The sequence below is a fragment of the Phragmites australis genome, chromosome 13 (assembly GCF_958298935.1).
Source record: "Phragmites australis chromosome 13, lpPhrAust1.1, whole genome shotgun sequence".
In the NCBI taxonomy this organism is placed as follows: domain Eukaryota; kingdom Viridiplantae; phylum Streptophyta; class Magnoliopsida; order Poales; family Poaceae; genus Phragmites; species Phragmites australis.
Genome location: NC_084933.1, coordinates 23,326,193 through 23,395,692, shown reverse-complemented (window position 1 = coordinate 23,395,692; position 69,500 = coordinate 23,326,193). Strand labels below are relative to the sequence as shown.

General features: G+C 44.6%; 7 protein-coding genes, 1 long non-coding RNA gene and 1 pseudogene across 12 annotated transcripts in view; 4 read left to right on the top strand and 5 right to left on the bottom strand.

The window, feature by feature from the left end:
• Positions 1–8,690: 8,690 nt before the first annotated feature.
• Positions 8,691–14,019, bottom strand: LOC133888379 (beta-fructofuranosidase 1-like). 2 transcript variants are annotated; one of them, XM_062328597.1, is made up of 7 exons: positions 13,576–14,019; positions 13,388–13,396; positions 12,340–13,202; positions 10,141–10,302; positions 9,773–10,008; positions 9,593–9,680; positions 8,691–9,036 (listed from the first exon to the last, which is right to left on the bottom strand). In XM_062328597.1, exons 1-7 carry the CDS (start codon positions 13,982–13,984, stop codon positions 8,833–8,835), a joined length of 1,971 nt encoding a protein of 656 aa, XP_062184581.1. In that variant the 5' UTR covers positions 13,985–14,019; the 3' UTR covers positions 8,691–8,832. The 2 variants fall into 2 exon arrangements, with proteins under 2 accessions (XP_062184581.1, XP_062184582.1); XM_062328598.1 differs by lacking the exon at positions 13,576–14,019 and having other exon boundaries at positions 13,281–13,402.
• A 4,264-nt stretch (positions 14,020–18,283) lies between these two features.
• LOC133889383 (uncharacterized) lies at positions 18,284–21,748 on the top strand. Its single transcript, XR_009903908.1, has 3 exons — positions 18,284–18,400; positions 18,740–18,786; positions 21,260–21,748. It is a non-coding gene; the product is annotated as an uncharacterized LOC133889383 (long non-coding RNA).
• Positions 21,749–25,668: 3,920 nt separating this feature from the next.
• Positions 25,669–27,470, top strand: LOC133887785 (probable aspartyl protease At4g16563). Its single transcript, XM_062327767.1, has one exon. It carries the CDS (start codon positions 25,827–25,829, stop codon positions 27,288–27,290), a length of 1,464 nt encoding a protein of 487 aa, XP_062183751.1. The 5' UTR covers positions 25,669–25,826; the 3' UTR covers positions 27,291–27,470.
• A 7,706-nt stretch (positions 27,471–35,176) lies between these two features.
• Positions 35,177–36,298, bottom strand: LOC133889341 (peroxisomal membrane protein 11-4). Its single transcript, XM_062329863.1, has one exon. The coding sequence runs from the start codon at positions 36,045–36,047 to the stop codon at positions 35,379–35,381; it is 669 nt and encodes a 222-aa protein (XP_062185847.1). The 5' UTR covers positions 36,048–36,298; the 3' UTR covers positions 35,177–35,378.
• Positions 36,299–36,914: 616 nt separating this feature from the next.
• Positions 36,915–39,840, top strand: LOC133888735 (uncharacterized). Its single transcript, XM_062329081.1, has 3 exons — positions 36,915–37,111; positions 37,176–37,314; positions 38,714–39,840. Exons 1-3 carry the CDS (start codon positions 36,930–36,932, stop codon positions 39,725–39,727), a joined length of 1,335 nt encoding a protein of 444 aa, XP_062185065.1. The 5' UTR covers positions 36,915–36,929; the 3' UTR covers positions 39,728–39,840.
• A 1,498-nt stretch (positions 39,841–41,338) lies between these two features.
• On the top strand, positions 41,339–44,478 carry LOC133889670 (vesicle-associated protein 1-2-like). Of its 2 annotated transcripts, none has more exons than XM_062330123.1 (9): positions 41,339–41,635; positions 41,819–41,889; positions 42,023–42,104; positions 42,204–42,319; positions 42,402–42,557; positions 42,643–42,678; positions 42,762–42,803; positions 43,633–43,710; positions 44,101–44,478. In XM_062330123.1, the coding sequence occupies exons 1-9, from the start codon at positions 41,578–41,580 to the stop codon at positions 44,206–44,208; spliced, it is 747 nt and encodes a 248-aa protein (XP_062186107.1). In that variant the 5' UTR covers positions 41,339–41,577; the 3' UTR covers positions 44,209–44,478. The 2 variants fall into 2 exon arrangements, with proteins under 2 accessions (XP_062186107.1, XP_062186106.1); XM_062330122.1 differs by having other exon boundaries at positions 41,342–41,635; positions 42,637–42,678.
• Positions 44,479–45,141: 663 nt separating this feature from the next.
• Positions 45,142–50,832, bottom strand: LOC133889540 (uncharacterized; annotated as a pseudogene).
• A 1,964-nt stretch (positions 50,833–52,796) lies between these two features.
• On the bottom strand, positions 52,797–58,010 carry LOC133889238 (probable LRR receptor-like serine/threonine-protein kinase At1g63430). Of its 2 annotated transcripts, none has more exons than XM_062329733.1 (12): positions 57,719–58,010; positions 57,494–57,632; positions 56,664–56,735; positions 56,214–56,342; positions 55,763–55,882; positions 55,623–55,684; positions 54,490–54,729; positions 54,205–54,410; positions 53,993–54,125; positions 53,733–53,890; positions 53,377–53,592; positions 52,797–53,235 (listed from the first exon to the last, which is right to left on the bottom strand). In XM_062329733.1, exons 1-12 carry the CDS (start codon positions 57,795–57,797, stop codon positions 52,981–52,983), a joined length of 1,809 nt encoding a protein of 602 aa, XP_062185717.1. In that variant the 5' UTR covers positions 57,798–58,010; the 3' UTR covers positions 52,797–52,980. The 2 variants fall into 2 exon arrangements, with proteins under 2 accessions (XP_062185717.1, XP_062185718.1); XM_062329734.1 differs by lacking the exon at positions 57,719–58,010 and adding an exon at positions 56,428–56,473 and having other exon boundaries at positions 57,494–57,530.
• A 10,114-nt stretch (positions 58,011–68,124) lies between these two features.
• The window catches only part of LOC133888482 (uncharacterized), a 5,905-nt gene continuing 4,529 nt past the window's right edge, over positions 68,125–69,500 (bottom strand). For both annotated transcript variants that reach the window (XM_062328751.1, XM_062328752.1), the window contains one exon: positions 68,125–68,810. In XM_062328751.1, the coding sequence (XP_062184735.1) occupies positions 68,463–68,810 (348 nt within the window). In that variant the 3' untranslated portion in view covers positions 68,125–68,462. The remainder of the gene's footprint in view (positions 68,811–69,500) is intronic.

The window sequence follows — 69,500 nt, the reverse complement described above, 5'->3', positions numbered from 1 at the left end:
AGGGCGGCGGCCAGACGGCCGGAGAGGGTGCAGTAGGGGGTGCGGCACTCACGGGGCCATTGTGGCGACCAAACTGACGATGTGCAGTACCATAGCGCGAACGACAGCGTGGACAATGTGGCATAGTGACGATGACGAAGAAGGATGATGTAGGTATGCCATGGATGGGGCAAAATGGATTTTTCATGGAGTGCTTACCGCTTAGGAGAGGCCTTCGTGCCTCTCTGTTCTTGATTGATATGGTAGATCAATGGTAGAACTAGTGACTAATAACGTATTATAAGAAAAAAAAAATTGATCGAAGAGAATCTAGAGTAAAACAGGAACTTGTATTCATCATGAACAGTATATATATATATATATATATATATATATATATATATATATATATATATATATATATATATATATATATATATATATAGTGTAAAAGTGGTATATGAGAGGTGGGAGTACATACACCCAGGAGTACATACTAGTTTTCCTATATAGGACACCTATTCTATACTCCTAGGAGTATGTACTCCCACATGCAATATACCACCTAAACAAACACTTTATACTCTTTTATCATTTTTAGTATACTCTAATACTAATTCTAAGATACTCCAATATGAGTTGTATGAAAAAAAATTCAATGTTAGCCTTTCATTTTTGCTATATACTCTTTTTTATACATAAAAGAAGTATATACGTAAATTATGATAAAAATCATGAAATTTCATAAAAATTTTCGTAGGATTTGTATTGTAGTATCTTATAATTACTAATGAAGTATATTTAAAGTGATAAAGAAGTATAACACACGTGTAGAAGTGGTATATGAGAGGTGGGAGTACATACACCCAGGAGTATATATATATAGGAAAACTAGTATGTACTCCTGGGTGTATGTACTCCCACCTCTCATATACCACTTTTACACGTGTGTTATACTTCTTTATCACTTTAAATATATATTGGATGAAAAGACGGTAAAACGCCCGTTGAGGATGTCGTTTTCCAACGGATATCTCCTCGTAATGTAACTGTTAATTATATTAATTAATTATTAATGACAGTTTAATAACAACACGGAGCATCTCCAGCGTTCCTTAAGACCCAAACCCATCCAATCCATCTACTGGCGAACCGCCGTGACGACTGACGAGTCCCTATCCCCAGAAAAGTACGTGCATATACCCCACGACGACAAAAAGACAGTGGCCTCTACACATGGATACAACGGCGCCATGCTGGTGCAGTGGCAGTGCGGTGTACGTAGCAAGCAAAGCATCGTTGCGCGTGCATGGCGGCAGGCGCGCGGCCGGGGGTAGCTAGGCCTCTACCGCGTGCCGCTAGGCGACGATCAGAACTGAGGCCACGCAGGCGCTCCGCAGCACTGGCAGGCAGGCTGCCAAGGCGAAAGGCTGTGCGGCGCAGGCAGAACGAGCCAAGGGCACCGGCCGGATGAGGTGACATTCGGGGGAGGGGAGGCGAGCCCGGAGCGCAAGGGGCGGTTTCGTCATACTACTAGTAGTAACAGGCAGCGGCTGGAGGCAGCGACAGGCGGCAGCAGGTGATCGGTGGCATGTCCTGGAAGCATCAGCAGCGCGCGGCAGCATGGCTACCAGCTGCCTCTGGCGCAATTATGAGGGGCGAGGAGCCTAGCTGATGTGACGGATCTATGCACACCAGCATCTAACGGTGCAACCATTGCCATATGTCTACAGCAGCCTAATGCTAGGCTGCTATAGCTGCAGTACTGCTGCGACCGATCCTCCCCGGCTCTCCAGTCTCCCCTGCCCTTTTCCCTCTGTCGCGAGCTGATCATCTCATCTGTCCACTCCCACCGGCCGGCCGTTCGGAGGCTTCGGTTACATACATGGAGCGGATGGATGCATAAGTTTGATCTTTGATGGTGTCAATGATTGCTATTTTCCGGTTACCATGTTGCAAGCAGCTCGCGGCATCGTCGGAACTGTCATGTCTTCGCCGTGTTGGTGTGAGAGGACACGCGCGTCCGCCACCCGGCGGGCCACTTGTTCGATCGCCCGGTGCTTTCCAATCCTTCCGCGGCGGCCGTGATGAGCCGCGCCGTGTCGGTGTACTCGATCTCTTGCTGTGGTACGTCGTTCTTATACAAAAGGAATCAATATGCATGCCGTGAATAGACGTCAATATGAAAGGCTTCTCATCGCAATAGTGCAAATGGTGAAGAACTATGTTTGCTTAGCAAACAGCTTTTCAAATTAATTAATGAAGATGGGGTATTACTTAGGAATAAATACCTCGGTACTAAAACGATTTCGTCAAGTGAAAAAGAAACCAACGGTTTCAGAATTCTGATCGAGTCTAATGAGTGTCAAACTTTTATTTCTGAGTTTGGGAAAATTCGTGTTAAAAAAATGCACACAAGATAGATTCTGAGAGGATAAATGGATGAGATCAAGTACACTTTGTGAACTACCATGTCTTGTATAATATTGTTCATCATAAACAGGCCACAATTACGAAAGTTTTAAATGTTGATCCTCTTAATGTGTCTTTTAGATAGTCACTAGTGGGGAACAAGTTAGAGGCATCGAAGGGTTTGGCTGACAAAATAGTGATGGTACAGCTAACCGAGCAACCATATGTATTCCATAGAACTGGATAATTCATTGTTCATTCAATGTATAAGGTTGTGATTGATAATGATTTTTTATGGAGCAATAGATATCTGTGGAAACTTAAACTACATCTTAAAACTTGCATAGAGGTGTCATCCTCACCAAGGGTTGTGAAAAATGTTATTTCTGCAGTAAAAGGAAACAAGCCAACACTCTTTTTTTTCAATGCCGTGTTGCTAGGTTTATTTCAAGTATCTTTTGGCTTAAGATCCCAAACTAGTATTTATAGTATGTTTGGTACATGATTATACAGGTTTGGTTTGGAGCTTCTAAAACATATGTACCAAACATATTAGAAATATTGGCACTGGTGCCTTATGTTAGGCAATGTGGCTTAGTCGGAATGATGTTGTGTTTAACAAAGCAAAAGTTGAATCTTACACTGGATCCGTTTTTTAGCTTTACTCCAAAAGGTAGATACTATGAAGAATGCATGCATACTATTGGAGATAGTAACAATGAAGATCTTCACTATGGTGGAGGTTTAGCAATAGAATTTATTATTAATATTATTCCCCCATATTATGCTGGCAAAATTGGGTCATTTGTTGGACCACCTTTGGATGTTTATCAATTTAAAATTTGTAATAAATATTGGCTGCGTACATCGACGGATGTGGAGGCTATGATATTTTTATTATTTGAATGAAATGAAACTTCCTTTCTTTAAAAGAGAAAAAACCACAGACCGTTGTGGGAGTGGTTTTGTAGAGCAGCATCATTTTTGTCGATATGATAATTTAGATAGGTCGGCATGGCATGTCAGTGTCGCTAGCCGCTACAGTATGCTTGTCAGCTAGGCAGTTTCAGACTTTCAGTAGGCAAGCTTTCCCATTTTAGTTCCTCTCGACATTTTCACAAGCTGTCGTTCTTGTTCATTCACTTATTTTTCTTTTTTACGACTTCTTCTCTACCCACAACAGTTAACAAGTCTTATTGAGAAGAAAAAAAGAGATGGCACTGTACAGAAACTCTTTATTCTCAATTCTCAGAGCAAGAGAAACTGTTCCATTTAGGAGAACTGTTCCTAAGGTGCCATACCGGACCGTTATCTGATGGGCTGATTTCACGGGCCAATATAGTAATCGGAGGGTGCTTCACAAGTTATCACCAGACCTACTACCAGGTCTTCTCAAGAAAAGTACCAACTAGGCCCATCAGTTTCACCTATATAAAACAGGAAAATAGAAGAAAAAACAGGCCCACCACTCAGATGAAGATCAGATATTTTCATCCGATCTATTATCTTAATATTAAAAGAAAAATTGAGCCACTATATTCGTTCATAAAACCACAAAATTACAAGTTAATAAAAAAAATCTAGATCACTTATTGTTATAATAAACTAATACTCTAGATTAAAGCATCGCGTCTATATCAAATACGATTAATAAGTAGTTAAATTCGAAATAAAAAATATAAAAAATTAGTGGTTTGATTTCTATGCAAATTGGAAAGCAAAATACCTAAACAAAGGATCCATGTAAAATACAATTAATTAATAGTTAATATTAAGAATTAAAAATAATAAAATCAATAGTTCAGTTTTCATACGGATTGGAAAGCAAAATGTCTAAATAAAGCATCCATGTAAAATACCAAAAAAAAAAGAATATACTACAATGATTGTTACGATCATCTAACAGTCTATATTAAATCAAAGAGTTCATATCAAATACAATTATAAATAGCTAAATTTGGAATTAAAAATATTGAAAATTATCACGTTAATTGTTGGAAAAAAGAAAGATCCACACCATTGATTATGGTTGGCTCAAGTTATAATAGTCAGATTTTTGCCTGATTAATTTAGGTGTCCATACACCTTACATGAAATCTGTAGTAAAGATATAATCTATTATATAATATAAAGCTAGATTCCTATTAGGATTCGGAAAAAAAAAATCAATCTTTTCAACCCCCTCCCCCCACTCCTAAAGCAACTAAGATCACGACATGACAGTCTCCTCGAACAAGAGCTCTTGGCATGCATCAAGATAATGCAATTCTAGAGGACAAGTATCCGGCGAGAGGCAAAGGCAGTCGACGTATGAGAGCATATACAATGGGGTGCTTAGAGGAGATGCTTATGAGGGAAAATGGATTTTTTTCTTAATTGCACTAGCACAGGTGCTTAGGTGGTGAGCAAGTTGTTTACTTAAGTATCGCTGCTTATATTAGTGCTAACAAAATATTTAACTATATTTAAGTACATGTAGGATTGGTTTGTATTAAAATTACAATTTTTATGTAGGTGCTTAACACTATCTTTTCTTATGTACCTACGTATAAGCATGAAGCAATTTTCATGCCCTAAGCCTGACACCGTGCCGAGTTGGATAGGCGATAACATCGGCTCAATGCCGTGGTCGCAAACTAGGCTAAGGCGAGAGAATGGTGCAAAGCATATGTCGTGCAAAGATTTCGTCACCCAGCAAACTCGGACCCGCCTTGGATTGTGTGCTTCCTCAGCACAACCAAATTGTAGAAGTCGCAACCAAACAAATCCAATTCAAGGGGAAAAATTGCAACCAAACAATATCAAATCAAACACACAAATCATGTCGATCCTCGATGCGCCCTTGAGAGCCATCAAAACATATTCATCAATAGAATCGATGGTCAATCGCAATTGTGATGACCTGGGAAACGACAACTAGTAGACGAAAGGAGCAATGCATGCCTTGAATCAAGATCACTTGGGTGAACAGAGCTTTGTTAGCCTAGAGTTGCACACCCATGGACAAGAGTGGTTGCGACGGCCTGGGAACCGATAGCCAATGGACGAAACGAGCAGTGCATGCCTTGAATCAAGCACCTGTGGGTGAACAGAGATACGCTTGCATGGAGTCACATGCCCATGGATGAGAGTGGCAGTGACAGCCTAGGAACAACATGACAATGGATGAACACGGCATTAGTCAAACTTGGAGTCGTTCCTCGGTAGACGTGCGCGACAGCAGCATCGGGTCACATCACCGCTGGATAATCTTCACGAGCCTGGCTGAGGTGAGCTTAGGAATCGCCCTTTGCTCGGTCGATTTTATCTGGAGGGGAGAATAGGGAAGCGAGGAAGGGAAGGTGAAGAAGAGATGTGGTTTCTTTGCCAGGGCAAGGCTGGGCAAGAATTGCATCTTGCTTCTTCTCCTTTCTCCCTCGGCATATGCAAAAGGCTAGCTATTGTGGGCACCAAGCAAGAAAGCAGCCATGGTCACCAAGTAAGCAAGCAACAACGCCAACATTGTGAGTATGGGTGGTAGCACCACAACGCTGCTGAGCTTGCCAATCCATCCGCTGTAGTCAAGCTCATCAAGGCCGCCCATGATGGGGCTCGATTTGAATGATGTCCCTTTCCTTCCATCCTTCCCTCGAGATTTCCTAGGCCAAACTACTTCTAGAACAATCCACAATAACACATGAAACGGAGCTACACAAGCAGCAAGAAGTTTGTCAAAGCTTAACCAATCCATTTGGTTTTGATTTTGTCTACGATTTGTGTGGTTCCAGTAGGGAGTTTCAATTTGCCTAGAAAGTTTTAATTTTGCTACAATAACTTCATGCTTCGCTGTTCCAAGGTCGTCCCCATCGTTGTTGAGGGAGCAGCAACAAGCTCAAGAGGAGGTAAGGAATCAAGTTGAGCAAGAGAGGTAGCATTATAACTTATGCAAGTTTTAAGTATCTGATATCTCTTTCTTAATACATTGTGTTAGCTTCACAAGCGTTGAACTCAATTTTCCTAGAGTATTTGCTTACATTTTTTTCCACATTTAGTGCATGATCTTTTTGGTACAACCACAAGCAGTTAATAGGGGTTATAAGATAATCTATGTACCGCAACCAATAAGCAATTGATATGAGCAGCACAAGAAAAATATTACCCAATTGCACGGGCAATTAAGAATATGTAGGCGCTTGGACAAGGGGATGTTACGATGATCAGCTTTGAAAAAAACATTATTTGTTTTATATTTCAAGCAATCACATGCAATTAGAGATACTATTTTGTCTCTCGCGCGGAAAAGGAAATCTTTGTTCATATCGGCAATTTTGATATTATAATTCTACCAAGAAAGAAAAATATTTGGAGAAGAACCAAGCTTTTGCAAATATAGTTTGCAACTAATAAAAATTATAATTTGTAATTACAAAAACTAACAACTATGTTCTCAACAAATACAACTATATCAAACTCCATATCTAAATACAATAGTAGAGGATCAATTTGTATAATTTCTACAAATTCATACAAATAAAGTTTGGACTCCAACAATATAATTTGTGTAGAATATGATATTGTCCCACTATCGGAGGATTAACTCCTCAAGCGGGGATCCTGAGGGACCCCCTTTGAGATTCGGCCGGGGGATGATTTTGAATCTACCTCGTACGTGAATTAAATAAGAGTATGCGGGATGCAGGCGGGGCAGATGATCGGATGCTAGCGGGAGTAAATGCTCTAGGGGTTTTAGACAGTTCGGGCAACACGGAGCGTAATACCCTACTCTTGTATGTATGCTATAAATGCTTTGGGAATGCATTTATCTGGATCTGTTGTGTTACAAGGATTTTTGCTAAGTCTAGAGCTTCGGTCTTCAAGTGCCGATCTCTCTGAGCTTCTGCTTGGCTTCGTGCTTCGTGTACCCTGACTTCGTTAGCTTGTTTGAGTTCGTCCTCTTCTCCGGGGTATGCTCCCCCTTTTATATCCCATCGAGGAGGCTTGGCGTGCCCAGCAAGGAGGGCACGAGTCCCCATAAGCCATAAATGGAAAGCAACCATCATGGGGCTGCAGTTTGATGTTACGGGGGGTTGAAAATGCGTCCCCGACCGGTCTTGTCGTCATCATGCCACCTTTTAGCAGGTGCAGCAGGGGGGTCCACCGGGCAGCCACCGAGCAACCCCGTGTGCCCGCCCGGTCAGAGCAGGCCTGACACCGTTGGACGGCAGGTGATATGCCTCGAGCCCAGCGACGATATCTCCAAGGCGCGTCGGATGACACGCGATGGGACCCATCGTATTAAATGCCCCCACGCCTCCCTACCAGGCGGTGGCAGGGACTGACAGCAGGCGTGGGGGGAGTGGTTGGAAGTGACAGGCCATGCTCCCTCTTAAATGCAGCATCGGGCCTCTCACCAGTTAACACCTCACCGCTGAGCCCTTTTGGGGTCCACCGGCAAGGGGCTTCTCAGGTTCTCGAGGAACTTGAGTGCTCGGGGACTACTATTCATAGCCCCGAGCGTCCTCTCCCGGAATTGTGTCGTCTCGGGTCCTCAGGGAACTCGGGTGCTCGAGGACTACTGTTCATAGCCCCGAGCGCCCTCTCCCGGAACTGTGTCTTCTCGGGTTCTCAGTGAACTCGGGTGCTCGGAGACTACTGTTCATGGCTCCAAGCACCCCTCCCGGAACTGGGTTCTCGGGTCCTCCGGGAACTTGGGGACCACTGTACATTGCCCCGAGCACGCCTCTCCGAACTGGCTCTTCTCGGACCTCGGGGAGATAGTCCCCGAGGGAAAGCGTCACGTGTCATTCTGCTGTCCTGGCCTTGAGACTCGGAGACCCTTGGTTTCCATGTCACCGACACCCACGGAAGTAGAAGAACAAATAAACCATGTACATTCGTCCGTACTACCTAGCCTAAACATATGGACTTTGTTCAACTGACCTGGGCTGCCTCCACTTAATGTCTTTTGTAAATGAAGGATAATATTACATGCAAAGTCAAATTACACTTACTATTTTGATCAAAGGGATTATGATGAGTCTAGCCATACTATTTGAGTAGGCCACCTTGCTAGTTACTATAAAATACCAAAAAAACGTAGAATTTCATGCGATTGTAGCATACATAAAATAATAGAGATTGTAGCATACACAAAAACCATCGAGAGGTTAGTGACACACACAACTTTCAGGGTAGTGTCATACGCACAAATAACGGGTTTAGGATGACACGCGAGCAAGTCAACATACACACAAGTTTCTTTGTTATTTTGCAGGGCATGAAGATTAGTTAGTGCACTGGTAAAAGAAGCAATGAGCACATATCGATGCAAGTTATTCATTCAAAAAATTATCTTGTGCCAAAAATTGCACTCTGTCTTCCTTCTTCGTTGCCTGTTTAAGCAAACAAACCAGTACTATATTACAAATGAATTCAGGTAGACATAAATTATTGGCTGTCACTCTACTCAAGTGAACTTGAATACGGTCGGATGTAAGCTGAGTTGAGCTCCCAGATCTTGAGCGATTTTGCCGTGACGCGAACGTTTGTAGCATTGTTGAATAGGAGTACGCGGGCAGATTCGTAGATTGGTTTTGTAGGGTACACGCGCGACGTAATGCACGTCCTTCCTCCTTGAGCAAAGCTCTCAACTATGGAGTGATCAACCTACACCATAGAAGCAACAAGCAGTGTAAAAAATGAATTTATAGCCAATACTTAATGATGTGTCAGCATATGAATATGGATGCATGCTTAGGCCAACTTCAGCAAAATCAGTATCCAGTGCTACAGTACTCCGCAAAGTACTGTAGCGCTTGAAAATACACTCTGCCAAATACCTCATCCAGTGCTACAGTGCCAAACAGTGACGCTACAATGTTGCGGAGAGAGATTGTGGTCTGTATTTTGCGGGCAACTGTAGCAGCGCGTATCACTGTAGCAACACTGCTCACATCGGATGACAGTGGGCCCAGAGGGAAAAAACTCGTTAGTATTGCAGTAATACTGTAGCAGTACTGTAGCACATACTGTTCACAGAGGCTGACAGACAGGCCCAGAGAGAGAAAAAGAGGAGTAGAAGATAGGAAATGGGGTAGCTGTTAGAGATGAAAAAATAAGGGACACTGTAATAGTGATAAAGGATGCTGTAATAGTGTTTTTGATGATGAAAATTTAAGATAGCTGCTGGAGATGGCTTTATTGCCTTAGCACTTCAACTTACCAGTATTCTTACTGAAAGATTTTCCCCATTAAGTACAGGTACCAAGCTTCCGTAGATCCTCTTGACTAGATCGTTCGCCTTTGATGACCTAGAAAATGAACAAGATTTTTACAAAGCTTGATTATTTCTCATTGTCCCAGGATGGCACATACAGACGTACGGGACACGCAGTATACATACCTGAGCTCGTCTTGGCAGAAGAAAGTTTTGAGGCTGCCGTCCGTGCCCTTGGCCAGGTAGAAGTAGACGGCGATCCACTCCGACAAGTCCTCGTCGGCCAGCACGAGCAGCCCGAACGGGCCCAGCAGGCCCCGCCCCGCCGCGCCAGCGCTGGTGCTGCAGTTGTACGCCACGTCGGCCTCCATCACGCTCTCCACGGCCGACGCGTCCACCTCGAACACGGCCTCAATGTCCAGCTGCATGCGCACGACAGGAGAAAAAAAAAGGACGTCGTGCACATTGTCAGGTCGACAAGCCAAGACGGCGACATGAAAACGGTGCTCGTGCTGTGCTGCACGCGGAGCGGCGTCACTTCGTCAGTGCGTCACCTGTGTTGCCTTGCCGACGACCAGGGGCACGATCGAGCCGCGATCCAGGACGACGCCGTCGAAGCTCTTGCCCCGCATCCGGAGGTTCTCCACCTCCACCACGGGCCACTGGAGCAGGTTGCTGCCGGTCTTGGTGTCCAGGAGGACCGTCCTCGGAATTGACTGCACGTGCATGACGTGGAAAATTTTAAGGAACGAACGTGGTAAATTACTATCAAGAAGCCGGGTCAACCTTTTTGTGTGCATGCATGGTGTAAACGCTCCGGGAAAAGACAAAAAAACGAAGGACGCAATATGATGAGTTAATTAATTTTTTTGCCACTTTAGCAAACTGTGCTGCCGCACAAGCACTGTGCTGCCGCCGGCTGCCCCCTGCGCCGTCACCAGTAGCCCCCCGTAGACGTCCTCTGCGAAGGCGGACGTATCAGTGGAGGAGGGGAACCTGCCGAGGTCGACCAGCCGCGCTGCGAGGTCCCCGACGGAGGCGCAATCCCGCGCGAGCCGGACCACGAGCTGCGCGACAACGCCCTGTGAGTACCTCAGCAGCGCCATCGCGAGCTCCCGCCTCTACGGCCTCCTCCTTCTCCCCGACTCCCTGCTCCGCCACCACCTCAGACTCCTCGCCAAGACGACAGCCTCTCGAACAACTTGAACCAATTAGGTTGGACCGGCTCTAAAAAGAAATAATTATACTAAGTTGGGCTTGTAGAGGCTAGATGTGCCCCACGTCTTCAGTTTTGTGCTAGGGCCACTCAAACCAAGTGCGTACACTATACACACAGCAAGCTGGTGGATCAGCTCAGGGGATCCCGTTGATTAGTCACATAGTATTACTTGCCTACTTAATTCGAAGCAAGCCTTTGAAAAGTTCAATATAAAATTTATCGACTCACAGGAACTCAATTCTCAGCATCCATCGGTGTCAAGTAAAACACAAAATAAATGACCCATGCAAACGCACGCTACCAAGAGACATGCTAGCAGCATCCTCATTGGAGGCTCTGGCTCCCCGCTGCTACATTATACACGCTGGGCACGACGTGGCTGCGAGCTGATCCAGCGATCGCTCGGACAGCCGGAGCCAATCGGGGAAAAGCCACGGTCGCGCCCCAGAAAAACTGTTGGGTGATTCGCTTACGGCACTGCGCTTTGTCGCGCGCGGCTCCATTATTGGAAGGCCAGGAAATCCGGTCGGGCCCTGTGATGCGTACTTGCTTGCGAGGCGATCGGGACTGATCGGCTAAACAAGTCAGGTCGTGCAACTCGTTTGGATAAAAATAGTCCCTCCGTTCAGGAATAGCACGTGTTTTTAAGTTCGGTTTTTAACTAAGTTCGTTTTTTTAAGTTAAGTTTTAACTAAGATTTTTTTATATAATACATTATTTATTGCTACAAAATCTATATAGTGTGAAATTATTTTAAAATATAAATTTAGTTGTATAATTTTTAAATACTAAATATTTTTATAATTCGATTAAATATTAATCAAAATATATAAAATTTGATTTCTTTTAAATATGAATACTATTAAAAAACAGAGAAGTACCGAGGTATGGACGCCAGTCGAGGGGCAATGCGCCCGATCGAAGCAACCGTGCTTGCTCTCGTTTCCTTTTTCTTCTAGAACAGGTCAACGAGAAAGCGGCGTGCCTCACGTGGTAGGACTCAGGAGACAGTTTGTTGCAGCATGGTGCAGGGCAGCAGGGGAGGGCTATGGAGCTGTGAGAAGGCTGGGTTTGTGTCGTGTTCAGATTATCAGATAGGATAATATGGGCGGTGTAAAACAGTACAACTACTGGATCAAGCCAAGTTCATTTGAGATGTTCTTTCGTTCTTTCAGGGATTTCCAAGTTTGTCGGATCCTAATTTCCTTATCTATTTTTGAACGGAAACATGAAGATATGTACAGCAAGATTAGCAATGTGTTAAACCAATTTAATACGGATTTTCAAATTTCAAATTTCAGTAGGTCATCTTGTTTGCCGGCTAAATATTTCTAATCATACCTGTGTCTCGTTCGATGACAAGTCCACAGCCCTATCGGTGTCTGTTCAATTCGTTGTCGGAATTAAATAGCAGAGCTGTCGATATACTAAGGCGTATTGCTCATCATAGACCAACCACGATCAAGTTACGTGACCCCCATTGGCCATCATAAACCAACCCAAATCAAGTTATCTGATCAATATTGCTACGTACCTGCACGGAGGACCAGCCCTTGAGGATGTCCGCGCGCTCGCTGTCGGTCTCGCCGATCCACCCCCACAGCACGCGCCGCCGCCGGACGGGGTCGTAGAACGTCTTGGATGCGTAGAACTTGCCGTAGTCGTACCGGAGCCCGATCCCGACGTCGTTCTCCGCGTCGTCGGGCGTCCAAGTGTCGGTCTTGGCGTCGTAGGTGCCGATGGCGTTGTCGTCGTCGAGGCTGGCCTTGAGCACGTGCTTCACCCCAGGGACAGGCGCCGTGGACGTCTCGAGCCCGTCCTCGGCGGCCGGGTCCGCGGCTGCCACAGGGTAGAAGTCCACGCACTCCCACATGCCGGTGCCCTGCACGACGTGCATCAGCGTGGGCAGCGGGTCGTAGCGCACGAAGTCCTCCGTCCTGTACACCAGCGCCAGCCCGGCGTGGTCCCGGTCCTTGGACCCGATGGTGATGCGCCAAGCTGAGTCGTTCGAGTTCCGCCACGCCGTCGTCGGATCGCGGAAGTCTGTCAGCCCGATGCCCGGCGGCGGCACCAGCACCGGGTTCGCCTCCGACTTGACCCACTCCAGCAGCAGCGGGTCGGACGGGTCGGCCGGCTCGGCCAGGTTCTGCACCTGCACCGACTCCTTCGTGGAGCCGGTGTAGAGCATGACGATCCGGCCGTCCGGGAGCCGCGTTGCGGACCCGGACCAGACGCCGTTGGCGTCGTACCAGTGGTCGGGCACCATGGCGAGCGGCAGGTGCAGCCAGTGGATGAGGTCGCGCGACACGGCGTGGCCCCAGGTGATGTTGCCCCACACCGCCGAGTACGGGTTCCATTGGTAGAACAGGTGGTACCAGCCCTTGTGGTACAATGGACCTGCGGGTGGCCAGCGTGTGCAAATGAGTCACGATTAACGACATCAATACGTGAAAGCTAGCTGATGGGATCACGCACCCATTATATCATACGATTGGGTCGTGCATTAATGCGACCCATGAAATGTTAGGAACCACAAAGCATTTGTTCACGTGCGCCTTCTTGATCAGCGCCCAACAACTTACCGTTGGGATCTGGAGAAGCCACGAGAAAGATGAAGACAATCACGATGAAGCGGGCAGCGCCATGTGCACGAGACGTCCGTGACAGGAACGCAAAACGAAGTTAGAACCAGATCGAGAAAAGACGATAATATCAGAGACGTAGGTATGCAAGTTTCAGACGAGAGAATGGTGATGGCGACGCGTCTAACCGTTCATCCAATTCTTGGGGGGCTGGAAATGGAACGCCGTGCGCTGCCACGCCAGCATCACGTTGGTCCAGGCGTAGTCCCGGAGCGCGCCGCCGAGGAGCGGGGCCGTGGACTTCTCCGACACGCCCTCCACCACGCCGCGGGAGGCGGCCACCTCCATTACGCGGCCCACGGCGACGTCGCCCGCGGGCATGGCGGCCCCCTGCCCGTCGTCGTGCTGCGTCGCGAAGACCATAACCGCCGCGAGGGCGAGCAGGAGCACGGTAGAAACGACGACGGCGAGGAAAACGGTCGACGACTGTCGTTTCTGCCTTGCGCCGGCGGGGGCACGCGGAGGGTCGGTGTCCGGGAGCAGCGGCGTGTGCGTTCCCATGATGGAGACGAGAGAGAAATGGGGAGAGATGAACATTGGCGCTAGCAAGTGGTATTTATAGCCAGGCCCTCCTGATTTCAAGACAGGTGTAGTGTCTCCGTGAATCGTGATCTTTGTCGCCGATTGTTTTGGAACCCGAGTGCGGCAACCGAACGAATCGGTGAAGGAAAAGGAAACGCTGCCTCTTGGGTTGGAACACGCTATTGGCCATCCGAACGGATAGGAGGCCGAGTCAGCAACCAGGGCCCGGTTCATGTGGGTCATAGAATCAACCGATCCTTGCATGGAAAATCGTTACACTTTCAGAGAAGTCAGAACCTTTTTTTTTTTCGTTTTTGCGAGGAAGAGAATTCAGAACTTAGTGATCAAAGTGTATGTTCAGAGAGTCTGACAAAGCTAATTTACAGAGATTTTGCATAAGAGATAAATATCGCTACAGTTCAGATGGTACCTTATTTATCTTATTGACATTACATGACATACGTGAATAAGAAAATAAAACGAGTCTGCTTACTCGCTGGTCCAGATAACTGAAACGAGTCTGCACACAACCACAGATACAAAAGCAAGAAAATGACAATTGTGGAGGAAAAGAGAAACCAAAAACAGTGTCCGACGTTCGATCTATTCCCATAGTCGTATGATGATAACATTAGGTTCTCAGGCAAGCTCTTCCGCATAGGCGCGCCATGTATTAACATTATATTCCTCAAGTAGCTGGCAAGCAATTGGTGGCAGATGCTACAACTTTACCTACCATTATTTGAGCATCTAAATGATTTCAAAAGAAAAAAATTTCAACTATAAAGCTGTAGATCTTGTCGAGGACTACAATTTTCATATAGATTTTATTCTATATATCTTAAAAAATTATATCTTTTTTATACTAAGTTGGATGAGAATAAAATCTATATGAAAATTGTAGCTCTCGACGAGATCTACAACTTTGTAGTTAAAAAGTTTTTCATTTAAAGTCATTTACATATCCAAATAGTCGTTTGAAAAAATAAAAAAAAATTAACTACAAAGTTGCAGATCTCGTCGAGTGATACAATTTTTATATAAATTTAATCCTCATCCGAATTCATATGAAAAATTTATAATTTCTTTTAAAATAACCGGTTACTCATTTTCACAGACGGTTCACATAAGAAACCACCTGTAAAAATGACTTTTTACACATACGATTTCTTATATTAACCGTCTATGATAATCATCACATATTTAGAGACAGTTAATGTAAGAAACCATCAGACGGTCCATAACCACAACAGACCTCCGTTAACTACGCTGACGGTTTTCAAATGAGCCAACTGTGAAAATGCACTTTAGGTGTTTCGAAAAATAGTTTTTTATAGTGTTTGGGAAAAGAATAAAAAATGACAATGAGAGGGCTCGTAATGAGGTTAATATATAGGTTTTTTTTGGGTAACGAGGAAATGAGGGTTTTGTGCGCGCACGCATTTTGGCAATGTGGACAGGGGAGCGGGTGAGAGTGAAGCCAATGCCGCGAGCCAATTCTCTCGTAACTTGTGGACACCGCCTGCTATATATGTGACTAACATAATCCCAATTAATGGCAAAAGTTGTGTGGATATGTGATTAAACAGTGGATTTCGACGTATATACTGTATGTTGTTTCAGCTTTCAGGCAGAGGAATTGCGCAACGTAGAGTTCATTGCTTCTAAGTATCTAGCTTGTGCATAAACATGTTCCTAGCTTGAGAATTTCAATGTTAATTAATTCACACGCAATTATACCCACATAAATATAGAACTAGTTGCACACCCAATTATAGTTCGTATATATATAATTGGCCCTTGTTATATCTCTACCACTTGTACTTGTTAAGAAGAAAAACATGCATATGCATCTTACAACCACTAAACACATATTGAACATTCAAGAGAAAAATTAAATTATATCTACCAGTTTAATTAAATTGATGGCTGTCAAGTGTCGACTTGGTCAGCCTCTAGCCATAATTATGAGAGAGAAAAAAACTCATTGATGATAGCTACTCCTTACCGTGTTTCAGTGTTTTCATTTATTGATTTTTCTGTTTTTTTTATTCCCACGTGATTTGCATGATGAGGTACAAATCAATTATCAAGCAAGCTGTGTTAGTTTGACAAGCCGTCGAAAATAATCAATCCATTATGCTGACCAGAAAATTGGCCATTATCTTCTGAAGATAATTGCGTTGGAAGGTCTTCTTTTCGTAACTGTATTTTATGGTAGAGAGTCCAGGCATTCTGAAGTTGATATAAAAGATGCGACCTAATGAAATCGCCTGAAAATATTACAAGTTGCACCGTTCAGCGTATACGTCGTGCAACGGACGAGTTTGTGCTTCACTCCAAAGCAAACCGCGACGTTTATGTACCCGGCTGAATAATCCATGCGGACCAAGCAACTTTGAGAACGTGCTATACGTATACGATTGTGCTTGGCTACTTAATTTTTTGTAGGTAATTTAATCGGACACTGGTTATTTATTTATTTATATATGTGTGTGTGTGTGTCATGCAGTCATCGAGAATGTCAACTGAGAAGGATAAGGGTACGTAACTGAAACAAGCAATCGCCAGATCAGCTGATGAAGAGTGGATGGATATACATCCACGATCTGGATCCAGGGTTCGTTCGGCCACCAAAATGCAGTGGCCGGCGAATTCTCCGAAATTCGAGAATATCGGTATGAATTCGACAAAATTCAGTAGAAATCAGACAAATTTTGTCAAATTTTCGAGTTTTTAATTTTGAATTTGAATTAGACTGAAATGTGGTCACATTCTAAATGCGGTGCAGATCGAATTTGTCAAAAACTGTAAATTTCAAGTGGTTTTTGACAAATTTGTGAACACTGTCCGGATCATCGAGGGTCAAACCGCGACCAGATCGGCCTAGCTGGACAGCCAAATGATTAGGTGGTCTCAGGTATATTTCTTGCTACGTGGAGAGCTTCCCATCCAAGTACCCGGTCGAACCGAAGTTTAATCCAGCCGGCCGGTGAACGGAACCACCAAACGTTCTGCGAATTGAGCCTGATGACGACGCTGTTTTCTTCTCCACGCGCATCACGCTAGCTGCAGTGTTTCCGTTTCAGCTGCTGATGGGATCCATCAAAAGGGCCGCTATCGAGCTCTTTAAATCCACTGAAGAAGAAGCTTCGCGAGTCCATGCTATATGGAGTACGAAAGGTTCTGTTTTTACCTGAGAAATTTTTGCCATGCCTATTCGTAAAAATGATACTACCTGCGTGTGGTCATGTCCATCTGAATTGTCTCATGGAAATTGAATAGCTCCAGCGTCGCAGATCAAGCGTCGTGCTGACCAAAATGTGGAGGTCTACCGTCTACACATCACACGTGATGCACGCACCAGCTGCCACGAACACGGGAGCACGGAACCCGGGAACCGTGAGGTCCGGTCATTGGGAGAAACAGCCCATGGTCAAGACAGAAAAGTCTCATGTGCCATCCTGCATCATCCGGTGACGAAATGTGGAGCGGAACCTTATGAACGAAGCCTGATCGTGCAGCGATGCGTGCATGGGGCAACAAATTAAAGCAAGGTCGTAGACATGTTCCAAGCAGGTCACGGTCTCACTGACAGATGACCCTGGACCTTAGAAAACAGGGCTTGATCCCGCGTGGGCAACCGTGACACGAAAAGCTCCGGCCGAAGCGAATGAGGCAATCCGTTCCTGGCGTGCACATCTCCTCGGTTTAGTTTCCACGCCACATGGTTAATTTAGTTTTCCTCCATGCGGTTGAGCCAAATGGACTGACAGGTACGCAGCCGTGCACAAACCTAACATTCCACCCGACGTTCACGACGTGGCCCACGGTTGTACAAACTCCCGCGGCATGTCTCTTGTTGCGGCCAAGTTTCTTTGCGTGCTAGCGGTAGTATAATAGACTTCGATCGGTTGGTCACGAAGAAAAGTGAGAAACAAATTTTCCTCCTCCTAAATAATGCTGGAATGGTTCTTTTCTTCTCTTCATCCCTAGAATATTATAATACCAGAACGAAATCCTCTGCATTAATTGTATTTTTATTTTTATGCATTTGGTATAAAACGCTATAATACCAGAACGAAATCCTGTCTTGCTAAAAAACTACCCAATCAAGCAATACGGCTTGGAGAGCCTGCTTATTGAGAACAGTCCGGTACATACGGTTGAACCCAGCCCACTAACTACCGGGCCGGTTACATTACCTGGGCCGTGGAATCCCACGGCAAGGCTCCGACGACCGAAACGGCGGCGGCATCCCCGAGCCGGCAAGCCGCGTCAGGGCGTGCGCGGCGCTGCTGAATCGGTCAGGTCCACGCTGCGTCGTCGTCGTCGGCCGGTCAGGTCCACGGAAGGCTTCATGAATGCTTCTGCTTCGGGGGCAGCAGGCGTGGCGAGGAGGATGTCGGAACGGGCGCCGATGGTCGACTGGTGCGTGTTCTGCGACATCGCCCGACGTGCCCCCCCTCCATCGGAAAAAAATTATATGAGACTCTCTGTAGAAAGGTCTCTGTGGGACCCTAATTTATACCGTTCGTTCTGGATCCAATGATCTAATTGAATATATGTGAGAGAAGTATAGGATACGTGTCACACAGAGATAAAAATCTTTCTGTGAGACCGAGTCTCACAGAATTTCCTTCCACCTCCACCACCGCGCCCTCCTCTACTGCGTTCCGTACCCACGCGCCCCCATCAGCACCTCCGGTCTAGTCACTGACATCTGTTGCTTTGAGTGCTAAAAATTGCCTACCTTTTTTCGGTGCGCAGGATGACAAGGTCGTGGCGCTCCGGGGCATCAACCCGTCTGCGTTCAGGTACTTGCCGGGATTGCAATTTGTTCATTCGTACAGCGTCCTGCTGCTGGGGTTGGTCTAGATGTCTCCTTGACTATCGTCGAATGCACCAGGGCTTGCTTTCATTTCGTCGAACACCTGGCGAGCATCGCTAGGAATGCCGTTGCAGCCTTTTAGGTTGAATAGTTAAATGCACGTGCTTCGTAACGGAGCAGAAAATTTTTATTAGTATAATATAGTTGATCGAGTGAAATATATTCAAAATAACATAACACATAAAAAGAATATTAATTTGACTCATCCGACAACGTGCAATGATTCGAATCAAAATAATGAATAGAACTGTTGCTGTTGCGAGAAGCACACCGATGGTTACACCACGTACCCTTTCATACCTTATGATTGAATTTAATGCTGAAAGCAACAACAAAATTATATACTTGCTAATGGCTTGTGCAATCGAAAAAAAGTTAATGCATATCTTGAATATTATGATAATTTGTGGCTCAACTTCGCTAAGAATGTCAAGCTCAGAAGACCATGCATCAATATTACAACAAACATAATGTCTGATTACCCCACCGATAAGAGCAGTTACAAGAGTCGACTCTTTTGAATCCAAGTATACATCTGTCTCTCCAGTGACTAATGCTATCAAAACTACTAAGATACTTGCAATGCCGCTATTTGACAAAACTTATGTCCTACCAATAAGAGTGGAGTGCACATGCATTAGAAAGATTAGAATGGAATTTTCTGAAATCCAAAGACATTCATCTCAATAATGGTGATGTCAACATTTTTCAAAATTAGAAAGCACAAATACATGCACATTGGTTGCATCATTTACATGCACAACAAGAGCTTTATCAGAAATTATCCCATTAAATCTGAAAATTGGATAAATATGGATGGAAGATAATATTACAACAAAATAGAAATTGTTTGTACTTTATATTTACTTATATTCTAGCAAAACTTAATGTACGACTGAATTTTATGTAATAATTAATAATATAGCTCCTGAGTTAAAGAAAGTAGTGCAAAAGGAAGGAGGGACTTACCAGACAAACAAAGAGCCAATTATAGAGACTAAGAGATTTATACTTATGCAGTGTTGGAAATGATCTCGGCAAACATCTAATGTGTCCTAACTAACGAGATCAAGAGATGGGGGGAGTCCCGTCTCCATACACGCCACGATCGGAGGCACAACCAATACATGGTTGCGGTCCCGAGTCGAGCAGCACCATATAAATAAGGGGTCCAGCACCTTACGGTGGATATAGCTAATCCTGTGAGGTTCCAAAGCACCCTAACAAACCCTTCCCGATCCTAACGAGATGCTGAATCGACTTGAAGACCGCCGCCACTGTGCCCACACATCTACACAAAGCTACCTTCACCAGCGATCAACTATTTCAAGCCGATGTCTTCTTCCCCACGCCGGAGTCCATTGCACCGACAAACCGAGGATCTAATGGCATCTCCAGGCTCTGGCATGTGTTCACGCTTCCGTTTTTAGTGTGTTTGATGTTAGGACTAGCAATTATGATGGTTAAGTGAAGACTTAAGCCTAACAAGCAGCACCGCAACATGCGTGGGAAGTTTACTCGTCCAACATTAACGGCTTAAGAAATTGTAACCTGTCCTTCGTGTTTTGAGAACTGTAGCCCTCAATCAAATAGATACTAGTGGCCAAGTCATATAGCTGTTTGAAACAAAATTGGTCCTTGACAGAACTTTATAGTTAAGACAGGAAATCCCATGATGGAAAATGTGGCAAAGAACTTAAAAACAGATATGCTACGACTGCACTGCTATTTACTGGAGGACAACCTTTATCAGCTCACATCTGACTGCGTTCAGCCTGCTGTGCCTTAGTTTCCGTTTGGGCCTGCTGTGCCTTAGTTTCCTTTTGGGTCTGGCGTTCTTCAGCATAGAAAAATGGAACACGATCTACCTTTGGATTTGGTTCATGTCATGTTGCGTCATCAGCCGAACATTTAGGCCGGTCGCTGTTATCATATAATTATGCCCAGTTAGATGTCACTGTTTCGATTACTCTTGGGCCTTGTAAAGAAATTCAGCATGTACGGACTTGGTCCCAGCTGAATATATGATTCAGTACCACAGAGCCCTTGTGATAATGGTGATAGACACGGAAAACCTGCATCAATCCTTGGAGAATACCGAGCCGTTTGCCTCTTTCAACATGTCTTATCAATTGCCATGTTCCCACATTGGTGTCTCGATGTCTGCTTCTACCTGCTACCAATCTGTTTCAAGTACTGTTGGCATGGATGGGGATGATTACTTCTAAAAATAGAGCTGTGTTACAGTGCTTGTGGGTATCTCAGGTACCTTCCCTCTAAATTTATATAAACCTTGATCTCAACAAGGGCACTTAAGAACGGGAATTTTGTAGTAGTGGGCAGTTTAGTAATTTGTTTACATACTTAATTAACCTCTATCGTCTTGCATGCCAGCTCAGATTTGCTTCAGACTGCTTCCTTGAGCTAGACAACGCCGTGCGGCAAGTAGCACAGGAGGAAATTGAAAGACATTGGAAGCGCTGGATGTTCAATTTTATCCATAATTAATGCTCGGCACTGCAAGTTCGTGAAACAAATCCAATATTATGCTTTCACATTCAGAACTCCAAATCTAATGGGAACTGCATCTAACGGGTTGATGAAAGCTAGAAGTTTGCATCGTCTGAAGGGCGCTAGCTCTTCCTCAGTCCTCCTGAGCCAACGTGCATCACGATGCCACGCCCCCCCTGATTCGGTAACTGGCCGCCGCAGCCATGGGTTCAATGTAGCGCGCGGATTCGGCATCCGGCTCCGATGCTGAACGCTTTCCTCCGCTCTGAGCAGAGTCGAATCCGCCGACCTGGCCCGGCCGAATCACGCACGCGCTGCACGCGCTAGGGTTCCCCGCCCTGCCGTGGTACTACACCGGCCGAGTTTTTTTTTTTTTTGAACGGTGCACCGGCCGAATTAGGGTTTGGGCGTTTGGCTGCCGCTCCGGAGCGCTACTTCGTCTCAGACTTCGCTCGTCGTTGTTTCAAGAAGATCGCCTCTTCTTGACTAGGCTCTCTCCACCTCCCGTGAACTCAAGAAAGGACAAATGATGCGGTTCAAAAATTTGTTGTACGGATTACCTTCCTCTCTAATTAGAAGAACTGAGTTACCTATCTACACTTCTATATAATTTGTAAATTAGTATATACTTGATCCATAATTTAACAGTACCTGACTCACAACTTAAGTACCTTCAACTGTAGACCATTGGATTTTAAGTAATAAACGGTAAAATCTCGCCTAAAAATAATATATTCTACCAAACGTGTTATAAGAAAAAAAACTATTGGATCTATAACGCGACAATACCTTAGAAAATGCTTTTTTCATGAAATATTTTGCAGCCGTTCCTGCCTACGCCACCAACAGCCAACAGCCAAGCAGGAAACAAGATGATGATGATACTTGTATCCTAAAGTGACGGAACAAACCGATCAGTATCTGACTGTGCGCAAACAATTAATAAAGGAACTCCTCTTGCTTTCGCTTTATCCGAGAGCAAACGTCAAGTCTTGTGCCCTCTTGCATAACGCGCAATTAGTGAAATTTGCCTTGTTGCAAATCTAAATGATCAACAGCACACACTCGAGAACAAGACTTCGGATTTCCAGCCATCATGAGGGTCGTTTAATTGCTCCACTCGCAGTGTGTGCTCTAGGCTTTCTTATCATGAAAAGAGGTATTGCTTGAAAAAAAATCATTAAAAAAACTATCTAGCAGGAGCCAAGATGTTTGATGTGCCATCAGCCTATTTATCATACTATCTAGAGTAAATTTTACAAAAATACAACTATTTACACATAACTATTACAAAACTGTAACTCTGAAACGGGTTTAATAAAACTACAAGTACTTTGTTTTGGTAAAATAAAACAACCTTTTCTTATAAAACTACATTTTTTGTGTTTTGTAAAACTACAATTATTTTATGTAAAATAGTTATAATTTGTGTAAAAAAATATAGTTTTGTGTTACTAGGGATATAAGTAATTGTAGTTTTGTTAAATTTGTTTTAGAAATTATAGTTTTGTAATAGTTATGTACAATCAGTTATAATTTTGTGAAATTTACTCTACTATCTAACACAGATAAAATGACAGCTACTTCCATTTGAGTTCTGATTCACTTCTGTATCACACGTTCTGTCCCATTCCTTCATTCAAATAGAGGCAAAGACCCGACAATTTTGGAGTTACTGTCATGTATTTTCTTTCGTCATATGTTTTATCAACCATGGGCGACTGTGTAAGTGTGTGATGTCGAGTGTCCGCTGCAAAAGCCTGGGATAATATAGCTCATGTTACTTTGCGAATTAGGACATGTTAAACACGATTCAAGTCTGATTCCTACGTTATTCCTCGACCAGACTGTGCCTGGACTCAGGATGCTTCCGCTCTTGAATCTTGAGCGGCTCCACGACTTCTTTCGGTAGGGGTTTCAGCTTTTCGTTTTGCAAATCTGTGGCTGTGGGGGCTCGGTTCAGACTCTAGGCAGCCTTCAATCGACCATACGGCACGTACCCAGCTATCCACAGCTGCTCTCCTCCGGCCAGCGTACGACCGCGTACGCATCCATCATTACATCGTTCCGTGAAGAGGGCAGCACCAGCAAACGCTCGCTGCTTCTTTCTTTCCATGTCCTGTCGTTCATGCCCCTTCGCCACAGCCTGTTGCTCTGCCTTCCGTTCCCTGCTGCCATGGAAGCCCCACCTGCCGCGACGCCGTCCATGGCTCACCTGCTGCCTGGCCCACTCCGAATGCGAGTCCGTGTCGTGGTGGCATGGGAATCCGAGACAGGCGACGCGACGGAGGAAGGTGACAACGTCCTCGCTGTCCCTGCCGTTGCTTGTGAAGCTTGGCCGGCCGCTGCTGTCACCTCTCGCCTATTGTGCCATGGAGGCGTAGAGCATGGCTCCTCCAAGCGTCCTGTCCAGCTGTCCTTCCCCGTTCATCAGCTACTTGCACGAGCAATCGTCTTGTTCTGCAAATCGACCGGCGTTTTGCGGGATTAATGTGATTCGAAATTCGAAATTCTGTCGAGATCTCAGTCTACTGTGAATCGGATGACGTTGCAATTGAACTTTACTCGAGAAAGACAGCGACTTGCTTGCAAGACACGGAGGTAGCCATGCATTAACCTCTCCTCTCGTATTGTTTACGTTAGGAAGATGTCCTCGTGTCCGTATTTGTACCTCACGTATTGCGTATAACAGATGGGTCATGGGATGCGTACCCTGCTACAGCTGACGAGTGCAGGACGCTGCCTAATCAAACAAAGCAAAAGATTTTTGAAACATGCTTGACGTACGCGCTCACAACATGAAAATCAAAAACCTTGTGCCACATTCGGAGTACTGATTCCAGCTCACGGTGCTTATGCCTTATGATAGTGTTGCCACGGTGGCGCTTAATGATTCACTGGAACCACCAGTATTATGCGAAAGCTCAGTCGAACTAATCCATTTCGCGCGGTCCCGATTGAGGTCTTTCGGCTGTTATATACTCTCTCCCATTATAAATACATATCATTTTAAAAAATATTCAACCAAAATTTTAAAACTTTGATTAACTATAGTTTTCAAAGTATTTAGTTTGAAAACTTCAAAAATCAAATGTGTAGGTAATCTTGAAAAAATCTTTCATAATATCACAAATTTAATAAATTTTATAAAAATATTTAAATGAAAAATAATAATCAAATATATGTATTAGAGACCGTGTTTTAATTCAAAATAATGTGTATTTATGATCCGGTAGGGTATCTTATTTGTCTAGCTTGGTCCGTAGTACAGAACTTTAACAGAAAGGTGGGAAAGGCAAACAAGTACAGTGATAAGTTGATTTGATCGGTGCAGTTAACATTTGAATCCACCTACGCTCTGCAGTGCATGGTCCCCTATAATTTACCAGGACGCCTCTATTTTGTTGTAACAGGTTTCTCTAGTCCAAATGTTCAATTGTTCTTGTTGGGAACCACAGAACACGTATATACAGTATGTTTTCTGCAATAATTTTTTTCTTTTGCGGGAACATATTTTCCAGACTCTGGTGTATTTCTCTTCCTAATTTAAGGCCCTAATTGGAACGCGGGAATTACACGGGATTCTTACACTATTTCCTATTAAAATCTTGACAAACAGGACATAAATGGTGATCTGTGAATGTAGCTCTAAATAGTTTAGGCTCTTGGTGTTACCTACACTTGAGAATAATATAAGCTCAAAAGGAGCATATTCCCAACCATCCTTGCAGAAAGATTACACAACAATCACAAAATGCAGCAGGCGCTGAGGCGCTTGGCTCATCTGTTTCTTTTCCCTTTTCTCGAACAGATATCGCTGGTATTGCTATCACCTATTGGCGAACTGATGCATACGCATCGTGCAAATAATTGCGCTGAACTCAAGTGGGCTTGCTAGAGTAAGAACAACTATTCATGGATGCAGGTTTTCAGGAAATCATCATGCATGCAGGTACGCTAGTACAGTGCGATAATCCGCCATCGTTTTCCTGTCGAGAAGCACCGATAACCGGCCACATCTTGCATCCCTAACCAGGTCGCCCGAGGAATTAGCCAAGTTTGAGTGACCATAGAGATCACCGGCTCGTGGTAGTACGTACTTGCCACTTCCCGGCACCAGCTTTCCCCTGTTCGTCTGGCTCTGCTCTGAACCACCCGCGCTGATCCGCTCCCGGCACAGCCGCGCCCGCGCCAAAAGCACAAAAACTCCTTGCGCCCCCATGACCCGAATCCCCCCCCCCCCCCCCCGTCTCGGCACGTAACCATCCTGCCAAGTCCCAAACCAAGCGCAGTGCGTGTCTTACATGCACCGTCCCCGGACGGACTTCCCCCACGCGCGATTCACCACCTAGTTGAACCGGCCCCAGTCCCGCCGTCTCGGCGCTTCAAAACCCCCCCAAAACCACCCACGCCAACGCCAAAAATCCGAGGATTTCACACGCGAAGCGCCACGCCATGCGCCTCCTCTGCGTCCTCCTCCTCGTCTCCGCCCTCCAACTCCAATGCCACGGCCTTCTCCTCCCGCTCACCAACACCCTCTCCTCGCTTCGCCAGACCAATGACACGCCCGTCCACCACCTCCTCCGCTCATCGTCCCTCCGCTCGGCCGCGCGCCACCACCGCCACCGTGCGCACAGAAGCCTGCCTCCACGCGGCCACCGGCAGCTCTCGCTGCCGCTCTCTCCCGGCAGCGACTACACGCTGTCGCTCTCGGTGGGCCCGCAATCCGCCGCCGCCCCGGTGTCTCTCTTCCTCGACACCGGCAGCGACCTCGTCTGGTTCCCCTGCGCTCCCTTCACCTGCATGCTCTGCGAGGGCAAGCCCACGCCCAGACACTCCAGCCCGCTGCCCCCACCGATCGACTCCCGCCGCGTCTCCTGCGCATCGCCGCTCTGCTCCGCGGCGCACTCCTCGGCGCCCCCGGCCGACCTCTGCGCCGCGGCGCAGTGCCCTCTGGAGGACATCGAGACCGACTCGTGCGGCGCGTCCCACGCGTGCCCGCCGCTGTACTACGCGTACGGAGACGGCAGCCTCATCGCGCACCTGAGGCGCGGCCGCGTCGGGCTGGCCGCGTCCATGGCCGTGGAGAACTTCACCTTCGCCTGTGCGCACACGACACTCGGCGAGCCCGTCGGGGTGGCCGGGTTCGGGCGCGGCCCTCTCTCGCTGCCGGCCCAGCTCTCTCCGACGCTTTCCGGCAGGTTCTCCTACTGCCTCGTGGCCCACTCCTTTCGCGCCGACCGGCTCATCCGGCCGAGCCCCCTTATCCTAGGCCGCAGCCCGGACACCGCCCGCCTCGGCACCGCCGAGCCGGACTTCGTGTACACGCCGCTGCTCCACAACCCGAAGCACCCGTACTTCTACTCCGTGGCGCTGGAGGCCGTCTCGGTGGGCGGGACGAGGATCCAGGCCCGGCCGGAGCTCGGGTACGTGGACCGCGCCGGGAACGGCGGGATGGTGGTGGACTCCGGCACGACCTTCACCATGCTGCCCAACGAGACGTACGCGCGGGTGGCCGAGGCGTTCGGCCGCGCGATGGCCGCGGCGCGATTCGTGCGCGCCGAGCGCTCGGAGGCCCAGACGGGACTCACGCCCTGCTATTACTACGCCGCCTCGGACCGGGCCGCGAACCGCGGCGTGCCGCCGCTAGCGCTGCACTTCCGGGGCAACGCGACGGTGGCGCTGCCCCGGCGGAACTATTTCATGGGGTTCAAGAGCGAGGGGAGGGACGTGGGGTGCCTGATGCTCATGAACGGCGGGGACGCCTCCGGGGAGGGCGACGGAGGAGGTGGGCCCGCCGGCACGCTGGGCAACTTCCAGCAGCAGGGTTTTGAGGTGATGTACGACGTCGACGCCGGCCGCGTCGGGTTTGCGCGCCGCCGGTGCACGGACCTCTGGGACTCGCTGTCGCGCCGGTGATTATCCATTCCAGTGGGGTGTCCTGTCCTCTTTGTTGTATGATTACGTAGCTTGTAGCTTGTCCATGTTGTACAGAGCTGCAGCTGCCGCGTGTGTTTAGTGCCAATGCGCCATGAATATTTAGGATTTATTTCGTTTCTTTGTACTATTTTCTTCTTTTTCTCATCTCGTTCTGGTAAATCTGTTGTTTATACTTTTATTGTGCAAATGAAAACCTATGTTCTGACAAAGATTGAAGGGGACTCCACGACGAACACGGGTTGCTACCAACAGAGAAACAGCAGTAAACACGCGAATTTTTGGCACGTTTGGTGTATCATTTTCCTGCGGTGGTGCCGTAGGTTCCGATTCCAAATTGGAAAGACCTGTCCCAGTAGAGCAACCGAACAACGCATATGCATTGCTGCATGAGATTGCACAGCAAATCTGTCTAATTTTCTCAAGCTGAGGCGGTAAAATTTTCAAGCCGCATGAGCCCATGAGTGCAGCAGCTTTGCAACTGAGCGAGCTGACGACTGCGGCGCACGTGTGCAGTGGTGAGCCGAGCATGAGCTGGCTCCCTTTGTCTCCTGCAGGAAAGGCAGGGTAAGGTTCAATGTGCTGCAGATTTTGCGTAGTCCACGTGTGCCGGAAACGTCTGGCTTGTGAACAAATGGTGGCTCGTTGGGTGGAGAACTGGAGACCCTGGCCACGTGGGGCTAGGTTAATTTCTTGATGTACAATCCGGATCAGCTTTAGCTAAGATAAGCTCGTGCTGTAAAGTGCCTACGAGCCAGTACCATTTGTTCAGCTAATCGAAGTACGAATTGGTAGCAACTACAGTACCAAGTGGTACTCAAGTGAGTGAGAGCAGCGACAAGCTCAAGGAGGCTTATTTGGGCGATGCGAGAAGGAGGAGACGTTGGAAAGATTGATGTTGTTCGGCTATCTGCAGTGTATCATTAACAGGACAAGCCACCAATGTGCGTTCCAGTCAGAACTGATAGAGATTAGATTTGGGAGAATAGCAAGATGCTTTTCCATTGATCAACAGCCGGTATATATACACGGTAGAGTACAAGATGTACAAGGCAAGATATTTGTAACTTCCTAATCTATCTGATTAGCAACTTCCTAATCTATATGTTAGTTTCCACACAACAGATTACAAATATCAAACGCATGCATGAAGGCTGGAGGGGAGCAGGACCATGCACGCTTGCCGGATTTGCACCAGAGGCGGAGGATATGCATGTACTCTAACAGCCTCTTGCAGTGTCAATCGGGAGAGGAGCGGATGTTGAGACTAGTGTGGAAGTCAGTGAAGACCGACGCCGGTAATCCCTTGGTAAGGATGTCCATATATTGAAGGGTAGTCAGTACATGAAGAACCCGGATGTCGCCAGGTGAAACCTTCTCACGAACAAAATGAAGATCAATTTTAATGTGCTTGGTGCATTGGTGTTGAACCGGGTTGATGGAGAGTTAGGCGGTGGAGATATTGCCGCAGTAGACTATCGTCGCCTTCTTGAGAGGATGTCGAAGCTCGGTGAGGAGTTGAAGAAGCCAGCAAGCTTTGGCCACCGCATTGGCAACACCGCGATACTCTGCCTTCACACTGGAACGCGAGATGGCGTGTTGTCATTTCGACGACTAAGATAGAAGATTGTTCCCAAGGAAAACACAGTAGCCAGAGCTAGATTTCCTTGTGTCTGGGCAGCTAGCCCAGTCAATGTCAGAATAGACGACGAGGTCATGGGATAGGAAGCGAGTGAGCTGAAGACCATGACCTAGAGTGCCTTTGATGTACCGAAGAATACGCTTGATAAAAAAGAAGTGCTACTCACGTGGATCATGCATGTGCAAGCATACCTGTTGAACTACGTGAGTGATGTCTGGCCGAGAGAAAGTCAAGTATTAAAGTGCTCCAGCCAAGCTGTAGTAGAGAATGGGGTTGGGAACCGGCGCATCAGCAACTGCAGATAGCTTGGAATGGGCTTGGCACAAGGATTTGCAGTTGGGCATGTTTGTGCGCTCTAAAACGTCAGCAGCACACTTTTCTTGAGAAAGAAATATCCCATCAACAATTCGTCTAGCAGAAATCCCAAGGAAGTAGTGCAATGGGCCAAGGTCTGTTATGGAGAACTCGCCATTGAGAGCGGTGATGATGCGTTGGAGAAGAGATGCATCGATGTTGTGAGGATAATATCATCAACATAGAGCAGTAGATGAGTGGTGGCGGCACAGGTGAAAAGAGAGTAGTCGCTCTTGCAGTTGGTGAAGCTGAGGAACAACAAGAAGGTTTGAAACCGCCGAGTGAACCATGCACATGGAGCCTGCTTTAAGCCATAAAGTGATTTATTGAGGTGGCACACATTAGCATCAATGAAACCTAGTGGCTGCTGGCAATAGATCGTCTCGGTGTGAGTCCCATTGAGGAATGCATTATTGACGTCAAACTGGTGGGTGGGCCAATAAGAGCTCAAGGCTAGAGAGAGGACAGTTCGGATTATCGCTGGTTTGACAACTGGACTGAAAATCTCATCGTGATCCAAATTCGGCTGCTAAGAGAAGTCGTGCAGGATTCAGCGAGCCTTGTAGAGAGAGAGAGAGAGAGAGAGAGAGAGAGAGAGAGAGAGAGAGAGAGAGAGAGCCATCTGGATTGAGCTTGTGCCAGAATATCCATTTTTCGGTGACGATGTTGCAGTTGGCCAGCGGAAGGATGAGTTCCCAAGTGTTGTTGGCCGTTAGTGCATGAAATTCATCAAGCATGGCGGCCTTCCAATGAGGGTTGTTGAGAGCCCCGCGATAACTCTTCAGCAATGGGGAGATGTTCGAAGCTGCGGTGGCCCGAAGATCAAAGATGACCTTAGGAACTCAGATTCCATCTTTGTCGTGAGTATGCATCGGTGCACATTATCCAGCACAGGTGCAGGCGGAGGAGCCAGGGCTGGTGCTGCAGCAGTCAAGGAAGAGAAGCCATGAGTGCCCACGTCCAGGGCACTCAAGTGAGACCTAGGACCATCGTAGGGCAGGATGTGTGTACCAGGTCCACCTGACCCAGGAATGCCTGAGATCAAGCCAGGGGCAGTCGAGCCAAGGATGCCTGAGACCTTGGGGTGACCGAGCTAGGGACTGCCGACATAGTGAATGCGCCTAGGCCTATAGCGCTTAGGCCAGGGACGTCTGAGACCGCACCTAGTGGTGCTAGCATCGAGCCCACCAGTGATGGCGCCGAGCCCGCCTGTTGCACGACGACTGGTGCGCCTGGTAGCGCCAATGCTGCAGGAGGCACGATGACTGGAGAACCTACAGGCAACACTAAGGGAGGAAGGTCATCGTCATTGAGGAATGAGTACAGGGATGGCTGTTTTGCAGAGTGTGCCGCAAACGGTAACAATTATTCATCGAAGACAACATGGCGCGAAATAATGATGCGATTTGTATGAAGATCAAGATAGTGATATCCTTTATGGTTAGTAGTATAACCAAGAAGGATGCACTCGGATGAGTGAGGAGCATGTTTGTGAGGTGCGGTAGATGACATCTTGGGATAACAACGGCACCCGAAGACGCGCAAATGAGAGTAGGTGGGAGCATGACCAAAAGGATCCTCAAAAGGGGTTTTGAACTTAATGGTTTTACTGGGAATGTGATTTAAGATGTGAGTGGCAGTGAGAAGGGCCTCTGCCTAATATGGTGGAGGAAGACTGGCTTGGAATAACAAGGTTCGAACAACATTGTTCATGGTACGAATGATGTGCTCTGCCTTGTCATTTTGTTGAGAGGTATACGGACAAGAGAATCGAAGGAGAATGCCACGTGCGACGAACAAGGAGTGAGTTGCCTCATTGTCAAATTCTTTGCCATTGTCACGCTTGAGAAATTGTATAGATGATTTGTGGTGGGTGGCAACGTACGCATGGAAATTCTGTAAAATATGGAAAGTGCCAGACTTGAATTTCAATAGGAACATCCATAAATAATGTGTAAAAATCATCTAGACAAACGAGGTAGTATTTGCTGCCGGAGATACTAGGAATAAGCGAGGTCCATAAATTACAATGAACAATCTCAAAAATGTTATTTGTGCGAGGCAAAGAAGACTAAAACGGGAGACGAACATGTTTCCCGAGTTGGCATGCATGACAGGGAGCATTACCAAGTTTATTACATGAAATATTGTGGGAACTAGTGAGGCTTTTGAGAGCATGATGACCCGTGTGACCAAGACGTCCATGCCATAGGATGTCGCTGCCAGATGGAGTGACAAGAGCACGAGGAGGCGACATGATAGCTGGTAGTACAAGATACAGATTGTCAGAGCTATTGCAGCGGAGCATCACAATTTTGGTGTGGAGATCCTTAATAGAAAGACCAAAGGATCAAACTCAACAGAACATTGATTGTCATGAGTAAATTTACAGATAAAATCAAGTTTGTAATTAAACGAGGTGAAACAAGAATATTACGAAGAGAGAGAGAGGTCTTGTGGGGGTGTGAAAATATGTGTCGCCGGAGCTAGTGATAGGGAGAATGGAACTGTCGGAAGGTTAACTCCTGTCGCAGTGATCCTGAGGGACCCTTTTTTAGAGATTCAGCCGGGGGGATGATTCTGAATATGTTTGCCAGAGAAATAAATGGATATGAATGTGATGGCTGCTATGGTGGAATGATCTAGTGCGGAATGAAGTAAATGCACTGGGGGTTTAGACAGGTTCGGGCTGCACGGAGGCGTAACACTCTGCTCCTGTGTGGATGCTATAAATGTCCTGAGAATGTCTCTCAGGAATATGCTAGTTAAAAGAATGTTTGTCTATCCTAGAGCCTATGGCTCCTTGTTCTTTGGTCTGTGTGTGTCTGCTGGCTTTGGGTGCTCTTGGACTTCTCGATCTTCTCTACTTCCTTAACTTCTTCAACCGTGCAGAGCTTGTCGAGCTTTTTTAGCTTGAGCGCCTGCAAGACTTTTTTCCGCCTTGGCTTTGTCCGTGCTGCCGACTGCTTTAAATACCCGTCGGTAGTAGCCAACCTCGAATGGGAGGGCACGAGTTCCAAGGCACCATAAATAGAAAGGGAGTCATCATAGCCTCTGTGCGAAGTGAAAGGGGTTGAAAATGCGCCCCGCGCCCGGTCATCAGTCGTCATGATGGCATTGGCAATGGGCGCCGTGGAGAGGGCCCACCGGGCAGCCGCAGAGCGGCCCGGCGTGCTCGCCCTGTCTTGTTCTCCTGCCACAGGAGCGCAGCAGACGGAACGCCTCGGGCCTTGCGACGTTATCCCGAGGCGCGCCGGATGGCACGGGATGGGACCCGTGCATTTAATGTCCCCATGCCCTTCTGCCAGAATATGGCAGGAACTGACACCAAGCGTGGCGGGAGCAGTTGGAGGTGATAGGCCACGCTCGCTCTTAAATGCGGCCTCGGGCCTTTCACCGGCTGACACCTCATCACTGGACCCCCTGTGGGGGCTATTGACGGAGGGGCTTCCTGGGTTGTCGGGGAACCGAGTGCTCGGGAGTCATTGTTCACCTCCCCGAGCACTCTCTCCCGAGAACGCCCTTCCTTGGTCCTCAGGAAACCGAGTGCTCGGGGGCCACTGTTCACCTCCCCGAGCACTCTCTCCCGGGCATGCTTGTACGCATCCTCGGGGAACCGAGTGCTCGGGGGCCGCGGCTCGCAGCCCCAAGCACTCTCTCCCGGAACTTCCTTCAGTGGGTCCTCGGGGTACTCGGGTGCCCGAGGGGCTACTGCTCGCAGCCCCGGGCACACCCCTCCCGGTACTTGGTTCTCCTAGTTGTCGGGGGATTTGGGTGCTCGGGGGTCACCGTTTACCTCCCCGAGCACTTTTTTCCCGGTCACTTAGTCTTTGCGGATCATCGGGGAACCCCTGGTACTCGGAGACCACTGACTGTGACCTCGAACGCCCTCTCCCAGGACTTAGTCTTTTTCACCTTGCGGAGGTGACCCCGCGGGATAGCGCCACGTGACGGATTGCTGGCCTGGCCTCGGGATTCGAGGACCCCTGGTTCCTAATTCACCGACAGGAACCATCACCAACAACGACGTGAGAAATGGAAGGTGGGGAGAGACATGGTGTCATGGTACCATTATCAGTGGTGAGGTGGTTGGACACTCGGAGTCCATGAACCATGTGGACTGCAGGAGCCTTACAGCGTCATGGTGTTCAGTGCCTAGATCAATGATGTCTAGGGCTAAAAACAATTTTAGAAATTAGTCCATCATATAATAAGAATATTAGTGATTTTTTTTTAGATTTTTGGAAATTTATTTGATGCCTAGCAATTTCTAGAAGTTATAAAAGTACCTTTTTTTAGAGAATTTTAGTTTAAATTATACACATGATTTTTAAGTGAATCCAATTAAAATAGTTTGCACATGGATTATGAAACATGTAAATTTTTTTTAAAGATTTTTGGAGCAACAAAAGACTACTATTTTGAACAGAGGAGATGAAAAGAAAAAATTGAACGCTGATTACTATTCACCGCAGGAACAATATTAACTGCAAGGGCTAACTGCACTTTAAGAGAGTGGTAAGATCTATATTTATCACTATGATATCCTTACTGTATTCTGAAAGGGTTACAACTCTTTGAGAGGACGGTAGGTGTCTATTTTTATAATTTTTTTCATCCGGGAGTTATGTATTTAATTTTTTAAGTTAAAAAATATAAAAATAAAAAAACTCAGTTTTTTCATACCAAGCTGATCTATCCATGGCCTATTTTTCATACCGGACCTGGCTGCCCATATACCTCATATCAAGGTCTGACTTGACCTAATCATGCCAGGCTAGTTTGACCCGTTTGTGCTCATATCGTACCGTGCTTAAACTGGTCAGGCCGTGTCGTGCTTGCACCAGCCAAAAAACCACGATAAGTCCCAGCTCTACGCAGAACTAAGGTACGCTTTGATCGATCGGGATGAATCTGGTTGCCTAAGCTGTCATGGACCTCATGATGCATTGTGGTCGATCAGAGTATCTTTTGCCTGAAACGAATCGAGTCATCATTTCCCACCTGACCCACGCATAATGATAGGATTTGGATCCAGACAGACCACATATCTTCATCTGCCTTGAGCTGGTCGCTACCGAGGCATCAATGCTGGGATATTACATCAAGTATGCAATCTATTTTTTAATACCCGACTCATTAGTGTTTTTAGTTTTAATCCGTGTAATATAAGGGTTTTGGTGTGGTGGTTACCATCTTGGTAGTTTAGAGAAGTTAAGAGTTAATTATTTTACACAAAGCGAGAATAAAAGTGTAAAATGAGTGTTATGCGTATATCGATTCGTCCCACAAATAAACTAGGCTGTAACTCAATTTTAGAAACAAATGTATTCACAGTGCATTACTCTTCACCGGTGATCAGGAAGGCTAGACTGCAACAGCAGCCCAAGAGTTGATGCCCGGAAGGGCGGAAGATCCGTAGAAGCCTGAAGTTTGCGCCTGGGCTGTGGCTGGCGGTATGGGCATCCTGACAACTCACAGTCGAATTCAGACTGCGACAAGAGCTGAGCTGGCTCCACAGGTCAACTTAATTTACTACAGCCCATAGTATCTTGGTACAGTCTGAAGTATAGGCTGCATAGTAATACACCTCCCTGTTCAATTTCGGCCAGTGGAATCAATGCCTTCAGAAAGCAAGAATGATCTGTCGGAGGTTCAGAAAATGTGACTGCTACGGAAATCGACAGTAGGATCTCCTTCAAAAAGGAACCGAAGATTATGAGGAAGGAACTCGTGGACCGTGTCATCTTGTTTCAAACAAGTAGGGATGAAAAATGCAGTTGATGTTTGCAAATTCAGTTCGAAACGCAGCTTTATTTTGCATAATTCAGGGTGCGCGTAAAATTCAGCTAAACTCAGTCACACTCGCAAATGCACTAATGCATGTTGGATGTTCATTTCGATTCTCGACTGTAGCTTTTTTTTTTTTGGATAACTTGACTGTAATATTACATGGAGCAATTCATGAGTCATGGCTGCTTTCCAAAAATAGAGGATGCAAATCCTGGCAAAACCATCACGTAAATAATGAAAAATAAGCATACGTACAACATGCCGGCCCGAATCGGCCCAGTTCACGACGGCCAGTTTCTGTACCATCCGGCCCACGCGGACACGAGCCCGCTGATTCCCAGCGTGACGGCGTGGTTGCAGAACGGGTTGGGTTCGATCTCCGCGATGCCAATGATGAGGTCGGCGACGTTGGCCGCCGTCGCCATGAGCCGCATCACCCTGTCCATCCGTATCTTCCTCACCTCCTTGTCCGCGTCCTTCCCGCCTTCCCTCAGCAGCTTCCGCTCCTGCCTCAGCCCCCTCCTGATCATGATGAAGTCCATGGCGATGAAGAACACGTAGCCGACCGACTCGCCGAAGGCGGAGACGAAGCTGGCGCGGCGGGCCAGCCAGACCTCGAGGACGCCCACGCGGGACAGCCACGTGAAGTGGTCGAAGAAGAAGTAGACCATCTCGCCGGCGTTGGCGAGCACAGCGAGCGCGCCGAACTCCCCGGGGGCCCGGCGCAACGCGTTGAACCCGGTCAGGAAGCGGCCCGAGCGGAAGGCCTTGCGGCTGAGCCCGGACGCGGTCTCCCAGCTCTTGGCGCGCTTGGCGAACTCCGGGCGGGAGGACTCGGCGCCCCAGTGCGCCAGCTTGGACACGTACTGGAACGTCTTGACCAGCTTGTCGATGCCATCGCGCTTGGCGAGGAACACCACGAGCTTGTCGAGCGTGTCGCCGGTGCTCATGGCGACGGCTAGCTTTCTAGCTAGATGCTGGGGCTTGGCGTGGAACTCCGGAGAAGCGCGCCGAGCGCGCGCGCGTGAGGGAGGGTGGATTGAGAAATGGGTGCGCGCGCTGCGTGTGGTTGGCTTAGGATAAAGGCCGTGGCGGGCGCTTGGCTAGGATGCGCTTGTCCTCTGCGCCAGAAGTAATTTTCTGGTGGTGATGAGGATCGTGAGGGACTGATGAGCGAGGACGAGAGCTCCGCTCATCTTTGTTTGCTTGCTTGATCGGTGCGTCGGTTTGTTGCTTGTTTGATTGGTGCCTGTTGGCTTTCTTTTTATTTTGGACTAGGCTAGGCCGCTAGGGAGGTCCGCTCTCCAAGTTATCCTAGTTATGTGATTTAGAATGGCCAGCAAATAGGCAAAATACTTTTAGTTTTTTTCTCGATGTTTATCTATATTTCTTGGCAAGTGTCAGTTCACTGTAGTACTTGTGAAGGATGTTAAATAATTGGACCCAATTAACTAGCTACCTAGCTACCAGTCCAGAACTCCAGATACGTCGAACGGGGTCAGGAATCGTCGTCTTCCTCGTCACAGCGCTACGAGCGAGTACGTGGTGATGGGCATTAGCTCAAGCAAATCGAGAACCTTGAGCTTTCAAGTAGGTCTTGCAGCGATGTTTGGCTCCACTTAGCTTGCTCATGTTCTTCCAAAACAGAGTCTCAAACTCATTCAGCTCACAAGCAGAAACTCATAGCGAGCTAAGCTCGAGCAGCTTGTGAGCCTCAAGCTTACATGCTAGCTCCTGTCAGAACTGAAAAATGTTCGGTTAAGCTTTTAAAATTTTAATTAATAATATATTTTAAAATATTTAGTTTAGAAATATTAAAAAGTTAAAAGCCCATGTGCCATAGTTCACACCACACGGCCCACCTATTGTTTATTGGGCTGTGTTGCTTCGCTTCCGCAATTTCCCTGGCTGTTCCCCGGCGTCCGGCGCTGCGAGTCGGAGAGTTCGGAGGCTTCCGTTCCCCGTTGACCTCCGCCACCGGGCTCCGGCGAGAAGCCGAGGGAAGCCCAATCCGGTAAGCCTTCCGCTCTGTTCAGTTCACGCTTCGCTTCGCTTCTACTCATCTACGGGGGGAGTAGCCCCGAACCCGCAGGTCGCCGTTCGAAACCTAGGGATCTGATCAAATTCGAGGCTCTGGGTTTGTGGAAGTCGTTCGGTTCGTTTAGAAATGCTTCTGGTATTTCGCACGCCTGCGTTTCCGATTTGCATCAGCATCAGGTAAGCCCATGTTCCCTCGCTACCAGGTACTAATCAACACCCCTTCTACAAAACCGGAGCCTCGTGTTGGTTCGGTTCGAGTTTATTTTTGCTTATATGCCTCTGCCTCGGAGGATTTGGTCGAGATAAGCTGTTTAAGATCACCGGGAGAAGGGTCTGTTAGATACTTGATTCATTGTCCAGGGTCCCGTTGTGCTGTCCAATACGAAAACGGATTGACAGTATGAGTGAGTGTAAGGCTGGGAGTATCTGTTAATGACTGAGTTGATTCTATCATCATACTTTTGCAATTTGTGAAGCTCGGCAGCTAAGGGGTCATAATTGGTGCTGACTGGTGAACTGTTATACATATTTATTCGGTGTTAGATTCGATGCCAGAATTTATAGATGTACAAATCACGGCTCCTGCTGATTTAGGGATTTCATTGCTACTGCCATCGTTTGTTGTGTTAGATCGAACCTTGTTCTCAGTTCTGCTAAGACTCCGTGTAGTTAAACTTAACTTCTGATTTGTAGCATTGTTGTCGAACATGTCAGTTAATACTCTTAGGTAAATGATTTCTGCCACAAATAGTTCCTTGAACCATTAAACGTTTGGCAGATCCCATCTGGCACTGAAAATGTTGCATTTTATGCAAGTAACATTTTTAACGCTTCTCCTTTCTCTTGAATTTCGTGTTATTACTTATCAGACTTACCTAGTTGGGCGCTTTGTACTTTCTATGTTACAACTCTTTTTGTACTCTATAATTCATAATTTTTGTCATGTAACAGAGGTGATTATCTCCAAAAAAGATTGCATCGTTGTGCATTTATAAGTATTTGGCTATTGCCTTTAGACTTTCAGTGCTGTACTTGAAAGTATCTTACCTACCTCAGAAGTCAGGAGTATAACCTATATGCTTATGCTGTAACAGCATTTTAGGGTATTTAGAAAACAAACACAAGACTACCAGAGCTGAACCTGGAGTTCAGTTCTTGGAAATCAATCCAACATATAGCTTATTGAAACATTTACTATTTGACTGAAATCATGTAAGTGATTTAATTAAGTTCTATAGACCTCTAGAGCATTTGTAAATATCTGCCTATTGCACTAACTTTTTTATTGTGCCATAACTTTTGTATGTGTGATTCGCTTGTCACGTGCACTGATATTTTTGACCCCTACCTTCCAACAAATGGTCGAGTTGGATGGAAAGGGAATCAAATACTAAGCAAAATTTTAGATATGAACTTTCTTTTCGTTTTGCTGTTCTCAACCTGACATCAAATTGAATTACATGTCATTTTTAACTTGTGTATTTCTTAATACCCATTCTTTGAGTTTCTCCTGACTGTTAAATATGTCACTGTAATCCAGACATTGGCAATAGTAATTTGTCCACTTCTTTTGCAGCTCCAAGACGTGATTTTGACATTCTATATCATGGCCTTTTTGCTCTGTTCACAAATAAAATTAAGCAAAGCATTTATTAGGAGGAGGATTTCTGAGAACGGACAGGGCAGTTTGCCAAGGTCTCTTCATTGCAACCCCATGCAATCAAGACATGTTCAAAATCTCGTGTTGCGATGCAGCAAGAATTTGCCTTGGGAGACCTCTCTTCCATATGCTTCCGCGGAGGATGACGCCAGTATTATCATGGGAACAGATGTTGTTGAGCCTATTGATACGGAGGAAGCCCCACATATTACAATCCTCCAGAGTGATCAAGATGTCGTGGAGGTGAAAAATGAACCTTCTGTGCAGCTAACAGCATTCAAACTGCCAATGTGGCTATTAGGGCCTTCTATTCTGTTAGTTACGGGTATAGTTCCAACTCTATGGCTGCCTTTGTCTTCAGTATTTCTAGGTCCTAACATTGCTGGCCTTCTATCTCTAGTTGGACTTGACTGCATTTTTAACATGGGAGCAATGCTGTTTTTCCTTATGGCCGATGCGTGTGGGCGTCCAGAGAACAATACTTTCGACCTGAAAAGGCAGATCCCAACTTCTTACAGGTTCTGGAATCTGGCTGCTAGCATACTAGGCTTTCTTGCTCCTTTGGCCCTGCTTTTTGCATCTCGCAGGGGCACTCTGCAGCCACAGCTACCATTCATTCCATTTGCAGTGCTGCTTGGGCCATATCTTTTACTCCTATCAGTACAGATGTTGACTGAGATGCTTACATGGCACTGGAAATCGCCGGTGTGGTTGGTGGCTCCTGTGGTTTACGAGTGCTATCGCGTACTACAGTTGATGAGGGGTCTTCAGTTGGCTGGCGAGATCAGTGCACCTGGTTGGATGGTGCAAAGTCTTCGTGGCTTGGTATCTTGGTGGGTACTCGTCCTTGGAGTCCAATTGATGCGTGTCGCTTGGTTCGCTGGACTCAGCTTTGCTAAGAATTCAAGTTATGGAGTAAGTGATGAATGAACCAGTAAATAAGACAAGAAATATTTCAGGTGTTCTTTTTTTGCTCATTCTACCTCCGACGGCTACAATGCTCTTCATGTTAATGGAGGTTCATTTGTAATTGTTGGACGCCATGCTGAGTTGCTGGGTACAAGGGGTCTGAACATCATTGAAAACCTGCAAGGCCTGGGCAATCGTTTGCAAGGCTCCTCGCCTTTGGTATATATAGAGTTGAGCTGTTCTTATGCACGAGCAGGAACCAGGCTGCTAGGTACTTTGAATTCTGTAAATAATAGATACGGAAAGTAGTACTGGAACACTGAAATATACGCCACTGTGTAAGACGAGTTTGCTGAGCATAAATCTCAACACTGAAACACCACTGTGTAAGAAATATTTTCCTTGCATATAATATACGCCTTTTACATCTCCCAGATGATCATAACTTTTTCTGCCGAAAGGTCTGTTGCATTCCGTAGATGTTTGATGCAAATGTCAACATAATCAGCTGCTTTTGGCTTTTGTATACCACATCCTTCGGTACAGTGCCAGACTGCCAGGTGATATTCATGTGCAGGCCAATCGAGCGAAGCGAAGTTTAGCAAGTCACGTTTCTCGGTGTAAATCGTTGTTGATACGGATGTAACACCGTATCACAGGGCAATCATAACGCCGGACCTGATGTATATCTGACGCCTTGCCTACCAGCTCAGAAGTGCAACTTGCAACCATCAAATCTCAAAGAGTAAGTCTCCATTGTCGAAAAGACAGCACAATCTCTCCAAAGTTAAAATAAGAGGACAAAAAAGACAAAGAAAAGAGCCAAATTCAAACAAATTTCAAAAAATGGATTCATGTCTCGTTTGGAACGCAGGGATGCTACTATTACTTTACGAGAAATTCACATAGAATAGTTTGCTTCCATTTCATTTGAGGTGGACAATTTTTAATTCCAAACGACATCTCAAATCGCAGTGTTAGGACAAGGATTTTAATTTTGTTTTATATTTTTTATTCACCGGTGCAAAAGACCGAACTCGTGAAATTTAGATCATCTTTTATCCTCTGCTCTACAAGTCTTTGCATATCAGTGAAAGAAAAGAATTAAATATTATATTTTATTTCTCTCCAAAATTTTGATGAAATTTAATCCCTATTTATTCTTTTATTTTGAGAGATGGTAGGACTCTTTTATTTTGAGAGATGGTAGGACGCTTTGGAACAAATAAAATTTGAATGCACCTACCGAGCCTTTTGCCTTTTTCCACAGAAAGGAAACCGCAATGGAGCATCGCGTATTTTTTTAAGCCCAGCTCGTGCTCGTCTCCACTCTCTAGCGTCCCCTGCAACCTCCCGGTCCGCATCACACCGCACTAATGCATCTCTTTTACATATTTTAAAAATTCGTTTTTTATAATACTATTAATATCTCTTAATAATATTATAATATCTTTTATTTTTTTCTATTTCCAACTGTTACTATATTTACTATATTTACTACCTTTCGCTACTCTGTATCTCTGTTGAGACTCACAGACGTCTTTAGACTCTACAGTAACTGATACAGACTACTTTTCCCATTGTTAAATTTGCTGTCGCCCCTTTCCGTTCGCAACCATGCAGAAGTAGATAGCGACTCCGCTGCTTGTTGCGGCCAAGTTGGGCACATTGTTTTGCGGATACTGTAGCACGGAAAAACCTTCCGCTGGAGTTGGCCTTCGGCAATTCCAAATTCCCATCTGCTCCTCCACTCCCGAGGCGAGCGTAGAACCAAACCCTAGCTCCTCACTGACCCGCGTCGCTGCCACCCCAGATCAAGACCGTACCGCGCTAGAGCGCGTGTCTCCCCCGGATTCAAGCGCCGGCGCCGCATGGGGTCCGACTCCAAGGAGTTGCTCGGGATCGAGCCCCTCGAGCTCCGATTCCCCTGTACGGTTCCTCCGCCGAACATTCCCTCGTGTTGTAATTAATTAAATGTTTTCTGCACATGCCGTTGTTCTCTGGAGCGGAATGTAGAGGGAATTTGGCCTCTCTTTTTTTGACGAACAACTGTGGAGGAATTTGGCTTCGTCGTCGTGCTAAATTTTGGTCTCCTTTTTTCAAATCACGCAGTCGAGACAAAGAAGCAGATCTCGTGCTCGATGCAGCTGACGAACAGAACAGATGACTACATCGCCTTCAAGGTAAAATCGACATTCTGAAGCCATTTTTCTACTCCTCATCAAGCTAGTTCCCTTTGTCAAGGTCATGGAAGTCCGCAACTGTGCAAAACGTCGAGCAGTAATGCATGATTTGGTGGAATTTTGTGTTTCTTAGGTTAAGACAACGAGCCCTAAGAAGTACTGCGTCCGACCGAATAGCGGCATTGTGCCACCACGGTCCACCAGCGATGTCATTGGTATTGTCAACCCTCATCTCCTTCCCTGCAAATTCATTTCGACATTCTCCCCCAAGGTTATATTTGTGGAAATATTTGACGGTCGTTGTGATTTCTTAGTGACAATGCAAGCGCAAAAAGAGGCGCCGCCGGACATGCAGTGCAAAGACAAGTTTCTCTTGCAGAGTGTCATTGTTGGGGAGGGCACGTCAGCCAGGGACATTACTGGAGAGATGGTAGTTCATATTCAAATGCCTCTTTGCGGATTTTCTTGATGGGTGTTTGATTCCGTAGAGCTTACTAGTGAGCCTTGTGTAGTTTACTAAAGAATCAGGTAATGTGGTGGACGAGGTGAAGCTGAAGGTTGTCTACGTCCCACCACCCAAACCGCCGTCTCCGGTGCATGAGGGATCTGAAGAAGGTTCGCCACCTCGTCCTTCATTGTCCGGAGGAAGCAACTTGAATTATCAAGAGGTGAGACCTGCGAGTAATTATTCGTTGTTTCATTTCCTTGTTTATCCTGACAATGGTTTGATCATTGATTGCTTTTTAGATGCAGATGTCGAGGGAATCTGATGAACCACCGTTGTTCTCTGTTAGTATCTTACTTTCACATGCATTCCCCGATTACTGCTCGTTTTCTCAAACCGAGTTGAACTGACTTGTGGTTGGTTACAGGCTGTAAAAGCTCAGAAGGACCAAGAAGACTTGACCTCTGAGGTGAGCTCACCTGTAAAGAAAATTTGTGATGTGAAGAAACACTTCTGTATATGCTTGAAACATCCATTTCTTTAGTACTAGGTTTCAAACAGATCTTAGAGAACCTTGCACTTGAATCTTCCATTGAAGTTAATATCAAGTTACCTGGGGATATAACTCTTGCTTTTCTTTAGTATCATTTGACCTCCGCAATGACAACATGGCCATTGCTAAAGTTGGTGATACCTAGGTAAATTCATTTAAGAGTATGGATCGGGAGCAGGCCAGAGTTGCGCTGATGGATTCTCCTAACAAATCACATATCTGGGATGATTGTAGCTGTTATCTGACCTACAGAACCATTGAAATACATTTGCTTTATGACTTTGAATGATTAACGTTTTAGAGAGCCACACTTTGTTGTTGGACAAGTTGATAGCATCAAATACATAGTCATACCTGATGATATTCTGCTTGTTTACATCGTTGGACTTGAGCAAATGCAAAATTTTATACCGAGACAATTGGTAAGTAGCATTCAGGATAGGTTGGATATCTAAGCCTTGAATTAACGGAAGTTTGGGATTCTGATTTTTACATTCTTGCGCAACGAGACAGGCTTAAGCTACTAGTGAGTCTATAATTCTATATTCAAGCTCTAGCCCATTTAGTAGTATTTGTGGGTTGTGGCATACTGCCATGAGATAGCATTGTGCACTAAGCCACCAACATCAATACAATTGAGATGGAATCATGCCAGTTAATGTGCTCCTGTTCAACATTTCAGTTCTTGCGAATAAGGCAACTCTTGCCTTGTGCTGGCAACTTATTCCTATTTTTCTGTGTGTAGACATCTGCTTTGATTTCAAGATTGACCGAAGAGAGAAACTCTGCCATTCAGCAGAACAATAAGCTTCGAGAGGAGCTGGTTAGTGGATTCTATCTTTATGCAAACATTAATGTAGCAATATTTTTCCATAGTTGAGGTTTCTTGTTATTTGTGCATTTCTCCTTAAGAAACATTAGATGGTTCCATACATATGAATGCCATATTTTCATTGGAGACATCTGTATTCCTTTTTCCTTGTCATTCCTTACAAGTTACAATCTTATATTTCTATTCATTTTAACTTCAAGCATTTCTTTCGGTCAATAGCCTGTTGCATTCCGCAAGGTGTAATATCCAAGACATTTCAACCCAAATTTGTTATATTGCATTCAGAAATGGAACATTGGTAGAGATACATTGTTAACTTCGAGTTCTGCACGTAGAAATGTAGTGTAGCTGTAACTAACAGTCTTTTTTGAATCTCAACAGGACCTTGTAAGGAGGGAAATCAGCAAGCAGAAAGGTGGTTTCTCATTTGTGTTCGTGGTGGCCATTGCTCTCCTGGGAATTGTACTAGGATTTATCATGAAGAGATAGATGAGCTTGTGTGGCCGGTTTTCCTCGTAATATTGAATATTGTCTGGTGCATTCATTCACATGTACTACACAGCTACTCCATAGCACATTCATCTTAGGATCTGGTGTCTTCACTCTTCAGTAATTGCGTGCTTCAGATGGCTGGCTACCACACCCAGGCAATAAGCCTGTCTTAATCTTGTGTTACTTCTGATGTTAGCGTGTGCAACTAAGAAATTGGGTTATATTGTTATCTCTTGGGTCAACCCGCTAAGAAATACTTCCATGTAACTAGTGTGTTAATCATGATATGCTTCCCCGATGCTTTCTGTTTAAGATGCGAGATCGCATTCCGCGGTATCTGAGGGTCTGAGCAAAGGTTGTACATGTGCGGCCCCTATGCTTGGAGATCGGACGGCTCAGAGCACTGGAATGTCTTCCATTGCTTATTGTGATTGTACATGAGCTATTCAACGTCCATTCTCTACCTGCACCGAGCAGAAGCATATGGTGCACGAATTGGTGATCCACATTAGAAGAGGAGCTGTTACTACTCAACACCACATATATCTCTGCTCAAACAGCGATCAGTTTCGGTAGTGTTGTTACACATAGCAGACTAATGCAGTCATGCCGAACCACAGAAGCCCTAATCAATTGGACTTGACAAGCTCCTGTAGACAAAGGTTCTGTTCAGTAGCTACTAACTACGGCACTGAATACTAATCCATCCAAAGAAGAAACTACATTACTGGGCATTCATTGACTCATTTTTTCTTCTGCTATCTGCATAGCACTTCATGCAATGTCTCTGGTTTGAATACAGAAAACTGTTCGCAAATGCCAGAGTGCAAGCATTTTCTTTCTTTCTTTACTAAATTAGAGTGCAAGCATTTTCTTTCTTTCTTTCTTTACTAAATTAGAGTGCAAGCATATTCAAACCACAATTGTGCCTCATCCTCCCTTCTCAGGCTCCTGCAACATGTTGCATCAAGATACAATGCTGCGGAAATCCTCAAGGTTTATCTGTGGAGAGGCAACATTAAGATGTCAGAAAAACGTAAACTGGAAGTTGAAAAGTGGTATTTGTCATTCTAGAGCTGCGCAAAATTAGTGATCAGGAACAAACATTTTGAATATTCTAAAAGAACTAAAATAGAGTTCCCAAATATATGTCAGTGGCAAATATCCACAGTGCTAACTAATGTCTAATTTAATCGGCAAGTTAGATGAGGGAGTCAGCATTTGTTGAACATGTCATAACTGATGAACCAGACACCATTTCTTTTTGAAATATTATACAGAACTCAAATGTAACTAGCAACGTCTCTACGACAATAAAAGACACGTGTGTCCTAGCTTCACTCTGACCATGCTAAGGTTTATGTAAATGGCATTGTGACGTTAACCAGTCAAACTGATCGCCAGAAAGGGAAACCATATCAATCAAATTGCAGATCCAGTAAGTTCATGGTGATTTAGGGTGAAGTCATGTTCTAAACCATATTAATCAACTTCCTTTTTCTAAAAAAAAAGAGAAATAGCAAGGGAGAAGACAATTGAAAACCTGCCAGTTCTGGTTGGTTCTTAGCTATTGGGGAATGCTTAAGCAAATGGCAGGAACCAGACTGGTTCTAGTTCTCTAAAGAAGGTTCTAACTAAAGTATTGATATTTTAACTCGAGTGGAAAATGAAGACTAACCTTTCCATCTCCGTCACTATCAAAGCAATGGAACATATTGGACAGCTCAGAGTCTGTCCAGATGAAATCATTTATTGTTGCCATTCTTTCAAGATCCCGTGGTGTAATATATCCTTAACCAACTTCTGTAAATCAAAGTGTGAATAAACTGATGACTGTTTACAGAAGCAATTTATCAAGAATAACAAAAAAAAGAAGGATTAGAGTACATGGAACAAGTATAAGAGAGAAATCATGTCAATCTGTGTTTGCTCTTTAGATAACTACAGATATTTCCCTCAAAAGGAACACCCCACAAAGCTCTTTAGATAACCAATGCAGATGGGGACTAGGGGTAAATTTTGCGTGGGCTGAAAATAAGCATGAGGTAACCAAACTAAACTACAATATGTTTGCACCATAGCAGATCCACAATTCCAACAAACCGAAGTGGATCAAAACCAAATTTATTTTGAGTTCATAACATTTCAAGCAAAGATTATTTATTTTCCTAAAAAAATCCTGAAATTTTAAACAATCAAACCTAAATGCATTTAGTGGTTCAAAGATGAAGCAAAAGAAGTTTGGTGCCAGATAAAAATACCGTCAAATGAGAAGAAGAATGCAACCACATCATCTTCTGTCAGTTGTATCCTGCTCTTACCCTGAAATCAATAAAAGGTGAGTGTAAAACATAATGACATAGGTGAATTTAATACAAGTCATGCTGTACTGGACGTACCGGCCTTTTAGTCTTCCTGTTCTTAGCAGAGTACTGAATGGACGTTTTGCTATTCTTTTTGTGTGGAGTACCTTCACTTCCTTCCATTCCTGTGCTTGATGTTTCTGCACCCGTTGTGGTCACAGTCATTTCAGAAGATCCCGCCTGGGAGAGAGCAATTGCCTACATATTAGCATTGTTAAAGTGCTGATAGTCTTTTGATTAAAAACATCGAGCAATAATTTAGGTTTAATAGCCATTCTAGGATAATATGGCTTTGGTTGTTTGGTAGCTGTTGTGATTACAAATTACCTGCTGTAAGGATGTATCATCATCCACAAAATCACCAAAAGAAGTGCTCGCTTTCCTAGTTGTACTCTTAGAAGTTTTACCTGAGTTCAATAACTTCTTCTTCCACTAAAAATCTCTACTATTTAAAAAGTACGCAGTGCTTACCGCACCTAGCAGGACATCCTGCCTCCACATCCTGCAGATTACCTCTAAATTTTACAGAAATTACCCACTTCATATCACTTGATAAATACTTGATTTCCTTCCCACTTCACCCGTTCAGCCTCTCCCCGACCCAGGCATCACCCTTCTCCCCACCCTGACCTCGCTCTTGTGATTCTAGGGTTAGGGAGGCGGGTGCTAAACAGGGCTATGCTGCCCTCGCTGCCTTGGAATCCACGATCCGTCATGTTCCTTCGCTGCCACGACTTGTGTCACCTCAGCCCAACATCGCCCCCTACACTGTCGGAGGATTAACTCCTGTCGCAGGGATCCTGAGAGACCCCTTTTTAGAGATTCGGTCAGGGGGATGATCCTGAATAAGTTCGTCGGAGAAATAAATGGAAGTGGAAGTAAATGCAACGACCGGTGGTGGGGGATGATCGACCTAGTGCAAAGGGAAGTAAATGCACCGGAGTTTAGACAGGTTCGGACCGCACGGGGGCGTAATACCCTACTCCTGTATGGATGCAATAACTGTCCTGAGGGAAATCTCTCAAGGATGTAGCTGGTTACAAGAATATTGTGTCTAACTAAGAGCTTGAGGCTCCTTGTTCTTGGGCCGGGACTATGATTCGGCTCTTGGTGCTTCTGTGTTCGATGCTTACGGTCTCTTCTCCGTTGATCCGGGGCCCCCCTCTCCTTCTTGGGTGTGTCGACTCTTTTATGCACTCGCCGGCTGAGGCATGCCCCGAACGGGAAGGAGGGGGCACAAGTTCCAAGACGCCATGACTGCGAAAGACGTCATCATTTCTTATGGGTGAAGTGACCGGGGGGTGGAAAACGCGGCGCACGCCCGGTCACCTATCACCATAAACGCCCTGGCAACGGACGCCGTAGAGGGGGCCCACGGGGCAGCCACAGAGCAACCCGGTGTGCCCACCCTGTCTTGTTCCTCTGCCACAGCAGGGTGGTGGACGGAACGCCTTGATCCTGGCGATGTTATCCCGAGACACACCGGATGATACGGGCGGGACCCGTGCAATTAATGGCCCCACGCCTCTCTGTCAAAGCATAACAGGGACTGACACTGCGGCAGGAGCAGTTGGGGATATCAGGCCGTGCACGCTCATTAAATGCGGCCTTGGACCTCTAACTGGTTGACACCTCATCGGCGGGCCCCTCGGGGGCCCTTCTGGGTCGTCAGGGCACCGAGTGCTCGGGGGTACTGTTCACCTCCCCGAGCACTCTCTCCCGAGAATGCCTACCCTTGCCCTCGGGGTACCGGGTGCTCGGGGACACTGCTTACCTCCCCGAGCACTCTCTCCGAGCACTCTCGCACGAACCTTCGGGGAACCGAGTGCTCGGGGGTTGCCACGAGCAACCCCGAGCACTCTCTCCAGAGCACTTTCACACTGACCCTCGGGGAACCGGGCGCTCGGGGGCTGCCGCACGCAGCCCCCTGAGCACTCTCTCCCGGAACTTAGCTCTTCTGATCGTCGGGGGACTAGGGTGTTCGGGGGTGACCGGGCACCTCCCCGAGCACTTTCTTCCCAGTACTTAGACTCTGCGGATCATCGGGGAACTAGGGTGCTCGGGGACCAGGGACTGTTGCCCCGAGCACCTTCTCCCGGAACTTGGACTTTCCTCACCCCGCAGGAGGGACCTCGCGGGATGGTGACACGTGGCGGACAGCTGGCCTGGCCTCGGGACTCAGGGACCCCTGGTTCCAGATACACTGACACACACCTACCTTCCATTCCCCTCCGGATCGACTCACGTCACTACTCGCATCTGCTCCTTATCCCTCTGTCCCATGCTCCTCTGTCCCGCATCGTCGCTCCCCTCACCCATATCTGCTCTCTATCCCACGATCTCCCAACCGTTGCTGTTTTGACACCTCTCTCGCCGTCGACGAGTCACGACAGCGGCAGCGGACGGGAACCCAGACTGCTTACCACCATGCACAAGCCCACCACCAAAACCCCCTCCCCACGCCTCCACCGCCGCCGCCGCAGTCTCTGCGGCCTATGCCTCGACACCATGCTCATCGTCCTTGTCGTCTCTGCGCTCGTCCACCTCGTCTCCCCTACACCGCATCCCCCTAACCTCTGTCGCACACTTCTCCGTCATCATAGACGGCGGCAACACCGGCACCCAGGCTGACGAGCGCCTGGATCTGGCGCGCTCGGTCGTGATGCGCGTCTCCCTGGGGTTCTCGTCCTCCACTGCTGAGCCAGCGTGTGCAGGGGAGTCGCTGTGACTGCTGATGGAGTTCGCGAGGGAGAGGGTCGGGGGCGCCACTGCGGAGACAGAGGTGCGGCTGATGGCCACCGCCGTGCTACGACTGCTCGAGGCGAGGCGATCTTGGCGTCTTGCGGGGACGTGCTCCGGGTCTCTGTGTTTTGGTTTGAGGACGCATGGACAACGGTGATCCCAGGTACCACCAGCCCCCTTGCCAGTTTCTACCTGGGAAAAGTGATTACAGTTTAGCTCATGGTCAGTGGCTGATTGCATTGTGGATAGTTGTGTTTAACTGAAATGAGGAATACTGCAATGAATTGAACATGTTGCTTCGATTTTAGGTTGGTATGTAGAGAGAACGCCAATTGTTGTTCATCTGTTGTTGCAATAGATGTTAGTTAGTGAATTCGGAAATGACTCGCTGAAATATGTAGTGGAGACGCAGTTTGCTGCTGATGTCTTTATAATATGCATGGAGCTGTGAAAACATCATATTCGCGTGTTCTATTCAGTTTTGAGATAGGTTCCTTTGAGGGGTTTCTAGATGTTTTTGTGTTGCTTTAGTAACAGAACATCAACAAATTGAGCCATACATCCAAAAAGACAAGCAACATTATAATCTTGTGTAGACTTTTGTATTCATATGAATTCATGACAAAAACAACAAGGGCATAGTCATCTGTATTATCTCGTGAAATTTTTTAATTCCCGTTGTAATGCATGGACATTTAACTATCAAACTTATTTTTTCTTACTCATATGAACTCAGACATAAAGAACAAGGACATCGTTGTGTTATTTTGGAACATGTTTCGGTCAGTATCTTATGAAAATTTTCGATTTCCGTTGCAATACACGTGCATTTAACTATCAAACTTATTTTTGTACTCATGTGAATTCAGACAAAAAGAATAAGGACATCATTATGTTATTTTGGAATAGGTTTCGGTCATCTGTATTATCTCGGGAAATTTTTTGATTCCCATTGCAACACACAGACATTTATAGAGAAAAAGCAATTATGTGCTGACACTTATAGAACACCGCAATATCATATTTATGCAATGCCATATTTGTGATCAATAGCAAATCATACCACTTTTTCATCACCGAATCTTCAATCCATTGTACATTTGAAGTCGTAAGTGATATGTTGTCACTCGAGAGGGTTTAACTTGGTAAACACAATGTTTTGCATAAGAAGGTATGAATCATAACTAATCTAGACCTATCAATCAATCAAGGACGACACAGGATTAAACATGGTAAACAATTAACAAAGAGAAGAGAGAAACAAGAGGCACATTCCATCTTGTCCGCTCTCCGACGTGCTCTCCTCCTCCTCGTTCTCTGCACCACCTTCGTCGGACAGGACGTATTCCTCGTCCTCGTCCTCGTCGACAGACCGCCTCTTCTGCTTCTCCTTGGCTGCCGCCGGAGACGGGTTGCGGAGGAGAGGGTATGCTACGAGGCCGCGGAGGCCGAGGGCCTTGAGACGGGCCTCGTTCTCACATATCCGCGATAGCCGCTGCTTCTCGTACTTGGTCATGGGCTAAGCACCCCCACAGGCATCGATTCCTTCTCCGGCCATGGCGAGGCGGCGGCAAAATAATTCCCCATCTTTCTTCTCGCTCCTCCTCTTCTCCCTTTTCTCCACAAAGAAAAAGTTTCGCTTCGTAGTCCCGGAGCGGACGGGGCCTCCTATACATAGGCCAGCCCTCTCCGGCTCACTAACGGTCGGCTCAGTGATGGGGCGCATTTAGGGGCACCGGTATGTGGAAACTATATAAATTTATACTCACTAGCTATTTTTCATACCCACGTCCGTATTCATTATCAGCCACATAAAATTTGATACATGCGCATCCGTATACCTGTTAATATAGTAATATCATCAATTTAAACATACATCTAGATTAAAATAATGAATAAACATCTCACATATACATAGCATGCATATCACATTAGTATATTATCATATATTTCATATGTACAACATATTGTTTCATAATTCTTACAATATGTAATACAATCAAAACAAACATGGTTCAACTTCAAACCTGTTAGGTAGAGATATGGGTATGAGTAAACCTATTTCACACCTGTCTCTCTATACCTGTTAAATTCAACTTTAAATCCACATCTATAACAATAGATAAAAATTGTATTCTAAACCATATCTGCTAGGGTTTTTATCCGATACGTATAAATTATGTATATTACCGTTGGCGCATTGGACTAGAATGGCCCATCAGTGAGAGGTGGGAGCAAGGTTTCCAAAACCGTTTGGAGCACGAAAACTAAAGTGAAATCAATTTTAAAGATCCTTTTAAGATATACCCTATACAAGAAAAATATGTGTTTGCATGTTAAGTTTTTTCTTAATATGAGTTAATAAATGAGCTGTGCGCTTCAAGTTTTTTTTCTTCCAAACTTCCTCTCTTAGAATATGATGCAAACAATATTATTTTAGAATTTTTTCACAGAAGTTCTTAGAATTGTCTCTAGTTTGTTTTAGAATTTTTTTTCTATTTTTTCTATTTTTTGATTTTTTAAATTCAAATTCGGTAACATATCGATTTATATTATCGGGGCGGAGTGGTAAGGTCGGTTGTCGCGAATTTCGAGCGGTAACCGATGAATTTGTTAACCCTGGGTGGGAGACCCGAGTACAAGTAAACTCTTTGTTTTTCCAAGTTAATTAAACATATAGATTTATGAATTTGGATTTTTTATATTCTCTACAATTACACATACTTGATTCAACAATTTGGTACGACATATTTAACATTAATATATAATCGGTTTAAACACCTATCTAATGCACTCAACATACCTACGTCAACATTTTTGGAAAGACTAGTTCAATATTTTATGCAAAAATTGTTGAAACAATATATTACAAATGTCGAAATGGTATATTCGAATTGTTGAAACACTACATTTAAAATATTTGTTTTTTTTAAAAAGATGATAATGAAAAACTATTCATATTGGATCTTATTTTGTAGAATCAATTCTAAGCAACACAATGGATCAAACTGATTTGAAAATGGACTTACGGTGTGAGAGAAAAATGCGTTTAAAGTTTAAGCTCCCATAAAATTTTCCCGGCAGCCCACTGCTGTCCAATCATGCGCTGACACGTGTCGTCTACTTGCTCATGCTGGTGGGAAAGGTGGCTGAGATTCTCCGCTCAAATCGCGGCCGTCCGATTTTCACATTCTCGGACAGTGTCCAAAACGGAAGCCCAAAACTGAGGACCAATGCATAGAAAATCCGGGAGCGGACGGCCGGACGCCGGAGGTTGCCAGGCCCAGCCGGGGACGATGGGGATTGGCACAGGCGGCAGACGTGCACGGGCCAAAATGGGCCGGATGCCCATGAGTGGTCGCTGCACGGTTGGTTAACCCGCGATTCCAACCGGGCTACGTGGGCCGTCCATGCCTGGGCCTAGGCCTAGCGCCGACGGAAAAAGGAACTCTCAGAAAGGAAAAATGAAACAAAATGCCCTGCCCGACTAAAAACTGCTCATGCTGATCAAACCCAAGTTCAAGTCCTATTCAATTCAGATTTAGGACCCATTCTTTCTCTCGGAAAACCATTACAATGCCAAACGGAGTAACAATGGATTAGAATAAAAAACAACTGTCCACGCAACTACAGCCACGAGTGGCAGCAAACAAAGGGTGGGCATCTAGGACATGGCCAGCTCGGCCTCGGCCCAGGCCAGAGAAGAATCCCTGCGCAAGGTGGCCGCCGACGCTTCGATGCCTTCCTCCAGGATGCCCGCGATCATGCTCATGGAGGGCCGCCGCAACGGCTCCGGATCGATGCACAGGTTCACCACGTTGCAGATGATGCCCAGGTTCTCCTGGTTCACGCTCTGCCCGCACAGCTTGGAGTCTACCAGCTTGCTGAACTCCTCGGGCTGGTCCAAGTGCTTCCTCGCCTGAAACACGCCCAACGCTTGTCAGTGACTGCGTGATCAGCTTGAGATTTGTGCATGGAACTCAACGAGTGTTTCGAATTGTTGGCTCGTTCATGTGATCATGTCTGAAGCAGTGAAGTTTGAGCCAACCAAGAGACTTACCCAGTCCACCAAGTCCAACGTATCTTTGGAAACCGAGGCTTCACCGCTGATTAACTCCAGCAGGATCACCCCGAATGCGAACGTGTTGGCCTGGACGTCCATGAAGCGCTTGTGCCGAGAATCCGTAATGCTGTTCGCAGATCCTCCGTATACCGCGCAACCGGAGCCAAGTTCTGGTTTGGTCACAAGATATCTCCACCTCTCGAAATCAATTATCTGCAAAAAAAAAAAAACACAATTATTAGCAGTGGCTACATGAACTATATATGACTGGAGCCCTATGTTCATGGTGCCATGTTACAAGGAACAACTGATCTTAGTTTAGCAGTGAGTCTAGAAGTGCACACGGTATAGACCTTTGGGGAGAAATCTTCAGTTAGGTAAACTGAACTGGACGTCAATGCAGCAACAGCAAATGGAGGTTGCAGCTCAGTGTGCAGGTATCTGAGAACTCGCGCGATGCTGAGCGCGAGTTTCATCCGTCTGGGCCAAGATAGCTGACATCCTTCTCCATCTGCAAGCAAATAACACATCAGGTTTATACTTTATACGATTCAGTCATGTCATCATGTGGCATCAACCATACAAACAGCAAGGCAAGAGCTTATTGACTTACCATGAAGATGTTCATGAAGTGTCCCATTTGGTGGGTACTGAAAGACCAGCATTCTTGAGAACGGATCAGACTCCTTGCAGTATCCCACCATCTTTGCGACATTTTCATGGTTCAATCTGTCCATTTCTACCACCTGAAGAATCAGAGCATACCATGAGATATTGTAATAGATCGGTATATTCTTAAGGTGGCTTCAGTTGGTGAGCACTTGCCTCCTTCTGAAAGTAAAGCTCCACGTAGTTATTCCAGTGATGTACTGAAACGGACAGTGACACAACAGCGATTTCCCGGCCATCCTTCAGAGTTCCTTTGTACACGACTGTCTCATGAGAAGATCCAATAATGTTGCTGAAGTCTTCACAGGCTTCTGCAAGCTCCTGCCGGCTTTTCTTCGGCACATTTCCCAGGAGGTCATCATCTACAAAAGCGTCAACTTGTTACCAACACAGCGTAAAGTTTAAATTTGTCAGTAACTCGCATAAAAAACAGACACTGACCGATCGAGATTACGGTGTTTTCCTTCCAGCTTACAGCTCTTGTCCATGGAACACTGTTCCCGGACCCGGAGGATCTAGCTCGGTACCTTCTGAGACCAGTGATGGTACAGAGTGTTAACAAACAAAGGAATGAAACCGCTGTGATGACTTCCAGAATGAGAAGCCAAAGTGGTTGCGGTAGGCCTCTCTGCTCATCCCCACCAGCACGGTTGTCTTTGCCTGCTTCCTGGTTAATTTCACCTGTAATTATGATATGGTGCGCTTGCTCACTCTTCACTAATGAAAATTACAGTAACACAGAAGTATAACTATGAACATCTAGATTCTCATCAAAACATGTGATCTCGTATATTACAGATAACAATATGTAATAAACCAGTTTGAGTCCTATTGTAATGCTCAAATGTAACAAGCACATGAAAATGCACAAAAAATAGTTTGGGATGAATCCTGATTTGTGCAAGTGCTGTGCTGAGGAATAAAAAATCAGACAGAAGGAACTGAATACTTAGAAAACAAGATGGAGAAACTGACAACGAACAAAAAAGCTAGGAGCCTTGGACTAAAGATCAAATCGCAGAAGGACAAAAGGAAGAATGTGAGAGATGGGATCCAAAAAGCAACCAAAGTGTCAAGTTCAAGTCTTTATTTTAAGAAGCATAGCTAAGGCTGCTCTGTCCCATAGGTCACAAACTGACAGTGCAATCCGCGATGTGGTCAGGCTTACTTTTCTGCTGTCAAGTATCAAATAAATTTTAACAGCCTATATTTAGGTTCCCATCATGGCACCATGTCCTCGAGCCCAAAAATGAACCCAAATTTATCTTCTAGGGATGAAGAAAGTGTCGGACTAATTTATTCAGACTAGTCTAATGGGACCATTGACTGAATAAGTAGTTTGGTAGCTACAAAGATTGATGCAGAAATAGCTTATTGATAAGTAAATTCATAAGATCTTTTCATTTTTGCTGCATGTAGATTGCCACATGCAACTGTTAATTGTATCGTATAACTGGTAATGTATGTATGCTTTTGTCAAATTGCGGCAGAAACAGTGGCAAACAGCTACAAAGAGGATTAAATTGTATTAGTGACTATAACATGTCAACATTTAAAATGAAATATCACCATACATTGCTGGACTGGACGGTTTTCTGTGCCATTGTTCTGGAAGCAATTCCCTACGAAGCTTGATCTGTTCAAATACTGTAAAATAGGTAAGTCCAGAATTACTTACTGAAACGTTTAAGCCATAAAAAAAGCAAAGGTGTACCTTTGTATTTGCTCTAAGCATATAGGAATATCTCCAACCAAAAAGTTATATGAGAGATCAATATCGGTTAGCTGAGATAATTGACACAATCCAATTTGATCATTGCTGTTGGCGGACTCCCTGAAAGGAGGATTGCAAGTACAACCGGTTGTTCATATGCTGTGTCAATTGATGTCCAAATAGAAGAGTAATGTTAAGGTTTTAGAGTTGACAGTTCGATCATTGTTTCTTGTCTCATTCAGCTTGTTTCCAGATAGGTAATCAATTCAAACTGCATGCTTGCACAGCAAGTATTGCGAAATGCATTCAATGCTGATTGATGCTAACTTCTTAACTAAATTGCTTTATTCGTTTGTATAGAAGACATATGCTTCCTAGTTCCATGCACTTTCAGACCGTAGATGATGAAAACAACTTCTGGATTTGAAGACTCCGAAAAACAACCACTTACATGTTCGAACCATTACTTGCAGGAATAATCCCTGTAAGGCTGTTATTGCTCAACCGTAGCTCGAAGAGGCTTGCCAACTTGCCAAGCTCAGGAGGGATAGCGCCGCTCAACCGATTTGCGTGAAGGTCTCTAGGGCATAAGAGAATAGATGAGTTATGAAACTGAATGAATGCTGACAACAGCACAAGTTGATCATAAGGCTCTTGCTTAGTACATTTTTGTTATCTTTGGCATGCCGCCAATCTCACTGGGAATGGTTCCTGCAAGTTGATTGGTGCTAAGGTTCAGCTCTATCAGGTTCTTTAGCATGCCGATTTCTTTCGGTATTTAGCCCATGAGTGTATTGTGATCCAACGTAATGCAATAAGTTCCCCAAGAGGCCAAGACTATCACTTGTAATTCCTTTCAGGTGAAGGTCATACTATAATTAAATGGAGTTACAATACTTACAGTTTTTTCAAAGATCCAAGAGATCCGACCTCTGGTGCCAAGAACCCCCCGAGAGATGAATTTGTCAGCTCTCTAGACAGTCACAAGTAACAAACAAACACATTATCATAAACGAACAGCACGCTCATCAACACAGAAAAAAATATTTTTTAGCATTTTCTTGTTCAAACAAGCACGTATATGTAGATCAAGTACGCATTTCCCTATCAGAATTTGGAGAAATGCCACTTGTCTTTTGACTTTTTAACGTAAAAAAGAAAAAATATTGGCTTCACGGTTTGCTGTTTTGGACTCTGGAGGGACCACAAATCCACATACCCAAAACTATGTGCATGATTTATTTTATGAAGAAATTTTGTGCATGCTTCAATGTTTCTAGAGTCAACTGAAGGCACGAGCAAAAAGTAATAGATAAAGTTCTATGATAGCTTCCAGCTGGATGCCATATCGCGCGTCAGAAACTTTATCCACTGTACTCTGAAAGAACATACATAATTTTGTCCTGCTATTGTTGCAAAGAGGCTTCTACCTCCAGCAAATGTTTAATTTCCACTGGAGGTAGACAAATAGTGCATAACCCTTCGTTATCCATTTCAAAAAGCTCTAAAACAGGTGGCCATATGGTTAACAGCTTTTTTTTTCCCGTTTCAGTAAATGCCTATTAGGACATGAAGATAGGGAAAAGGCACAAACATGCCTCAACAAACAAAGCACTGATCAAATGACAACCTTAATCTTTGCTTAAAATCGTACGACCTTCTTAAGCGATTACAAGAAAAGAAAAATTAACAGGAGGATCAAACGAGAGGCGATGGGTTCTTAGTTCTTACAGAGTAACCACGCGGCTGTTGAACGCCGAGCACCCCACGCCGGACCAGGTGCAGGGATCCTTGTCCTTGGAGTTCCAGTCCGACAGCCTGGAAAGAGGATCCTCATAGATGGCTCTCTTGAACGCAAGAAGTGCAGACACTGCCAACGAAAGAACACAGCGGCAATCAACCTCTCAAGAACTGACTGAAGAACACAGAGTAAAAAAAAATACAGAGAAGCAATACCGTCGTCTGAAACGGATTCAGAACGCACGACGAGAAGCACGCACAGGAGAGGGATCCCGAGCAGTCTCACCGTCGACATGTCGCTTCTCCTCAACCAACCAGACAAACAGCAGAACGCTCAGGAGAGAACAAGCAAAAAAAAAAAAAAAAGTATCAAGACGGCGGCTGGAAGTGAAAGGAAGGAAGAGGCGACTCGTTCGCTTCACATGGTCAGCGAGCTCCTCGTGTTTATGGCCCGCCGCGAGGTGGAAGAAACAGCAGTTGCACACTTGCACTTAACGGCCACGCCAAGCAGTGATGATGGCCTACGCTACTAGTAGTATAATCGTACGAGGACAAGGACACAACCAAACAACCCAGGTATTAGGTCTGTTTGATAGAGTTATTTATGATCTAAAATTTTTTAGTGAGTGATTTTTAAAAAAAAATAATTTTGTGATTGAAAAATTTCTCTAGCATAAACTCTACGAAGAAAATGATTTTACATAAAAAGTAAATTAGAGAAAGCTATTTTTTTTTAACTCTCAGCGTTTAGTTCATTTAAAAAATTACTCTTACAATTCAATTCGATAAGTTAAAAATTAAAAACCATTGTTCCACAGAGTTCTTCTGATTCTATGTGAGGAGCTGCTATATGCCAAACAGATCTTTACTCCACTTTTTATTTCCCCTTTTCTGGTCTCACCCTACAGGCTACAGCTGCAGCGCTGGAGCCGAGTTTGCACACCCAGCTCACGTGCCACGTACCTACTGTTCTACACACTCGTCTCATGGCTCGCACGTGACACGCGGTACATTTGTACACTTGCTCCACACACTTACTTAGAGATGCTAATGTTCTGCCATCTTCCGTAGTCACGGGTTTAAGGACTTTCTGAGAAACTGGGACGGAACACGATACTAAAACGTGATCTTCACTGAACCAAATCTCAGAAAGTACTGTGCAGAAAAGTTGATATCAAGACATAAACATGACACACCCAGCTCCAGAGAACCAAATCAGGTGGCAAATCATCTTTACCTGAAGCTGACGCCTGAGCCTATCAGACACTGTTCGTGTGTTTATCCCTCCATCGAAGTTTCAAATCTTCCGGACTAATTTTCAAGTTTAAGAAACTAAATAGAAATATAACTTGATTTATTTATGATGAATAATTGATAAGTTTGTTTGATTTGGTTTTATGGTGCTTGAGCTTGCCTTTATACTACAATGATGATCTTGCTAATCAAATTTTGGAGAGAAAAATTAGAATTGGCAACTTTGTCTGTGTCCAGGAGAAATGATAGAATTAGATAGTTTAGTGTTTTGGATTTTACCTTCATCGGATGGTCCGACGTTTGGTTGGTTAAGAGCATCGGAGCATTTCAATGTAGAATCAGAAAGAGAAGTCTTCACCGGATGATCCGGTGATGATGTGTTATGAATGTCGGACCATTTCTTGTAGAGAAGAAGTTTTTGGTGCTAATCGTCAGATGTTTCGGTGTTGTAGGCTTGTGCTCACCAGACTATTTTTTCCAGATATGCTGCAGAGGGCTAGTCTGGTGGAGATACATACATCGGATGTTCCGGTGTCTGGAGAGTTCACACCAAGGTATATCGTCGAACTATTTCTTGTATACAACAAAATTTTTAGAGAAAAAGAGAGTTGCTCACACTGGATGTTCTAGTGCTCAGAGACAGTGTACATTGGAACATCCGATGTTCACGTTTTGTGTTAGATGTGTTTTAACTGAGGATTTTGATTATAGACTAACCTGTAATGGAGTTGGAGATATGTGTTTGCTTAACTTATATTGTGCAGGTGATAGATACAATTTGACGGTCGATGGTGAGATGATCGGGGCCAAACATGGTGCTTGGTGCTGGATGATCGAGGAGGCCGGACGGAGTCAAGGGTGATTCTATCTGTGCATATGCAGGTCAAGCAAAGTATGAAAGAAAGGATGAAGACGACGTGTTGACAAAGTCAAGCGAAGATGATACCAGTGCAAGTGACAAGTCGACCCAATGGATCGAAAGCGAGAGAGACTTGTCGATGGTCAAAATTGCAAGATGAAGTACACACATCGACATAGGGATGTTTGCTTGGAGTCAGAGCAAGCGATAGTGAGTCACACTTTGAGAAGCATGTAAGACGGTTTTATGGTGTAGTCTCAAAACTTGATATCCAAAAAAGCTCTCAAGGCCTATAAATAGAGGGGTGGCCTGTGTGGGAGGTTTGAGCCAGCCATTAGATAGTTGTGTGGTTGAGTTTTTGGAGAGAGATGAGTGCTTAGTCTTCGTATAGGTGAGACTTTTTTAGAGTGAAAAATCTTTGTAATCCGCTTAAAATATGGCTGACTTCTTAAAGTAATGAAGTGCATGTTTCCTTTGAAGCTTATGTTCATCTCCTTCTAGTTTACTTCTACTGGCTTCGAGCTTTGTTATGAGTTTTTTCATTTAGATGCGATTTTCGTTTTAGTTTTTGGCTGAACTTTCAGCATCTTATGAAGTTATTCTCCTTGTTGCTAAGGCATAAAATTCACATGCAAATGCATACGAGGGAGTCTTGAATTATCGTGCCTCCAATTCATCAATTTGGAGAGTTTTTTCTCACGGTGTCCATTTCTTTATTCGTTAAGTTGTTTTCTCTAAGTTGCAATCTTTTATAACGATGACTCGTGGGATGAGCACCAATAAAACCTAGAGTTTATCAATTTCTATAAGACCCATGTTCCATCTCGAAGATTTTCTTTGCAACTAAAATTTCTCTTAGTTTTGTTTTCGTCATCGGTCAGCTATACCTAATCCTTCACTCAAAAACACAGTGTTTTAAAGTACGTTGGATAATTAAAATAAAAGAAGAACATTAAATTTTGAAAGAAAATTTATGGGACGTTTATTTTCTTCGGTCCTACCAATTTTCAGGTTGACAGTCTGAGCACGCCCCCTCACGCATATGTACTGAAAATGACTGGTTACGTGACATTGAAATCTTTCTAGGATCAGGGTATAGGATACAGTTTTGTTCCATGTCATGGCCGCACTGGGTGTTTCTTTGTGCCATGGACACGGTCGTTTCCTTGCACTTGCCAAGTCTTTGACTGGACCCACATTTTATTAGAAAGAATGACGCAATTACCTGAGAAGAGTTGTTGCAACCACTATTGCAGAAAGTTACACCAATATTGATTAATCAAAGTGGGTACCCATCACCACTGTCACGTATTGGAAAGGTCAAGAACTGGGCGCCATCATGCGGTAACCAAGCGAAACGTTAACCTTCAAGGAAAAGCAAAATACAGCACAGTAGTACATTAGCTAATCAAAGGAAATGAGTAACTCACAAGCATCTCCATGGCTGAACTGAAGCTTTGATTTACATACTTTCTGTTCTTTCTGGAAAAAGAAATGAAGTCTTTTCTCACTTTCCAGAGTTCAGATTTATTTGTGCGTCTGTGAAAGCCTTGAGGAAATATTAACTTTTATTGCGCGAATACGCACATGCCGAGTAGTGGAGATTGTTTAGAATAAAGATGACCTGAAAAGTGAGATAGTGCTGCTTCCAAGCAAATCAACGTAAGACTAATGATGATTACTGTGGCTGGTAAATGGAATGGGGCGGAATATTATAACTTTCAGACACAAGTTTCTCTGGGACTCTTCTGAGAATGACATTCTTAACTTTTTCTCTCCTTTCTACATTTGCCTTTTGGAAGAAGTGGTTGTTTCTCTCCTTTGAACATTGAGTACTTGTAACTGCTTGCAATTCCCAGGAAAAGCAGGTACAGAAAGAGATGCTTGGCTCTACAAAGAAAATCAATACCGAAGATAGTATGTTGGTCCCATCTCCAGGCCGAGTCTTCTTACCCAACTAATTTTAATCATCTTCAGATCTCAACCCTCCTTGTTTCTCCGTGGTGTGTTCCTCCGATGAAAATTAGCTGATATGTTGTTCTTTACCATGTTACTGAACCCAGATATTAATAATCTATGACTGCATGAACCTGGACTGCAGTCGGGATGCTATAATGGACAAAGCAACAAACATAACAGTAAAGGGGGAAACACTTGAGAACAAAAAGGGGGTTGATGAAGAAGGCTCGACGAAATAACGCTTCCAACTTGCTCACAAAGTCTCTCTTCTCCTCCATTGATTACTAGCTTGCCGGTTGTTGATGTCAAACTATAAAACTTGGAAGTAGTATGTAAAGTATTTGAAATAATTCTATCTGATAAGGTGGCTGGTAGGATGGCCGGTAATTCTATCTGATAAGGTTCAGTAACATTTGAAAGAATTCTATCTGATAAGAATTCTCCATTGACTACTAGCTCGGCTGTAACCTGTAGGTGCTAAGTGCTAACTGTTCCAACTGACAGAATGGAAAAATGGAGAGGTTTTCACTGCAACAACCAATACCATCATTAATGTAAAATCTCGACTGGCGACAGAGGTCACAGAAATCTAGTTCAGTAACTAACAAACTTTACCGGGCTGTTTGGTTTTTGGCCCTAATAGATCAAGCTAAAATTGGTCAGAGGCTAAATCAAGACACTGTCAAATTTTAGCTGTCAAATTAGCGTTTGGTTTGAGGTTAAGCTAAAATTTGATTGGTCAAAAATTTTAACGAACGATTTGACCGTTTAAGATTCGCCTAGAAATGCTATAGAAAATTTTTGACTGGCTAAATTTTTTTAAGGACATACTAAATTTTAGCCTCAAACCAAGTGTAGACCAAAATTTTCAGAATACAACCGAAATTTAGCTTAGCTCCCTTTAGCCCCTAATCAAACAGCCCCACTTGCTGCAGTGGAGAACTGAAGCCTGGATTCCTGCCCTGTTCAACACATAAAAATGCTGAGCGGCATTGGCTCCGAAGAAGCTGCCACCAGTTTCGTAACTCGAAATGCCGCAAGCATAAATGGATCAGAAATGTTACTATGTTAGAGCACCGCCCTCCGCAATAAGTAATGGCACCACCTTACTTTGCATGGGTGCATCAGTGTACCGTCGATATAAGAGTTTTCTGCACGGTGAAAATACTGATGAAGCGGTTGTTTGTGTCGAAGCGCTGGAAGCAGCAAGGCTGGTTGCCATGGCAATGAAAGAGAACATCTCAAGTAAAATTAGTTACCTGAGGAGGTCATGTGTACAAAGGGGCGAGCATCTCCTGCCTTCTTTGGAGGTCTGCAGTACCATGGATAGATCCCTGGCTGGCTCGTTCCACTGTTGGAGCTTTGCTAACTGGCCTACGGTCATGTGTATAACTGACTTTATAAACAGGAAATTATATGTTAAATAAGGATTTTCTGTTCATCGGTTTTCCGGTTTCAGAATGAGTGTTTACCTGTTTTATAATAGAGATCTTGCGGTCATCAGTTTTCCTATTTTATAACGTGTGAGATTTTACTATCGTCAGTTTTTTTTTTATAATATGTGATTTCCGGTTTTGTAAAAGGGATTTTCCGATTGCCGGCTGATTCGATGAGTTTAAGCCAGCTGGCGCGTTAAATACTTATTTAAGGCACATCACATTAAATAGTGTGGCCCTATATATACATATATATACACATGTACATACACACATATATATATATATACACACACATATATAACCTATATTTAACTTATAGCGTGCTAAATAAGTATTCAACGCGCCATCCTCTCTGCAACTCAAAAAACCCAGAAGTTTACTCCTGCCACCGAAAAATCAACGTGCCATCCTCTTCGCAACCAGGAAAACTCAGAAGTTTACTCCCACAACCGGAAAATCAACACTCCATCCACTCCGCATATAGAAAAACCAGAAATTTACTCCCGTAACCGAAAAAGGCATCCCGCTAGCCTTGAAATAGAGGTTGTTTACTTCTCTCTCCTCTAATCCCCCATAATCTGCCAAAAATCTCTAGATCCAGATTTGTTGCCCATACCGGTGGGGTGATTTGAGAGGGACGTGAATCCCTCTATATCGCTGTGCACGCTCCTCAATGTTCATCGACGAGCGAGACGCCGTCCATCGGTACAAGAGCGGTTGTACACACGTAATCTCCATCGTCACCTCCATTCATTGCTCAAGCATCTCCAATCTCCACCATCGATCCAATCGACATACTCGACGACGGCGCGACATGGGTTTCAGTCCAAGCGTTGGGTTTCTTTTGTGTACAGTTTTGATCCTGAATTAATGTGATATGTTGAGAGTTTTTTTTCTGAAATCTTTTTGAGGACAGAAAGAAACATGTTGAATCATATATTGTGACAATTGTTTCACTTTTGTTTGGTTCAATTTTGAGTAGACCGATCATTCAGTTCATGTTCTTCTTGTTTTTTTATATCTTCCTGATATTTACTCAATCAAAAACGATAATTGTTAGAACGGGAAAAGTAACGAGGAAACAATGAAATAATTCTGTTGAACACTAAATTTGTTCTTTTTACTCAATCGGAAAAGATAATCATCAGAACCAGAAAACGACGTAAATAGCAATAAAACAAGTGATTTCATTAGATTAAAATAATAAAACAAGTGACTTCACGCATCACATATATGATCATAGCAATAAAATAATAAACGTCCTGAGGAAAGCATCACATATATGGTTACTTGATCATTTTAAATATTTTTCCTTTCCTTATTACTCTGAGATTGTTTCCTTTAATTACGTGATTAGTTTCCCTGTTTATAGAGAGAATCTCACATGTTGTTATCTCTTTTCTTGATTAGCTAAATATTGTTTGCTGATTACGTGAGTTGTTTCCTTGTTTAGAGAGGAAATCTTGGAGGCTGTTATTTCTTTGTACTTCATATATGACATTGTTGTCAAATAGATCAACCTATTTTCCGGTTTTATAATTGTTATTTTCCGATCATTGAAGGAGTGAAATTCCTGACACGCTAAGCCATTTTTCGATCACGCCACATTTTTTCCCGGTTGTGACAACAGTGTTTTCCTTATCACATAAACATATATCCTTCGGTCACTCCGACACAAGTTTTTCTATTTGTAATGTATGTTTTTCTGTTTTCTAACGTGTGTTTTCTTGTTTTTTCCACTCGTGGGTCTATTAGATCACCCTAGAGGGTTGGATTGGTCCAGGCTCAGGTGTGTTGAATATTATTTAAGGCGCATCACATCAAATAGTGTGGACATATACATACATACATAGAGAGAGGGGGGAATATATATACCATTACATACTCCCGACTCGATCCATAGTTGATCCTATTATAACTAAAGTATATACTACTTTCTGATATGTATATATTTTTTATAAGTGAAATATTTTTTCTTGGGATGTATATATTAGGAATATAGAGTCCTTATGTATTATGTATAAGTTATTATAGTCCTTATCATGTATTCCCTCATGTACTCTATATATTGCGTATATGAGCTATTATTGAATACAAATTGTTATTCCTAATATGGTATCACGGCTAGGGTTTTTTGGACGTCGGAACTCGTCCTAATCTAAAACCTGTTGCCAGCTCTTTCCCTCCTCGTCGGCCTCTCTCTCTCTCTCTCTCTCTCTCTCTCTCTCTCTCTCTCTCTCTCTCTCTCTCTCTCTCTCTCTCTCTCGTCCGAGTAGCTGGTCACTCGAGGAGACTGTTAGGCCACCGACACATAGCACATTTTGGTCCCGATCTCTTCGCAGTAGTCTCTAAAAGCGATACTGATTAAATTATGCAATTTGGACTGACAAATCACACTACCAACCCTCGTATGAACTTGATCACTGTCGCATTGGTGATCTTCCTGACTGGCTCGGCCTCAACCCACTTAGTGAATTTATCGACTGTCACGAACAGGAATTTAAAACCACTAGGGATCTTAGAGGATGATCCTAAAATATTGAGCCCCTAGACAGTGAAAGGCTAAGAAAGTGGTATGTTTGCAGTGCTTGGGCTAGTAAGTTGGTTTCTCAGTCATGGTACTGACACGGCTCGCACCGTTTCACCAACTCACAAGCATTCTGGAGGATCGTGGACCAATAGAATCCTTGCCGGAATGCTTTTCTGACCAAAGTGCGGTGTAAAGCGTTGCTACCACATATGCCTTCGTGGATATCAGAGAGCAAGGCACTCCCCTCTTCCTTAGTGATTTTAGTAAAAGGTTGTTGCTGCACTACTGAGTTACGATTCGGTAAGTTTCGGTAAAAGGCTATTGCTGCACAAAAATTTAAATAATTGCAATTAGAATTTCTTTAATTACATCATAATTTCCATCATTATGACTGCTGTGACTAAAATGCTACAATTCACTGCACTACTGAGTTATGATTCGGTAAGTTTCGATGATCTTCCACTGAATCACGATCTTATAAACTATGAGTTACTATCAATTACGACAAGGAATGATTCTAAGATACAATCATATCCATCACAAATTTCAATTAGTTACAATTAGGTTCTCCACAAAGTTTTCGATACTTGCGATCAAAATTTTCATAATTACGATTGATGTTACTATATAATTGAGATCGTTTATACTACTAAATTACAATAAGGTATTTTCACTGAAATATCATAGAATCACGATCCTATCCGCTACGAATCTCTACCAATTATAGTGACAAGTATTTCTGATTACTATCACTACAACACGAATTATTCGATTATGGTTAGGTTACCTAATAAGGTCTACTACGAGTAATGATCAGCTATGATTTGGTTACAACTAATTATCACGCTTCGTTGAGATAGTTATAACTTAGAATAGTTGTGATTATCATATAACAACTAACGTGCACATCAGTTGCGACTTGTAACAATGCTGAGTTACAGTGGTTATCAAATAATGTTAAAAATCACTACAATTCCGATGAGATTGGTTAAACGATTATGACTAGCTTTAAGCACGTTAGTTACAACAGGTTAGTAAGCTATTACCGATGCGATGGTAACGACACTTACGATTTTTAAGGCTCCAAATTACTATTCTTGCTGATAGTAATCAATTATGACTTCCTCTGTTATCCAATTACTACCGTCTGGGTGTGCCCGAGATTTGCGGGATACAGGCTGGTGCACGGGCGCATGGGCGGTTGGCGAGATCCAAGTTGGCGCATGATAGGAGGGAAGCTAGGTTGTTGGCGAGCGGGGTGTCCTGGCTAGGTTGGTTGGCACATGGGGAGAAGAGGCTGGCTAAGCGTAACAATAACTACAGTTATGCCTAGACACATAATACATACATACTTCCAGAGTGTCACGACGAGTCTATTCTGCGTCTAGGCACAACAGTGAACTACGTTGCGTCACCCTTAGTTGTTGTAGCCACATTCGCACCACCCCTGTTACGACTAAGAAACTAGTTAGTTACGACGTCACATATAGGTGAGTTACGATCACATAATAAAAAGTGTATAATTACGAGAAGCATTGTAGTCTACTGCTACGCCACCACTAGTTACGATTAAGAAAATAGTCAGTTACGACAACACAGATAGTTGAATTACGATCACATGACAAAAAAAATCAGTTATGATAGCAATTATACTACCTTTTGGATTGTAACCGAGATGTGCATAGAGGTGACCCAGTTAGGATCACAGTTACGATTAATAAAATAGTCAGTTACGACAGCATATATAGTTGAATTACGATTACATAATAAAAAAAAGTCAATTACGATAGCAACTATCCTGCTTTTTAAATCGTAACTGGGGGTGTGCGCAGAGGTGATCTAGTTGCGATCACATGATAAAAAATGCATAATTACAACTAGATAAAATACCTAGTTATGACAATATATGTTTATAGTAATTGACCTATCCCATGAGTCGCAACTATACTGTTTTTGGATCATAACTATGATGTGATATAACAGTGAACTACAATACGCTTAAGCACACAATATATATATATATATATATACACACACACACACACATACATACACACACATATATGTGTGTGTGTATATATAATATAAGAGCATACCTTGTTTCATTCAAGAGTCTTTTTTTATTCCTCAGATCTGGGGGACAAGTTGTAGTATCTAAACGAACGTCCGAACACAACGCACACTACACACACCAACACATCCCTAAAGCGCACGCTAGAACTAGAACCTATACCAACACACGTCTACCAGAGATTCACGAAGATTCTAGCTCCGCTAGCGACGGGCACGTCGCCTCCCCTTGTGGTCTATAGACGCCTGAGAATACCTGTAAATTTATTTTTGGGAATAAATCCTGGTGAGACACCTGAGTCCGATCCCAGGGATCGAACTCGGGCGGAGAGCGCTCCACTGGAGCACGCTACCACTGGGCTACGAGCCCGTTCTCTCATTCAAGAGTCTTTGCACACTTGTTTTGAGTTAGCACAGAATATCTACTATATCCATACCACTGTTTATTGCATCTAAACAATCTCAGTGAGGCAGTAAAAGCATTTATATATATCATACGAACAATTCAACGTGAAACCAAAGAAGACAGGGTCGAGAATTATCTTCTGAAAAATTGTAAGAGTATTTCAAAGTCATAACCACAATGACTTTACAAAGTAGCTCTAATCCGAACAAAATTAAATACAGGAAAATAGAAGGTATAAGTAAACATTAATTTACGAAAAAGAAAAGTACCAAAGAAAAGCCGGTATTGGCTCAATTTCTCTAGATGCATTCACAATGATTTGAGTAGATGAATGCTTGATATTTGTTAACCCCACAATGACACTGAGTTCGATCATAAATTCTAAATAGTCAACCAATTATGTAGGTCTGTGCTTGGAAGAAAAAAAGAGCCAGGGGCTCAATCTAAGCCTTTGAAGCTCTTTGCTCCCACATTTCAACCTGCTTTATTGAATTTTCTTTCCTCTGTTGTAGCATCTTGAGCTCATGAGGACCATAGGGGGGAGGCAGATCGCATGGACCTGCATCACGGGCAGACTTCACCATGGATTCCACAAGAAACTTCTTCTCGAGGCCTTCAGCTTGGCAGACCAAAGACTCAGAACAGACCTCGACAGCTTGAGGTGGCTTAGTTGGCTTGAACTTCAGGAGCTTGGCGTATTCAGATAGAAGGTGAAGCATGTAGTCATAAACATGGTCCATACTGAGCTCTTCTTGAATGAAATTGCTTGCTTGCTTCCCTATGCGCTGTGCCTATGATAGCTTTAAAGTATGAGAACAGCATTCCATTTGAGAACAATACAGTAGATTTTCCCAAAAGGAGAAGGAACAACCTAATAGACTAACATAAAGGCACGCAAAAAAATTAAATAGTCTACACAGTAAAACTTACTGCAACCTGTCCGATTTACTTGTTTATAACATTGATACAGGCTCTAATGCTCACCTTTGACTATTCCTTTTTCTAAGCATATATTATCAAAGCCATAAAACTACGATAACACTGAAATACTTTTGACGATGACTATATAAAGTTGTGTGACAAATCTAAGTATTTTTGTTTATCATAATGGCCAAAGTTTTGCATGTTTGAACGCATGCATCCTAGGACATCTATTTTGGACTATAGTAACATTTAAGAAATTCCTTAACTCAATGGAAAACTCCAAATGGCCTTTAGTAAAGATAACGCAAGTGAAACAAGTTCATTAAACAGTAGGCACTTATCCAGCCTAAATTGACGAGTAGAGTACTACAGATTTTGGATGAAAAATTTCGACCTTGCATTTCTTAATCTCCTGCTCAAATATTAACAAGTCACTGCTCTCTCTATATTATGTTCTATCAGGGTTCATGGTTTATATCACAGCAAGTTCTGATGCTATTTACTTTTTAACAAAAGGTCAAAAACTCAAAATTATACCATGGTCAGTAAATTGACTT

Bases quoted from the DNA above. Each gene is read 5' to 3' on its own strand.
- LOC133889238 (XM_062329733.1), bottom strand. From the start codon at position 57,797: ATGTCGACGGTGAGACTGCTCGGGATCCCTCTCCTGTGCGTGCTTCTC. The intron at 56,343-56,663 runs GTAAGTATTGTA...CTTATGCCCTAG, and splicing joins CTTGGATCTTTGAAAAAACT to AGACCTTCACGCAAATCGGT. The intron at 54,411-54,489 runs GTCAGTGTCTGT...ACGCTTTTGTAG, and splicing joins AAACACCGTAATCTCGATCG to ATGATGACCTCCTGGGAAAT.
- LOC133887785 (XM_062327767.1), top strand. From the start codon at position 25,827: ATGCGCCTCCTCTGCGTCCTCCTCCTCGTCTCCGCCCTCCAACTCCAA.
- LOC133888735 (XM_062329081.1), top strand. From the start codon at position 36,930: ATGTGCCATAGTTCACACCACACGGCCCACCTATTGTTTATTGGGCTG. The intron at 37,112-37,175 runs GTAAGCCTTCCG...CGGGGGGAGTAG, and splicing joins GCCGAGGGAAGCCCAATCCG to CCCCGAACCCGCAGGTCGCC. The intron at 37,315-38,713 runs GTAAGCCCATGT...CTTCTTTTGCAG, and splicing joins CCGATTTGCATCAGCATCAG to CTCCAAGACGTGATTTTGAC.
- LOC133889670 (XM_062330122.1), top strand. From the start codon at position 41,578: ATGGGGTCCGACTCCAAGGAGTTGCTCGGGATCGAGCCCCTCGAGCTC. The intron at 41,890-42,022 runs GTAAAATCGACA...TGTGTTTCTTAG, and splicing joins ATGACTACATCGCCTTCAAG to GTTAAGACAACGAGCCCTAA. The intron at 42,320-42,401 runs GTAGTTCATATT...AGCCTTGTGTAG, and splicing joins GGGACATTACTGGAGAGATG to TTTACTAAAGAATCAGGTAA.
- LOC133889341 (XM_062329863.1), bottom strand. From the start codon at position 36,047: ATGAGCACCGGCGACACGCTCGACAAGCTCGTGGTGTTCCTCGCCAAG.
- LOC133888379 (XM_062328597.1), bottom strand. From the start codon at position 13,984: ATGTTCATCTCTCCCCATTTCTCTCTCGTCTCCATCATGGGAACGCAC. The intron at 10,303-12,339 runs GTACGTAGCAAT...ATGCACGTGCAG, and splicing joins AGGGCTGGTCCTCCGTGCAG to TCAATTCCGAGGACGGTCCT. The intron at 9,037-9,592 runs GTAAGTTGAAGT...TCTATGGTGTAG, and splicing joins ATCTTTCAGTAAGAATACTG to GTTGATCACTCCATAGTTGA.